Source organism: Lytechinus variegatus, chromosome 11, assembly GCF_018143015.1.
Source record: "Lytechinus variegatus isolate NC3 chromosome 11, Lvar_3.0, whole genome shotgun sequence".
Classification (NCBI taxonomy): Eukaryota; Metazoa; Echinodermata; class Echinoidea; order Temnopleuroida; family Toxopneustidae; genus Lytechinus; species Lytechinus variegatus.
Window position 1 is genome coordinate 20,278,097 of NC_054750.1, and position 72,089 is coordinate 20,350,185.

General features: G+C 37.4%; 2 protein-coding genes and 1 pseudogene across 3 annotated transcripts; 1 reads left to right on the forward strand and 2 right to left on the reverse strand.

Annotated features, from left to right (window-relative positions):
• Positions 1-9,255: 9,255 nt before the first annotated feature.
• On the forward strand, positions 9,256-14,824 carry LOC121423754 (annotated as a pseudogene).
• A 4-nt stretch (positions 14,825-14,828) lies between these two features.
• LOC121423753 (GPI ethanolamine phosphate transferase 2-like) lies at positions 14,829-36,368 on the reverse strand. Its single transcript, XM_041619237.1, has 13 exons — positions 36,301-36,368; positions 32,360-32,848; positions 31,760-31,969; positions 29,808-29,996; positions 28,973-29,114; positions 22,984-23,199; positions 22,502-22,713; positions 20,483-20,767; positions 18,725-19,005; positions 17,977-18,159; positions 16,820-17,189; positions 16,231-16,397; positions 14,829-15,667 (listed from the first exon to the last, which is right to left on the reverse strand). Exons 2-13 carry the CDS (start codon positions 32,801-32,803, stop codon positions 15,412-15,414), a joined length of 2,955 nt encoding a protein of 984 aa, XP_041475171.1. The 5' UTR covers positions 32,804-32,848; positions 36,301-36,368; the 3' UTR covers positions 14,829-15,411.
• Positions 36,369-39,854: 3,486 nt separating this feature from the next.
• LOC121424111 (endonuclease 8-like 2) lies at positions 39,855-43,805 on the reverse strand. 2 transcript variants are annotated; one of them, XM_041619709.1, is made up of 2 exons: positions 43,658-43,805; positions 39,855-42,374 (listed from the first exon to the last, which is right to left on the reverse strand). In XM_041619709.1, exon 2 carries the CDS (start codon positions 42,350-42,352, stop codon positions 40,871-40,873), a length of 1,482 nt encoding a protein of 493 aa, XP_041475643.1. In that variant the 5' UTR covers positions 42,353-42,374; positions 43,658-43,805; the 3' UTR covers positions 39,855-40,870. The 2 variants fall into 2 exon arrangements, with proteins under 2 accessions (XP_041475643.1, XP_041475644.1); XM_041619710.1 differs by lacking the exon at positions 43,658-43,805 and adding an exon at positions 43,462-43,645.
• Positions 43,806-72,089: the final 28,284 nt, after the last annotated feature.

The window sequence follows — 72,089 nt, forward strand, 5'->3', positions numbered from 1 at the left end:
TGCTACCATAAACCTCTATGATGATACATCCAAAAATCACTCCAGAGGCCGCGGAATGGTTTTTCAAAGTGGGGGGGGGGGGGCTGACCATGCAAAAAATCACAATGAAATTGTAATTTTTAGGTTTTGTACACGTTTTTGGAAAAAGTGGAGGGGGAGGGGCTGAAGAACCCCCCCCCCCCCCCCCCCGCTTCTGCGGCCCCTGCACTCAACCATGAACAAATACGTTATCAAAATTTGGTGTGGAGTGGCTAAATAATGGATAGAAAAAGAGCATTAGCACAATAAAATTCACCAAAAAACAACTTATGCCCAAATTTGCATTTACACAATCTAAAATACGACTCTTGTGACTTTCAAAAGTGGTCATTTTTAATTCCAGGGGCCGCGGAACGGTTTTCAAAGTGGGGGGGGGGGGGGGCTGACCATGCAAAAAATCACAAAGAAAATGTAATTTTTTACATTTAACACGTTTTTTGAAAAAAAAAAACATGTTTGTCAAATATGATAGGACCACCTGGGACCGGGAAATTGCAGGCAATAAATGCAGGAGCAACAGAGGCATTATTGAGAATCGCTGAAGAAAGAGATAAACCTATTATAATTGGTAGGAGCACATCAGCTAGTCTCCTCAAACAAATAGCAACAAATGGCAGAGCAATGCTTGTTTCAGGAGAGATATACGATATCCTATTCAAACTGATTAAGAATGATAATGATTCAGGAACTGTGGACACTACACTACTATGTTTGTTAACTCTTTAGTCTTGAAGTCTCCAGTATGAATTATGCTACTCAAAACCCCCAAAACAATCCAAGCAAATACACCTTTCTGCATCTTAGGTGAAACTCAACCAAGACCAGCGTTTGAACTGTTGAGCATGATGGCTGACAAAAGCAATGGATTACATCATCGCTTTTTATTGTATGCTTCACAATGTTGTAGGCCCACATATACCGATATCACAAGAGACAAAGAAGAAATACATGTAAGAGCTACAGGTACACTCTGTGATGCAATTCATTAAAGCTATTGAGTCTTCATGAAGAAAAATCAAATATTCTTTCTACGATGAAAGCAAGATATGGTTGCGATCTCTACACAATGAACATGCAAAGCAACTTAGTGACAACATCCTAGAGGGAAAACCAACATGCGAGAGTAAAATAGGAGATCATATAAAGCGTGTAGCCGTCAGCCTCCATGTACTAAGTTCTGTAAGTGTCATATTGTTGAATCCTGAAACAGATGAGGAGTACACTCACACCGTTCCTCAGCATATAGGAGAAACAGCTGATAAATTTGTTCAGCATTGTGAAGCTCAAAAGGAAATTGTTATAAAGGTAAATAAGAAAAATAACATCCATAATTTCAACTTCAATGTATTTATTGAAGAACAAATATATACAGACATTGTTTGACTCGATGAAGACATTCAGGAACAAGACCAGCAGAGGGCGCCGCTGCCGATGCCGAACAAGGAAGGGTGATGGACATGGTACTCGATCTGCAAGACGACCATAACAAATTTTTCATGACAATAATCCGGATCTTACTTAAGCTTTTCGCTAAAATGGATTTCTAGTATAAGCAGAGCTCTGTTTCATAGATGTCTTTCCATGTGCTGATTGGCTATAAAATGGAGAGGCCTCCAGGAAACCAGTTGTCAAGAGTTGAATAACGAAAAATGGGGAGTTGGCAGAAGGAATGAAGTTGTCTGTCAACTGTAAGAGGTGTCATCATAAAAACAAGAATAATATCAATTAGTTCACTAGATACATATCTTAAAGAGCTACCATGTCCGACAACAAAAGAGTAAAATCGAGTGTGGTAACAAGCGTGTGCGTTGCTGAAGTGGATGCTACAGGAAAAGTACAGAGAAAGGAAAAACTAAAACTAGTTCACTGGCAAACAACACAAAACTTAAAAGAGCAAGTATCAGAGATCCTTGCTATTGACAGTACTCTTAACAATGCCGTGGACCAGACACACTATAGAGAGATGTATGAAACAATTAAGAGAATGAATAAAGTAGAAAGTGAGCAAAGGTCACAAACTGAAGGATCATTCCAAGACCAAGGATGTAACAAGATTACGAGAGAAAAGAGAATGGAAAGTTTGTCAAAGTGCCAGTCAAAAAATCTCAGAAACAAGAGAATATGTACCGTTTGTGGAAGCAGGTTATCATCACAGAGCAAGACTGTACAACAAGAGAATCCTCCCAGTTCAACATCAAGGAAGACCAAGGCAGACTTATATGTTGGCTATCTATATTCCGGAGTGCGCATCCTGGGAGTAGATGGGTATGTCATTATTCATTTTTCAAAAGCATGATCATTAGTGTTTCAGCATTCTTTGTACTCCTTCATAATACTACAACTTAATCGCTCAACAAAGCTCATCATGACTGTCATTATCGAGTGGCTCTGGCTAAATGGAGAGGCATCAAGGAACCAGTTGTCAGGAGTTGAATAACGAGAGGGGAGTTGACAAAAGGAATGGAGGTGTCTGTCAACTATAAGGTGTCATCATAAAAACCAAAATAATATCGATTAGTTCACGAGACACATATCTTAAAAGAGTTACCATGTTCGTCAACAACAGAGTAAAATCGAGTGTTGTGACAAGCATGTACGTTGCTGAAGTGGATGCTACAGGAAAAGTACAGAAGGAAAAACTCAAACCAGTTCACTGGCAAACAACACAAAACTTAAAAGAGCAAGTATCAGAGATCCTTGCTATTGACAGTACTCTTAACAATGCCGTGGATCAGACACACTATAGAGAGATATATTAAACAATTAAGAGAATGAATAGTGAGCAGAGGTTACAAACTGAAGGATCATTCCAAGACCAAGTTGACGAGGAGGTAACAAGATTACGAGAGAAAAGAGAATGGGAAGTTTGTCAAAGTGCCAGTCAAAAAAATCTGAGAAACAAGAGAATATGTACTGTTTGTGGAAGCAGGTTATCGTCACAGAGCAAGACTGTACAACAAGAGAATCCTCCAAGTTCAACATCAAGAAAAACCAAGGCAGACTTATACGTTGGCTATCTATATTCCGGAGTGCGCAACCTGGGAGTAGATGGGTATGCCTATTATTATTTTCCAAAAGCATGATCATTAGTGTTTCAGCATTCTTTGTACTCGTTCATAATACTACAACTTAATCGCTCAGCAAAGCTCATCACGACTTTCATTATCGAGTGGCTCTGGCTAAATGGAGAAGCCTCCGGGAACCAGTTGTCAGAAGTGGAATAACGAAAAATGGGGAGTTGACAAAAGGAATGGAGGTGTCTGTCAACTATAAGGTGTCATCATAAAAACCAAAATAATATCAATTAGTTCACTAGACACATATCTTTAAGGTATAGAAAAGGCTGAAATTTTCTTCCATTGCCATAATATATTGCACAATTTGCCTTAAGAATACGTGTCAGAGCATCAAGAAATGAGAATTTCTAGTCTATGCTCTGTAGAACGATGGGCTCATTTTCATGCAATACAATTATTCATGAACAGCTGACTACAAATAAGAGACATGCTACCACTCTCTGCAGTAGTGAAGGTTATTTGTGTACATCTATGTTAGCTGCTACTGCATATTTCATTGGAGAAACATCATGGATTCAGAAACCAGTGAAAAATTCCAAGAAACGACCAAACATGTTTGTTTGACAGTAGTGACTATATGATAGGACCACCTGGGACCGAAGCACCTGATTTCGCGAAGCAGGTAGCAACTGAAAGTGAGATGGATTGGGCTAATCGCGTTCTAGCCTTTGTGACGCTCTCATTTCCGGAATTGTCTGAGAGGCATGTGGAAAAACAAATCATGCAGAAATTCTGTCAGGGATTGTTAGATCGTGAAGCAGGTCAATTTGCGCGTAACTCGCGTCCACACACCTTAGATGAAGCCATTGATCGCGTACAAAGGTTTCAGCATATCCATAAAGTAATTTATGGGCAAACGCGAAAAGATGTCTGTCAGGTATCTCCTGATAGTGGTGAGGAGGATCCCAGGATCAGCCGTATGGGTGGTTCTGGGCGCACCTCTAATACGCAGCCGTCTCGCTTGAACAAACTGGAGGACCGAGTGTAGAGTATTGAGAAGAAGGTTGACAACTTTCAATCTTCACTTGATGCAACAAATGAAGTCCTTACAGTCTACGGTACAGAGCTTAGCTAATTCTATTCAAGGGCTAACTAGACGTGCACATTCTCCTTCACCAGGATGTTGAGTTGATCGAAACATGAGATCTCCAACTAGGTCTCCCATGAGGACTCCTAGCGGAGCATGTTTCAAGTGTGGCAAATTTGGGCACTTTATGAAAGATGCCCAGAGAATTCTGTGTCGTTTGCCTCTCCAGTGGAGGGAAACGAATTGGGGTGGGCGGACGAGGCTCAGCCCTTAACCCCATGCAGGAGAGCCAGTGTAGGGGTGATTCTCCTGATAATAGTTTAGGAGATTCATCATGTTCAGAGTCATCGGAACAAGGAGGTCGAGCGGTTCCTAGGCTTGGTGAATTATCATCGATCGTTCCTTAAGAACTGTGCTCAGGTTATGACCACACTATATGGCCTGACCGGCAAGCATGAATTTCGTTGGATTATAGAACATGAGAAGGCATTTGATGAGATTAAAAAGTTGATGACATCAGCCCTTCTTCACTCTTCCCAATTCAACAGATCCATTTTACACGGATGCTTCCGCGACTGCTATCGGTGCTGAATTGATGACAAGATGGCCAGATGGTTATAGCTTATGCAAGTTTGTCCCTTCTCCTGAGCAACAGAGGTATTGTGTCACTAGAAGAGAATTATTGGCTATTGTTAAGTTCACCCTCCAGTACAGGCAATATCTGCTGGGTAAGCGGTTCAAAGTAAGAACAGATCATGGGAGCTTACTGTGGAGGGTGGAGTGAAAAACTAATGTTTTCCCGATTTTTTCACTAATCCTGCCCTTGAACAGGATATCCTGAATCTTTAGGAAGGGGCCTTGTGGAAAATTGCTGTTGGAGTCCATCCTAAGTAGGCGCATCTCTATACCAGGAGACAATGGGACCTGCTATTGCATAACCTTGCTTTCCCACGGGTAATCGGACTCAGCGAGGTCGGGGTTGATCACACCACGAGCCCAAAGGTATGGAGACATCAGGAGGCTCTCCTGTATTGTCTCCTTGGCCTTGGTACCTTGGGAAAGGTATTGATAATGCATATTCGTGGATCTGATCGGGACCGTTTAGGCAAAGAGGTTCATCGTTTTGTCCTTAAGGCATTACGGCAGAAGTGCCTGGTGCATCAGAGGATCCGTATCCATATTAGTCTATTAAAATCACAAAGACATTCTCAGGCTCTGATGAGTCTGACATGAATGAGCTGAGTTAATTCATTGTCAGGAGGTCAGCAATGTTTGTTATTGCAGTACATTTCAAACCTGAAGCTTTCAATGCTGGAAAGGACTTGAACCTTTTATTATTACTTTTAAACTAACTCTTTTTTTTTTTGCAGTTTACAGGCCATCTACGCTGACAGAAGATTTGGTCTTGAAGACTAAGGCAGAATGCATGAAAGAAATAGGTGTTCAGAATCACAAAGACTACAAAACTAAGCATGGATTCGGACAAGGCATCATCCACCTATCACAGTCTCTTATGCAATGTACCAATGATGCATCATTTGAATTATTCTGTGGACAAGTACCAGCGACATGTGGGGATCAATTGCCAGTTGGCCCATTAAGTCATGAAACCATGTGGAAGAATTTTCACATACTTATCTACTCCAGGGATGCCAGTCAGTTCTACTCACTGGGCCTGAACAGAAGCCAGAACATGTTAAAAGCCCATATGTACTGTACAATATAAAGCCTGAAAAAGCCTGAAATGATAAGTTGTCAAGAGCCTGAAATCAGGCAAAAGCCTGAAGACTGGCATCTCTGCTCCTCAGTGGACAAATCTTTTGGATTTCTGTCATGTCCACTGAAAGCACATCGTGGAACAACTGCTGTTGCAGCACATACTCCGGCTACTATTAGTAGCGCTTGTAACTGAACAAAATGCTGCAAAACTGAAGGAAGGAAATGCTCCCAGTCCCAGTGTAAACCGTCCTGAGCAGAATTTACTTGCTATCAGATATATCAGTGGATATGAGCCTTTAAATCTTATCAAAAGATACTCTAAACAATCATCTGAAACCGCTCAAGAATACGTACAGTTGTCATCTTCTTGGAGGAAGGATGAGATCGACTCCACCTCATTTTTAAATTATACAGATGTGCGGGTCAATATCCAAGACAGAGGGGGGTTATTACATGTCACTGAAAGCATTTATCGTTTTAGGAAAAGGCAATTCAATAGACCCTGTAACTTAAAAGAATGGGAAGCTAAAGGAAAAGTAATGTCAAGGTAAAACTGATTGGTAAACCTATTCTTAGGAAGGTAAATTTGTATGTAAGTTGTGGGAGGAAGCTATCACAGGAATGTCAGGGAAGGTTGATTGGGAGCCATTGTTTATTTCTGTGATCAATTACTGGGTGAAAATTTAAGGTAAATGCCTCTGTGAAAGTGTACTTGGAGCTGAGAAAAAAGAGAGACTCTGCATCAAAACAAGGAGAAAAAAGTTTACGAAAAGAAGTTAACCGCTGAAAGTGTTCAATCAGATTAAAGTTCGACTGGAAAGAAAGAAGAAATAGAAATTTCAAAGCTGTTGTCAAAATATTCAAATTTATTAACTTTTTTTATTATGTACAGTCAACCTCGAACAAGTTGAATATATTGAGACTGAAGAAGTAGCTTTGACCAATACAAATTTCTAGTTCTGGGGGATCTAAAACAAGATAAATACAGAAAAGAGGGCTTAATTTTAGGTTCTTGAGCAATTATTTGACTAATGGGTCAATCCATGTCAAATCAACCAATGCTTGTCACCCGACCCTCTTCGATTTTCTTTAACTCGCGCCAGATGTTGCCCCAAGTGTCTGACGAAAAAATCTGAAATATTTTGCCCAAAGGTCAAATGGTTGCTAAGATACAGCCTCCCATAGCAACCAATACGCACTCAAAGAAATTATTTTAAATAAAATTGCCTATTTTTGATTGACTACTGCAGCAAAGTTTGATTGATTACAGTCTTCATTTTAAGTAAATTGGAAGAACTTTTTGGTCCTAACATGCAGAGTATACTGTAGCGCGGATCTGTCAACCGGATTTCGCACACGAGGTCACCGAAAATGGCGTTAAGCATCCGTGTCAATGATTTCAGAAGCATGTTTGGAGGCTCATAAATCCAAAACTAAATTAGCTTAGAACCAAATATTATGCACATTTATGGACTTTCATATACTCAACAGAATCATGAAAAATCAATAAATCAGACTGAACTTCAAACCATATCATTTGACCTTGAAATCATTCCAAATATAGCTATTTGTTGCTTCATAAGTAGCATATTCAAATCGTGTGTGTACATTGTACTTAGCAACACATTTCAATACTTGGAAATAATTTCAAGGTCAAATGATATGGTTTTGAGTTCAGTCTGATTTATTGATTTTTCATGATTTTCAGCTGTATTTTCAAGGTCATTGTCATGAAAGAATAGTTCCTTGATCTGTAGATACGCCAAGAACTCATTACAGACCACTAATACTGCAAATATCAGCCTAATCCATTTTGAAATGTGTTGCAAAGTACACGTGTGATTTGAATATGCTACTTATGAAGCACAAATAGCTATATTTGGAACAATTTCAAGGTCGAATGATAAGGTTTTGAGTTCAAATATTTTATGTAGCTTAAAGTAGACCAAAAGTGGAACATGATTTGCAATTATCAGCATGAGCTCACAATCTAAGATGGAATAACACACAATGAAAAGTGGGTAAAAACACTTGATTACCATGATTACTAATGGAAATTGTATGATTTATTGATTTTCATGATTTTCAGCTGTATTTTCAAGGTCATTATCATGAGAGAATAGGTACTTAATCTATAGATCCTCCAAGAACTCATTACAGACTACCAATACTGCAAATATCAGCCTGATCAGGTATTCTCTCTATGAGAAAAATCCATTTTGAAATGTGTTGCAAAGTGCAATGTACACGCGCAATTCGAATATGCTACTTATAAAGCAATAATAAGCTATATTTGGAATGATTTCAAGGTCAAATTATAGAGTTTTGAGTTCAAATATTTTATGTTGCTTAAAGTAGAACAAAAGTTGAACATGTCTTTCAAGTTTTGGCTTAAGCTCACCCTTTGTATTGAAATGACACCCATTTGAAAGTCAATGTAAACACCATTTGAATGCCATATGATTCTGGAAAATTAGCCAATTTACTGTTTTTATTGAATTTTAGGTGTGTTTTCAAGGTCATTACCAACAATAAAAACTATTTCTGAAGATATATCCTTTTAATACTAATTACAGACTATCATCACAGAAGATATCAATGTCTTTTGGCATTTCATCTTTGAGTTATCACAATTTGAAAAGTGTTGAAAAGCATACATGTGTCATTAACGTCAAATTTAGGGTGTTTACGACCATTTTGGAATGCGCAAATCAGCCCCTAAACATTCCGGTAGCAAAATTTCTCAAGTAACACTTGAAAATATGGGTAAATATCTATCAAAACACAGAAATTGGTCCCCCTCCTTGATGGGACGGGAGGTGATCCGTGACCTTGAACTTGGCATCTTTTGAAAAAAATCCAACTTTGAGGGCGCCCTACAGGAAAACGACACACACTCTTGGGTCAATTTTTTGTAATTCTGTTGAGTATATGAAAGTCCATAAATGTGCATAATATTTGGTTCTAAGCTAATTTAGTTTTGGATTTATGAGCCTCCAAACATGCTTCTGAAATCATTGACACGGATGCTTAACGCCATTTTCGGTGACCTCGTGTGCGAAATCCGGTTGACAGGTCCGCGCTACAGTATACTCTGCATGTTAGGACCAAAAAGTTCTTCCAATTTACTTAAAATGAAGACTGTAATCAATCAAACTTTGCTCCAGTAGTCAATAAAAAATAGACAATTTTATTTAAAATAATTTCTTTGAGTGCGCATTGGTTGCTATGGGAGGCCGTATCTTAGCAACCATTTGACCTTCTGGCAAAATATTTCAGATTTTGCCGTCAGACACTTGGGGCAACATTTGGTGCGAGTTTAAAGAAAATCGAAGCGGGTCGGGTGACAAATTATCTGAAAATTGGTTGATTTGACGTGGATTGACCCTAATGTGATTTGACAGGTAAAGGCTAATTGTAATGATTTTTGGATGTTAGCATGCAAAACCTTGTAATTTAACTGGAAATTGTTGTGTGCACCTGTAGTATACACAAACGAGCTCTAGTCACATCTTTCAGGCAGTAATGTATGTATATTTATGTTGCAACATTGTAAAGCTGTGCCTGCACAGTGCGATATTATAGTGAGAGTTAAAACAGCCATTGTGTCCTCATGTGTTTGTTTCTTGCTATTACTATTCATCAAAATAAGTTAATGATGCAGAGTGAAACGTCAAGTAGACGTTTTGACTAACAAATATAGATCAACGTATTGTGGGTAACCAGGTTTAAACCAGAGTTATTTCAATCCCTTTCTGCTAGTCCTAAAAGGGGCTCATACAATCCATTTTCATATTTGAAAAAAATAAGACAATTCAAATGGTTTCTTTCTTGAATATTTGGTGGGCGCGAAAAGAAAAAGACTATTATGTTGATAGGTGAGAAGATAAATAAATTCTTAACCTCTGAATCCGTAGAGGGTAAGTCCTTGCCTCTTCGGGGCATAGACCACGTCCACGGATGTGACAGTCTTCTTCTAGTCATGCTCGCAGTAGGTGACGGCATCACGGATGACATTCTCAAAGAAAACCTTGAGGACACCACGGCTCTCTTGAGACCGCTTTGGAGGAGGAAAGAAGAAATGGGGAGGCGGGTTAAGGTTAGAATATAAATAACTTCTTAACCTCTGAATCCATAGAGGGGAAGTCCCTGCCTCTTCAGGGCCTCGACGACGTCCATGGCAGTGACGGTCTTGCTCGCAGTAGGTGACAGCATCACGGATGACATTCTCAAGGAAAATCTTGAGGACACGTGTGTGTAACACCACCATGGCAAGCAAGATGACGGATGGCTGGCTTGGTGATACCTTGGATGTTTTCACGCAAAAGCAGGAATCTCAGGCATCCAGGCAGGCACGAAGGTCTTCCAGTCTAGCTTGGAACTCAAACTCATTGTTACGAGACCATTCATCTATCATATAACGAATTAAGGACCGTTCCACACACAATATTTGGTCTGAAATCAAACGGATGGCTGGCTTGGTGATACCTTGGATGTTTTCACGCAAAAGCAGGAATCTCAGGCATCCAGGCAGGCACAAAGGTCTTCCAGTCTAGCTTGGAACTCAAACTCATTGTTACGAGACCATTCATCTATCATATAACGAATTAAGGACCGTTCCACACACAATATTTGGTCTGAAATCAAACGGATGGCTGGCTTGGTGATACCTTGGATGTTTTCACGCAAAAGCAGGAATCTCAGGCATCCAGGCAGGCACGAAGGTCTTCCAGTCTAGCTTGGAACTCAAACTCATTGTTACGAGACCATTCATCTATCATATAACGAATTAAGGACCGTTCCACACACAATATTTGGTCTGAAATCAAACTGGCCATAATATAACAGTGATCTTCTGCAAAGAAAGGACATGAGTATGAATGGTATGCCTTATCTATTACTTTTGGTATATCAGGCAAGAGCATTATGGTAATGGAAAGGGTGTGGGGTTACTTTGGTTACTTTTAACGCTCGATTGAAAGTTTGGATGAACACGTCAAATTTTAATTCTAGTCATCAGGGTAGGGAAATGTTCCAATTGATTTCAATTCAAAATGTATGCATGGAATTGCATCAAATTGGAATTTAATTACAGACATATTTTAAGACTCTTACTGATGAATGAACAATCCCTGTGCTCCTTTTTACTTCTTATTTTGTTTTGTTCTTTTCCAAATAACAATACCAGAAGAAATTAATGGCATATCAAAATATCATTATCCCTGTAGTGCTTGATTCGTTGCATCCGCATCATGCTTATGAGGTGCCAAATCAAACAGAATTTGACCAAACTGATTTCCAACTGTCTTCAAAGACTACTTGGCAGGTCATGAGAACTTGCCCAATGACAGGAAGATATGTGCTTGCCAAGGCAGTATAATGGTCTTGCAGAAGATTTACAGATGTCATCATGGCCAGCAAAGGAAAGCTAAACGAACATTTCAACACAGTAAGGACAAGGGTTGCAGAAGATTTACAGATGTTATCATGGCCAGCAAAGGAAAGTACGATCATACAGAATTTGACCGTACTGATTTCCAACTGTCTTCTAAGACTACTTGGCAGGTCATGAGAACTTGCCCGATGGCAGGAAGATATGTGCTTGCCAAGTCAGTATAATGGTCTTACAGAAGATTTACAGATGTCATCATGGCCAGCAAAGGAAAGCTACAGAAGGAACATCTCAACACAGCAAGGACACGGGTTGCAGATTTACAGATGTCATCATGGCCAGCAAAGGAAAGCTAAAAAAGGAACATCTCGACACAACAAGGACACATGTTGCTGTGCTAAACTCACAATCTCCATCAGAAGGGTAGAGGCATCGAGAGGGAGGAAAAGCAGGTATGAGCTCAGAAGTTTGGATTACATTATTGTCAATATGTAGAAATTATAAAGATAGCAATTATGTCAATATTCATGTACGCGATTATATGGACTACTTAATACACACCATGTTTTATATCAGTTGATGAAATTGCAGCCACTGAAAAAGTCACCAGAAAAATTTAAAATTCTCCAAATTCTCAAATTGCTCATACTACTGATCGTTTGTGTAATAAAAAACTAGGATAACAGACTCCAGTGAACTCATACCCTTTTTCTCAATGGCCTGCATACTTCATTTACTTAGTTTTGTGGTCTCAGTGAACAATCAGAACCCTGTGCATGTAGGTCTCTTGTACTGTATACTTTGAAATTAGAAAGAAATATTAAACATAGTATAACCTATGTGATAATCTCTGTCCATAAAATTTCTTTGTAATATCTTAGTAAGACATGCATTCATATTTCGTTCTTCAAGAAATCAGCTTTGTATATTATATCACAGTTGGTTTCGTTGGAGAATATCTCTTTAGTTGGGAAAAAGGAAAAAGTTAAATTTAAAGAGAAATTGACACATTTCTTTCAGATGAATCAAGTAAACAGGCAGGGCAACCTATCCGAAGAGCAGGTTCATCAAATGGCGGGGTTTGTGAGGTTACGTCGAGAGCCATTATTTGGAAAGGCGGGGCATTGCAGTTTGAGGGTATATTTGATTCATAAAATTTCTTTGTAATATCTTAGTAATACATGCATTCATATTTCGTTCTTCAAGAAATCAGCTTTGTATATCATAAATCACAGTTGGTTTTGTTGGAGAATATCACTTTAATTGGGGAAAAAGTTAAATTTAAAGAGAAATTGACACATTTCTTTCAGATGAATCAAGAAAACAGACAGGGGAACCTCTCGGAAGAGCAGGTTCATCAGATGGCTGAATTTGTGGGAGCACATAGAGAGGCCTTATTTGGAAAGGCAGGGCATTGCAGTTTGAGGGTATGTTTAATTTCATCTACTTTTTTTTCAAGGCCCTGGGAATAGGGGGGTCTGGGGATAAACTTTAAAAAAATGACAAGCAAACAAGAACAGAGGAAGGAGAGGACTTGGAACCAGCTTTTCTAGGAGATGGAGGCTAAGGGCCTCCCGAAAGGGAGGTCCTGGAAGGATTGATTATATGGACTACACACACACTACACACCATGTTTTATATCAGTTGATACACTTAATGTAGATCAAACGGTCTCAAATTCCTCACTGGCAAACATATAAAATATATATATATTTTGCGGAACTTTGCAAATATTTGATTATCACATCTTAATTACTCTATCCCATTCTCATCACAGAAACTAAGATCCCCATTTGGAAACACACCCAACACTTGTCAACCTCACGTGGGTGGCACAACCATGCAATCTCCATCCCTGCAGCACTCAAATTGAGGGATGTGAGCTCTGAGACCTGTGAGAAACTTAAAGAACTATACAGGAATGGGCATTCTCCTGCCAGTGCTCTCAATCTCCTGGAGTTAGAGCTGCAGGACCAATCTCCAGAAGAGCATGTCCTCAGATCTGCAGACCGGGTCTGTCTGCCTGGATTTGAAGTTTTGTTAAATAAGTCAGTAACTTGAATGAATTGAATGAATGAATTGAATTTCCACAATAAAAAAAATGCACAAAGTAAGCATATTATATTGCAGTGGAAGGGATCTAGGTTATCCCATTACAAAACAACAAGTACACATAAAACATATAAAATTAATTCATTCTGCTAATCATTTAGTCTACTGTTTTGGGTAGGATTGTGTTCTGTCAGGCAAGTGATGAAAGGAAACTGTAGAGGCCTGCCTATTGCAACCCTAACCCCAACCCTGTATCTTAGACGAAATAAAGCCTGGAGCGATAGTCGCGGGGCAAATGTCCTGTCAACGTATCACCCAGACAGAATGCCATAAATGGCACAGGCACTGGCGGAAATCGTTAAATAGGTCTGGGAGAAAAAAATCTCTGTGGAATACTGTCAGTCTCTCATCTCTGTCATTCCACATCACATTCCAGAGATCATCAGAAACATGGAAGTACACACTAAATACACGACTACTAACGTTTCAAGTCATGGAAACAACGTCAAAGATCAGTTAAAGTGAGATTCAAAGATTAAGCATAGGAAATAAAATTCTGTGTGCGAAATAAACATGTTTAACTCTCTAAATTGAGTTATTGCATTTTGAAAGGGTGGGCTTAAACTATTGCAAATGGTGGTAATTGGCACTTTGACAGATAAAAAAGCAGTAGAAAAAATTGAAAGAACGATGTGCAGGAATTATTTAAAGCGAGGAAGCGACTCTATTTCTAATGATCAGCCAGGACAGGGCGTAATAACATCAGTAATTTGGCTTCGTTTTACGATAAGCATCATGCAATTTCACCACAAACAACTCATGTTGTTTGCTGTTTTTGTCTGAATCTTGCCTACAGGGTAATGTTCTTTTGTGGCACATCTCTTTACATTTTGCCGTGAATCCTTGAATAAATTTTGAATTTCTATCTTTTTTATCTTCAGACCTAGAAATCATATTTTATTGAGAAAAATTGTTCCATCATATTGTCACTGATATTGTATAAAATACAACAAAATTGTACTTGGTTAGTGTGTAACAATCACACAAGGTTGCCCGAGAGCAAAATCTCAATAGGAATTACCCAAACTTTGCCTGGAGAAGTCAGCAAAAGAAAATGTGAAGATGGGGCCCTACGACAATCACTGTATGATCTTACTTGGAAGTAAATTCTGTTCATAAAGGTGTAAATGGGTGAACTTGAATTGAATAGACAAAATGATTACTTTATCATCACATAAATAACTGAAATTAGCTAGTCTACTAACATAATATAACTAGAAATCAGAAATACTTTACTCCACCATTACCAGACCAAGAAAATATTCCAATCTTACTTTTATAAAATTTCAAATAATGATCTCCGTGATCTGTGTGACCTTTGACCTTGTGACAAAAAATATATTAACAGATCCACACATGTGCATGAGTCAAGTTTGAAGTTGATATGACAAGCAGCTATTTAGTAATAAAAGGATAGACGGACAACCTTAAAATATAATAGTTCCAGTAACCAACCGGGGGGGGGGGGGGGGGGGGGCATTTTAACATTACAACCGGCATTAGAGTAAATATAATTTATGAATTCTAGCAAAATAACAAATGACAAATTTTACCTCAAATTCAGTTCACTAGACAAATATCTTGAGGTACAGAAATGACTGAAATTTTCCTCCATTGCCATAATATATTGCATAATTGACTCACAAATCAGGGCATCAAGAAAGGAGACATTCTAGTCTATGCTCTGTAGAATGATGGGTTCTCATTCACGCGATACAATAATTAATAAACAGCTGACTACGAATGTCATTGAAATATAAGGAATGAAGCAATGCAAGCACCAAATTGCACTAAACTTGCAAAATATACACATACATTATCTTCCGTATTGCATTCATAAATCTTGAAAAACGGTAGCTCTTTTTCACTCAATGCGCTATGATTGCATTCATAAATATTTGACTGCACAGGCCGATAAAATTAGAAGAAATTAAACAAAACAAGCACCGAATCGTCCTAAACTTTCAAAATATACACAAAAAGCAGGTATACTCTTAATAAATCTTTTGGAATGATAAATAAATAGAATATTCTGACCGACTATGTTATCTGGAATAAAGATCCTCTTTATAGCGCCTTGATACTCCTAGCTTATCGGAGATCCAGCCGACAGTTAAAGCCAGAAGGATCAGACCGCATATCAAACTTGTGTGGACCCCATCGTAGAGAAGCTTGGGAGAGAATACGCTCCAGACGAAGAGATGGTAACGTTGAATGGTGGCAAGGATGGTATAGGCAGCGATGGGAAGACCACGGCTAAGAGCTAACGTGTAGCAGGACTCCTCAACAGCACTGGCAAACCTGAACAAAATGAAGAAAGCCAAGAGAATGAAAATACATTGAAGGGGATAGGGAAACAGTAAATAATTTGGTTTATTGAAAGGAGTGCGATTTTTTTGAAGTATTTAACCTTTTTTTTTTACATTACAACTTATCCAATATCAATTATTTCACAGATAATTACTTTACTTCTAGAATTTCTTGAGCAGTGGTCATTTGAGAGGACTACACCTCTTCATATCAACTCGAGCCTGCAACAAAAAGCCGAGAGATAAGTAAACAACAGGAGTTCAACGTCATGAATTAATCATCAAGACAGAACTGCCAACCTGAACAAGAACATTTCATTATTTTCAAGGCTGAAAATCAATATTTTGGTGAGGAAATTAGTATTTTCACAGGAATACCATAGGACAACACACAAACTGAAACTTAAGAAATCAGTATTTTGCATGAAACCCTCAGTATTCTCCTCTATTTTCAGTACTAAATACGGATAATCAGTACTACTTGGCAGCTCTGTCAAGATATTATGGAATTGCCGACATGAATTTTGTACGTTCTTGTATCCAAACATCACTGACCTTTGTATATGATGCGTAGAGAGATAGTCTGCAAGCTTGGTAAACCAGAGCAAAGGGCCAGCATAAGTCGAGATGAATGTAAGAGATCCAGCCAAAACAAGATTATACCCATCCAAACCAACGTAACCAGCTGATATATCCATACTCGCTGCATTGTTTGAATTACCCTATGGGGAAAAATATCAATCAAGTTATACCAAGATCGTATAAAGCTGTGGCAAAGGTTTAATGATGTAAATCATGTTGTACGATGTCCCAACATTCCATTCTTATAATAGATAAGAGACCAATCAAAGACCATAAATCTTTTTTTTTTCATGACTACTTGTGAAAAAAAATTAATTTCAATATTTAATATTCAAAGTGTGCACTCTCTCTGTAATGTTTTATAATTCTTTAAAAAAAAAAAACAATGCCCCTAAACAATGTATCTAAATAGTTTGTGATTGAGTATCTGAAAGCTTAAAACAGCGATCTTATTAAAACAGTACAAAAAAAATTGAATTGTAATTCAGAAAGCGGACATACAAAAATACATATAATGATTGCAATTGACGAGCGAGGTCAAAAATTGAAGTAAATCACATACCTGAGCATAAAAGGCAGCTTGCCCCATCCAGACATGGACCACGGTCAAGACCCACACCTTCCACTGTAACCATGGCAACAGATGCCTATGGAGGCAGTACTGCAGCATCACCAAGATAGCAACCACTGCGCTGTTGTGAGGCCTGAGGATAAGGGTGACGAGCATGAGCAATGCAGAGTGGGTGTCTTCCAGGATGATGTTGAGGACCCCTCTGGGGTGATGATGGTGGGCTGATGCAGTCCCGCTTTCCCTGGGGCCGTCCAGGGCGAGAGGAGATGGACTGGCTCGGAAGGCACGGAAGCACTTGAAGGTTGTAGCCAGGAGGGAGGCGATGATGGTGGCGTAGGTGAACCAGGCCTCAAGGATTCCTCTGATAAGAACAGAGTGCAAGATTAATTAAATTACCACTTTAATTGTCTACACACATGCTGTCTGCATTCTCATTTTATGGTCAAAATCCAGTATTTGGTCTACTTGCCATTTAGCCTATTTACGATTTTGTCTTACTTCAATTAGGCTACATCCATTTTATCTAATAACCACTTGGTCCAATACCACTTCGGTCTACATGGTTGGATGAACTTATAAAGTAGACAAAGTGGAAATTAGACCAACTGGGAATTATATTCAATGAGATGTGGATATTAAACCAGACAAACAGCATTTACACCAAATCAATGGAAGGCTTAACTGTTTTAGCTCATGTGGTATTAGACCATATAAATACCAAAATGAATGTCATTTATAGATGATTGATAATGAAGAGAATACTCAAAAAGCAATTCTTGTTGATTCAAGCCCCTGTACATGTATGAGGAACTTTCTTGAAATGATATCAATTTCACAACGTTCATCAATAAGGCAATTCTACAAAACATATATCTGACTCCTAATACTTAAAACCTTCCTGATCTTACTTTTCTATTTTCTATAATTCTTATGAAATTTGTATTGCTCTCAAATGATCATGAATTGAGCAGTTCACAAAGTAAAGTAAGAACGGAGAAAATGGGGACTGGACATACAAAATGTTGATTATGTTATGGAACTGACAAACGGATGACGAACTTCATGTCTTTCTTACTGCAATGGGCAATAACACTTTGTAAGTTTTTGCAAGTTTTTTTCTGAGTTGTAGAACAGCGACATTTGCTTACTTTGGAGATGCTGGGATTGTGATGGGCAAGACAGTGGCACCGGTAGCATTCCTATAGAGTACTGTCCCAAGGAAGGATGCAATCATGAATGGTAGCTGCTTTCTCCTGTCTAAGACCATGGTGATGTAGATGATGATCAGACACATTGGTAGCAGAGTTGATAGGTAGGCTTTATTCTCTGGTCTGAAAGCAGAACGATCAATACTCTTAAGTTTCTAGGACAATAGAATTTATCAACAGGATGCACAACTTCATCCTACAGCCAGCCAAAAAGTGCCAGAAATTCCCCACTAAAGTCCTTGAAACAATTTTGTATGTGGCGATTGCTTTCCAAAACTTGTTATCATGCAACGTCGCCATTTAATCAGCCTGACCAAGTGAATATTAGTCAAGTTTGTTTTTATTGTCGAAATCCTCTTTTGTCTGGTCCAATCTCAATATAATAAATGCTGTTGTTATCAATTTATCACTGATAAGATTGTTTTATTGTTAGCAATTAAGAGCAGGATTTGAACCAGTTCCATTTCAATTGTGCGACGTAGAATTACATTGATCTTTTACCTACAGCACAGACCATTTGGCTATAAGCAATTGACAGCAGAAGCAAGTGTTCACAAGATTTAATACTTTCATTCTATAGAAACTCTCCACCTCTGCACTGCTCTACATTTTTTTAATATCCTAGGTAGCATTCTTACCAATTTGAGAATTTCCGGGTTAAATTGCTAATAAGGCCATCTCATCTTACCTGACAAACCAGTCTCCTATATCTGGAACATTGACCCACTCCACACCGGTCTGATTCCACGCTCTCAGCACCCTCATTAGACACGTACACAGGAAGGCAATGCAACTTAGTCTCAGGTTACAGGCTGCACAGCAGGACAAACAAACACCAAGCATTAGGGTCATAGTGTTGAAGTACCATGTCTGGTGCTCTTCTTCAACAAAACTGCTGGAGGCAAGGCTGTAGGTGTGGAGAATACTGCCTGCTATAAGGCTTACTTCTGTGATGGATAATGCAGGGTTCTATAAGAAAAGAAATGAGATAATAATGTTGGTAGGCCATTAAGCATTGTGGCCCAGTGGATTAGTCTTCAGACTTTGAAACAGAGGGTCGTGGGTTCAAATCCCAGCCATGGCATAATTTCCTTCAGCAAGAAACTGTAACACAATGTGCTGCACTCAACCCAGGTGAGGTAAATGGGTACCGGTAGGAAGTAATTCCTTAAGAAGCTGTGTGCGCTATGAACGCCTAGCTTAGCCGCGTAATATAGGAGCGCCTTGAGCACCTAACAAGGGGGTTATGTGAGCAATATAAATATCCTATATTATTATTATTAAAACTTTGCATCTGATAAGAAAAAAAAATAGGACAGCTCTGAATTAGATTAAGTAAAAAATCGTCTTTTGCAGAAAGAGTTCTCTCTAGAAAGGAGACTATTTTCAGACAAAATGAAGTTGTCACCATAACCATAATTCTACAATAAAGCTTTCTATTAAGAGCAGTTCTCAAACTTCTAGATTTTGAAATACAAGGTTATAACAGTGCATGGATGATATTGCTATTTGCTTCAATGGGGTTGGAGGATTTCAAGTCCAGTGACAACATTTTTGGTGTTGGGCTAATTTTTACATCAGTGCAGCAACATATTTGAAATGAAGTTGGTCCTTGTATGAATCTCACAAGGTATTGAGCTATCAATCATGTGATTAAAATGATTTTTGTAAACACAATCTAAAGGAAATCTAAGTTGTACTTCCAACAACTCAAGCACCAACATTATACTAGCATATAATCTCAGTTGAGGCTGCAAAGCACCCTATACCCTTCTCATCCTTTAGCATATGGTGTCTTTTTATAACTAAGGTTTGAACAAGAATTTTTATATGAAAACTGCCCCAGGATATTTACTAATTATAACAAAAGCAAGACAAGAGGGTATGAGCTATGCATATCTTTAACAGGCTTACTGTATTTTCTAATCATAATTCTAGCTCTAAAGCGGCGTAATTCAGCATTGTTCTTTGCAGGGCGGACATCGGGAAGACAAAATGGAGGCGCTGCTGGCTTGGTATGGACGGCCGAGCACCAGGCAAGGACCGGGGGGACTTATGGTTATTAAAAGTGCATGGGATCAAACAGCAAACCTGGGCGATTGACAAAACGTCTTCTTAAAAACTAAACAACCACCAAACACCAAAAGCAACTTATATTTCAAGCAAAATCTTTATTAAAATACCGATCTGTGACTTAAAAAATGATCGCATTGGAACAAATTCTCGCAATGCATATGATTTTGGAGCTCAAGCTTGCTTGCTCAAATGTAGCCCTCTGTAGGTCAAATTATGCAGTCTCTTTGCCAAAACGATACACACAATTGAAACGCGGTTTAAAACTTGCATTGAAATAGATGCTCATATATTTGCTTTTGTTTTTAAATTCCCACTCGCCAATCTTGCCCAAAAATTTTCCACAATGCGAAATTTTCCACTTTTACAGTACCTTAAATGTTTCCACAAGGTGGATATAGACGTGCACTGGTGTGGTCACAAACACCATCATGCAGAAACCACAGATGAGTACAAAAAGGATGAAAAGGACCAGAGATGTGCTGGATCCAGAGCAGAGGACGTCTCGGTTCTCTCCTCCCAGACCACTACACATCCCGATCTGGAAGACACTGGTTGCCAGGCAACAGACGAGGATAGCTGCCGTTGCATTTGTGAGATGAGAGCTGGGTCGATTGGCCTGGGAGCTGACCGTCTCAAGGACAAGCAGAAAGAAGACCTGAAAAAAATATACAAATAGGGAGTGTATAGAGTGTGGTTAACACTGGTAAGGCAATTTTCACACTATTTGTCTGGTTTCCTTCTGATCCTAACTTAAGCATTATAGCACAAAATGATGTAAGAATGTAGAGGACTATATCTTTGTTGAAATATTTTGGCCAAATTTGCTGCTTTAATGCTCCAATTCACCTGTGAAGTTGGAAGGTACCTCAGAATCTTTGGCAGTGAAAACCAGACTGTAAACCAGGGTGGCACTGGCTGAAAGAATGCCATCACAATTGGGTTAACGTCAGGTGGACAGATGATATTAAACTGTGGACGTGGGAGATCTGAGGGTAGAATGTCAGACCTGCCAATCTCTGGAAATGAAAAACTGTATTCTGTGATCAATAAACTGTATTTTTCCCCAAAAAGTGTATTTCATAATAAAATGCTCGGTGCACTCACTCATCGCGGTGCTCAAGCTGCATGCAAGCTAGAATGCGCACTGCCTTGCAGATGAAAAAAAAACATTGAAACATGTGTATATCTTCACCCTGGTTTTAACAAAATGATTGAAAAAAAAAGTTACCTGAAATTACTTTGATCTAATAACCATATTTGTGTATGTTTTATGAAATAGAGACATATAGAGATGATTTTTCTCAATGAATTACGATTTTGTAAATAAAAAACGCACTGCCGTATTTTGGTTGCAAAAACGTACTAAATAAGCCTAAAACGTACTGGTTGGCAGGTCTGGAATGTGCAGGATTGTGAGAGACTTAACCCTAAAAAGACTGGGGGGGGGGGCTGATTCAGCCCCCCCCTCAACATTTTTCTCGATAAATCCGCCGCGCAAAATTTTTGACCACGTCGCTCACTGACTTTATTTTCAAGTCTCGCGCAACTTTTGAGAGCAAAATTGTGACCCCCGGGTACGCGGTTCGGAAATTATGCAACATTTCGTAAGTGCATGCACACCAAAATTACTCAAAAACGTGAATTTGTGTACAAATCCAATGCAAATAGTGTTTTTAACCAAAATTCATTAATGTATCATTATTTTTCCTTTTACTGCTTAAAATCAATTAATTTTATTTTTTATGGTCCAAATAAAGTCCCCGACAATTTCCATTGAAAAAACAATAAAAAACAAAAAGTCGAAAAACAAAGAAATACATAAGAAATTTAGAAAACAATAGAATACATAAGAAAATAAATGTGATGTTGAAATTTTTTTAAAATAAATTTGATCAGATGCCTATCTAGAGTATGTGAAACAAAAATTAGCATTTCAGGGGCATTATTTTTTTAATTACAGCAAACTTATGATTTTACGCATAAATTAGCATAATTAATCAAACATGAGATTTTTGCAGAATTTGATGTTATAGTTTTGTAGATAATGCCATGGGTAACGCGTGTGCCAATTTTCGTCGCGATCGCGCAATCGACGGCCGAGATCATAAGGGGGGCTGAATCAGCCCCCCCCCCCCCCACCAGTCTTCTTAGGTGTCGAAATAGCCCAGTCTATTTAGGGTTAAGGAGAGAAAAGAGGAGAGGTAGCTTGACAGAAATAGTGAAAAAGGGAGAGGGCTGAGAGGGGGAATGAGAGAGCGGACATCTATGAATCCACAACCTTGGACAATAGACAGTAGAAAGAAAAATATCATAGAATGGTATCTCTTATTTCAATTTTTATTCCATGCTAGCCATATCCCCCTTAAAAAAAAATGATCACCAGTCTTACCATCCAGAGTAGCAGCATCCCTGAAGCCATAGCATGCATGTCATACTGAGACAGTGAGCTGGTGATCCCATCTCTCATGGTATGCAGGGCAATGACATACTGCTCCACGGTTCTCTCCCCTAGGGCCAGTTGATTCTGAGAAGAGAGAGATGTCTCTGTATTCAGCCACCTACTGTGGAGTCTCACTGCCTGCATGAGCTTCAGTCTGGCATCTACATATCAATTAAATTTAAAATATAATAGGCATAAAATGCACACAGAAAACTCACATTCATGGAAACAGAAGTAAAAAAGACAATATTTTTCTCATGAATAATTTACCATAGTATTGAAATTATTCCTAAAAATAAAATAATTGTCAACCCCCCTCCCCAATCAAGACAAATTGGTAAGTCCTATGATTGCCAAAAAACTCCTTTCTCAAGGTTTCAATCAAAATGATTAAATAAAATTTGTCTCTGTTCCCCTTCCTTTCCTCTCACCTTCATCACTTTTGCCTGCATTCTTCTGATGCACGGCCATGAGCTGGTATCCATTGATCTGTAGGGCCCTCAGTTGTTCACGCATGGTGAGGCTGCCGTTGAGGACCTGTGTTATGGCACAACCAAGACTGTTCTGGGGGATGGGATGGCCAAGGAGCAGGGAGAGGGTCGGGGCTAAGTCAATCTGCTGGACATCTATGTCAGTTACTTGCAGACCTAAAGCAGGAGAGAATAGTTAATTGCCTATAAGCCAGTTCATAGTTCCTTTCTGTGCATGATCAAAGGATTCTACGCATGTTCAGAGGAAGGTCATTTGTACTAAGGTGACATGGTGGTTTAAAATCTAATGAGATAAGCACCAACTTTGATGTCTTGATTATTCATATATTCTTTTGAATTGTGGTTTTCATTTACATCCACAAAAGACAACATTGCTTTCACGAACGACTGGTATTTCACATTTTGCCAAGTACATTGTGCAACATGCTATGACATGCATTCAAAGTAGGAATGAAACACCTTCATAAAGTGTTCATTGGTGTATTATTCTAGTCACCTGGTCTATTCAATTTCTTCATCCTGCTATGCAAGGCAAGCCTATCATAATGAAAAAATGAAAGGACATTTGACCAAAATTGTCCATAAGGTAACTACGAACTGGTCTATTGCCTATTGGTCAACACCAACTTACTCTACTTTCCATTTGGTCTCATCCCACATTGTCCAATCCTCGTTCAACTTCAATGTATTTCTGTTCATTTGCTAACCGTTTGGCAGGATTGAGCTCAATTACATTCCAAATACATTCCTAATTACTTTCCAGAGATGATCTAGCTACTTACCAGCTTCTAATTAACATTTAAAATAACCTGCTTTAAGCTAGCCCAATGAAAAGTTATTGTCAAGTTGATTATAATCTGGTCAATAGCTAGCTTATACAAGTCATTGTAATGTTAATGTTAATTAGAAGCTAGTAGCTAAATCACCTCTGGAATGTAATTAGGAATGTATTTAAGCCTGTTCATGGTTGTAAACTGCGCACGAGCAGAAAAAGGTAATTTAAGATAAACCATGAAGGTGACTTTCAAATTCACTGACATTGGCACTTGTGATTTGATGATTATTCATCAGTCAGACCGCAGGTCCCTATGCTAATGAGCAAAAAGGCCAGATTCATCCAAATCATCTCGTGGCTGAATCCTCCCCTTGCAAAATCTCGTGATTCGTGAGATTTTCTTTCTCTAACAATTTACCTGTTTTAACCTCAAGTTAAATGAAATATTATTGCACCATCAGATAGAGTAAAAGTTACTATTTCATATTGGTCATTTATTTTGTATACAATATTTTGTTAAATAAGTAAATTTCTGGCCTGAAAATGTGCCTCAAAACTGAATTTTCTTCCTCTGTTTTCTTTTGCAAATTGTGCAAAACTTTTTATTTTGAGCCTCAATGATATCTATATCACCATAAAGCTGAACTTCTGTACTTTATCACAATGCCACTCTTGATATGCGGCACCTTTTAATCGGGTCAAGATCACACTTTTCCCACCAAGGTACAAGACGAGATTTCTGAAATTTTGTACTTGCATGAAATCCAGAGTCCTGATTGGCTGGATAAGGTTCACAGAACAACAGACGCGGGGTATTTGAGGAGATTACCACATGGGAAGTGTGACCTTCCCAGAACCCAGGCACTGGAACCGTTGGAATTTGCCACTGGGTGGTCTCTTTGACCAATCAGAGTGCAGTATTCTTGTTTTCAAACTGCTTTATGTACTTGGAAAATGAAAAGTGTGATCTTGACCCGATTAAACCAATTCTTATTTTGAAACCTATATCATTTCAAAGCATACATATTCAGCTTTATCATGATATAAAAATCATTTAGGCTCAAACATAAATAAAGTGTGAAAATAGCAGCTTTTGTCAGGTGAAAATATTTATTTTGTAGCATATTTTAGATCAAAATTTTAACCTATATTACAAAGTCTTTGAATAAATCCAAACACATGACCTGAAAGAATGATTCTTCTTCTTTACAATGGTACCAAATTCATGAAATTCGATGCACAATTAGAGCAGCAATGACCGAATGAAAAGAGGTGTTTTGGTTCGCATCAAGCTCATTAAATACATGTATGCAAAACATCTGAAGTCATGAATATCACTTGGATGAAAGAAGCCACTTTCTTGGGACCTGCAGTCTGACTGTCATGTATTCCTTTCATCACATCCAAGTTGAAGAGTAATAAATAGAGCCTTCATAATCACTGGTATTTGACAGTAGCCTAAACAATAGTCAAATGTGCCAAAGGCAGGCAATAAAACAGATTTCCAAACTTTCTCTCTGATGTACTATTGTAGTCACCTGGGCCCGTATTCCATAAACAAGATAAGCTTTTTGCTTAAGTCTTAGCAATTTGTCTTAGCATTTTGCTTGTCTAAGAAATCTTCCCTAACAATATTCTATAAACTTTAAGACATTTGTCTCAAGTCAGGCGATATGGCTAAGCAAAAGTCTCAAATTATATGACCTTCAATGACCTTCTTAATGATAAATTGCTGCAGAGGTCACTGCAACAAACTTGCAAAAATGTGACTAAAGTTGTTTTTTTTTAAAAATTTGGATTTTATTGGAACTAATTACAACTATTGTAGTAAGAGAAGAGCATTCATCACACATATATGGTAAGAATTTTTAATTCTACTTATCTATATTTTTGTTAATTACCAAAACATTTCAATCCCAAACCGAGTGACTTGCACAGTTTTTTGTGTATCAGTCCCATATATTACTTTTCATGTATTGTTTGTCAAAATATAAATTGAATATATTCTTCTCGACATCTTTACTCTAACTTCAGTCTAAGTATACCTAGGCCCCTATGGGAAAACTTTTCTAACTTTTGAGACTAGTCTTGGGTCTAACATTAGGCCTAGATCTAGCCTAGGCCCAATTAGATCTATAATATCCGTCTGTTTGGAGGAGAATTAAACATTGTTTTTTACTTTTTTTTACTAGTTTCATGAAGGCTGCAAAACGTAACTTTGTTAGTCTAGACTCTAGTAGTGGCATGCCATAGTGGAGCAACCGAGACTGAAGCTATATAGGCCTAATAGTATATTAATACATCATATAGACCTATATTAGTATTGGTCTAGGCCTGGAGCAACATTCAGGACTTAGCCTGGCTTAGCCTTACTTAGGACAGGGATAGATTTAGATCTACATGTACTAGAATAGATCTGACTTAGAGTTAGGCCTAGCCGAGACCAAAAGCTTCTGTCTCCGACTGTATTTTTGGCTTTTTTGAGCTAAACTACGAGTATGAAACTCAACAGTCTAACAACATTATGTTGGCCTAGACCCTAATCTCACCAATGATATGACAGTAAATGTCAGAAACTTTTAAATAAATTCCCAGAAACGACGGTTATTCCTGTCTACAGTGCTACTGCTAGGCCTATCGCTATGCATTGCTTGCCAACTACGCCTAAACTTAGATCTAGGCCTAGTCCTGACCTAGACATCTATGTAGATTCTAAGTAGATCTAGGCCTAGGTCTACTTCTGTTTTAGGTCCATATGTTTGTTTGGAGGAGTTCTTAATTTATACATTTTGGGGAGTTTGTTTAGATCTAGGTTTCTAGAAAACAGGCCTAAAGTAAAGCCTAGTAGACCAACAGCTCAGTCTAGACTGGGGCCTAGATTTATATAAAAAATTACTTCAGGTCTAGGCGGCCTAGCCTATTATGGCTATACTTTCTTCTATTCATTCTGGATTCTATTTTTAGCCTAGCCGGTAGCCCTAACGTTAGGACTGGCTGATCTAGTCAGACTAGTCTACTGTTTGATCTAGAATCTCTAACGTAGGCCTAGATCTAGACGAAAAATAAGACTAAAACTTTAAACTAGACCCTATCTAGATCTAGTCTAGAACTATAACAATCTAGGTGTTAATATAGTTATAGGTCGAGATCTAAATTAGAGACTTGTAGACTTTATCAAAATATAGATTCTAGTTCTAAAAAATAGTAAATGTAGGCTAGTCTATATCTATTCATCTAACAGTAGGCCTGAAAAAGGAAGCAGGCTAGGGATCTAGCATTAAGTTGAATCCAGCCAAATGTGAATTTCTTCTTTTTGGCTCCAAAGTACCGGTACATCTTAGTAAAATCCACATCGACTCAATCTCATTTTCTGGCCTCACTGTAAATCTGTCAAGTTCTTGTCGTAATCTCGGTATAGTTTTTGATTCTCACATGTCTAATCACATTTCTTTTATTTGTATATCAGTTCGCTACCAATTGCGATATATTTTTTTTATTAGGAAATACTTGTCTGGACCGGCCACAGAAAAATTTGTTCACGCAACAAATTTTCCAATATAGACTATGTCTTGCAGATCTATACCTCAAAATCAATGTGTGAGCCAACTTTTATAAGAATTGGTTGAAAACTAAAAAGGGTTTCAAACCACAAGATTTTCACCTAATTTCATTATATAATATGTTGTTACCTTTGGCAACACGATTTCTGATACAGACAAAAAATATTCTTGCACACTTTCAACTCAAGACTGATGTGTGTGCCAAATTTCATGAGCATTGGTTGAAAAAGATGAAGGAGTTCGAACTACAAGATTTTCGTTAAATAATATTTCGTTACCATGGCAACACAATTTTTTTATATAGGCATAAAATATGTTTTGCACATCTTCACATCAAGACTAATGTTTGTGCCACATTTAATGAAAATTGGTTAAAAACTGAGGAAGTAGTTGGAACAGCAAGATTTATACATAATTTTTGCCAATATATACCGTTACCATGGCAACATAAATTCCGACACATGCATAAATGTGTCTTGAACATCTTTTCCTCAAATCCAATGTGTGAGCCAACTTTCATGAGAATTGGTAGAAAATTAATGAAGTATTTTAAACGGCAAAATTTTGGCCATAATATATTGTTACCATGGCAACACAATTTCTGAAAAAGAAAAACATCTTCCACCTCCTTACCTTAAGACCAATGTGTGTTCAAAATTTCATGAAAATCGGTTTAAAAAATGAGGCAGGAGCTCGAAATGCAATATAGGTATAAATTCTAAAATTTTGTTGGCTGAATTACCTTGAAACTAATACAATTAAGACAACTCACAGCTGTCTTAAAGTTAGGGCTAAATTCTTAGCCATGTTGTATTTATGAAATACAGAATCTGCAGTTTTAAGAAAGGTTATTTAGCCATTCACCCTATATCTGACTTAGTTGCGCAAAACCTCTTAGCCAAATTCTAAGACAAAATTCTTAGCCAATTCTTTATGGAATACGCGTTTTGGCTAAGAGTTTTATCTTAGACAGAAAAATAAGACAAAATGCTTAGATTTTTGACTTAAGCATGCTTATCTCCTTTATGGAATACGGGCCCTGGTCTATACAATGCCTTTTGTTCTTAGAATTTGAATACTCTACCCGTAAAGCTTACGCAACATCTACATTTGAAAATGACAGTGCTTATCCTAATGAAAATCACAAAGGTCATTTGAGAAAAGTTGATCATGAGCTAACCATGAACTGGCTTATTGAGCCAAACCCTGCCATTTGGTAATTGCCATCTAGCCTACTTACTCTTCATTTGGTTTTATTTCCAGGTAGGCTCCCAGGGCCCTGTTGTCCAAAGAGTTACAATTGATCCGATCGCTCGCAACTATGGACGGCCAGCAACGTCAACATCTATTATGCATGTTTGTTCAAAATATTTTCTGGCTGTGATGTATATTCATGCATTCATTGTTTTCTTGAAAATTCACTGCGCTTCTCTTTGCATAAAAAGGACATTGTGCAAATTTTTCGTTCAAAAAATTATGACACTGATGGATTTCCATAGACTTACGATTGATCAGATCAATCGTAACTCTTTGTACAACAGGGCCCAGGTTTATGATTTTTTTAATTTCAACAACTGATATAGCTACTATGTACCTTTGCCTCCAGAGTAAGCTGAGCTGATGAAGACCAAGGGAGTCAAAACTTCCCCCTTTGATGCTCCCCCATGGCTACCTGCTTCACTCATCCCATGGTCACCGCAGAGGACGAGCAATGAGGGCAAGGAATTATCAACATCCTGTTAGAAATGATGTGGAGAAAAATAGAAGTTACACATATATCAGACAATAATAAATTATGATAACTGTACATGAATACAAAGCCCCCAACACTTAGATCAGAAATCTCCAAATGATCTTCAAGAATGGAGTATAACTATGTTGGCTGTAGCAGATGTGACACACTCTACGATTTAAGGAATCAGGAAATTTAAATTTTTTCGTGGGGCGTTGTGTCCCAGTGGACTAGTCTCCGGACTTTGAAACAGAGGGTCGTGGGTTCAAATCCCAGCTATGGCGAAGTTTCCTTCTGCAAGAAATTTATCCACATTGTGCTTCACTCAACCCAGGTGAGGTGAATGGGTACCTGGCAGGAATTTATTCCTTGAAATGCCACCGCACTGTCAAAGGCTGCGGGGCTAAAGCTAGGGTCATAATATCCACGTCCTTTGGAAGCACAGAGACGTTATTTATAATGTGTGATGTGGTATACAAGAACTGACTATTATTATTATTATCAATTCTTGCCTGGTGCCCATTTACCTCAACTGGGTGAGTGTGCAGCATAATATGGATTATTTTCCTGCCGAGGGGAACTTGATGGCTGAACTGGGATTTGAATCCCTTATTTCCCTATTCCTTTATCAAACAGGCTGTACTATTCAACTTAGAAATTATTTAATTAAATTCAAAATTAAAGATTGGCATCTCACCTGCTTGAGCAAGGTTTGATGGATCATCTTGAGGATGTTGTCCATCTCTCGTAGCTTTGGTTTGACCAGAGGACTGTAAGGTCCACCCAGATGACCAATGTGATCCAGACCAAGGTAGTGAAGGATGATAGTATCCCAATCTGAACTCTTGAGGGCAGGCTCCACATTGCGGGTCACGTTATTGTCTACCTTTGGAGATAAAACACATAATCTCTATCAAAGAAAGCATCCTACCCATCCTAAAAGAATCTATGTGATTTAGCCAGAAATACTAAAGGAAACAAGTGAAATGCCTCTGGCTGTCTCACCTGCATCAAGCGATTCAACATAGCAGCAGTGCTGAATTTGAAAACTACTATAACTCGCACAAGATGTTCAGTGATACTTGGTTACTCTTATTTACACGTTTTATGAACTAGACCAATACACTTACAGAAATAGGATGGTAATTCAACAAATACCCCAATGTGGCCAAAGTTCATTGACCTCACATGATCTTTGACCTTGATCATGTGACCTGAAACTTGCACAGGATATTCAGTGATACTTAATTACTCTTATGTCCAAGTTTCAAAAGTGAGATCAATAAACTTGCAAAGTTATGATGGTAATTCAACAGATACCCCCATTATGGCCAAAGTTCATTGACCTTTGACCTTGGTCATGTGACCTAAAATGCGCACAGGGTGTTCAGTGATACTTGATTACTATTATGTCCAAGTTTCATGAATCAGATCCAAAAACTTTTAAAAAGTTATGATGGTAATTCAACAGATACCCCCAAATCGGCCAAAGTTCATTGACCCTAAATGACCTTTGACCTTAGTCATGTGACATGAAACTCTAATAGGATGTTCAGTAATACTTGATTAACCTTATGTCCAAGTTTAATGAACTAGGTCCAAATATTTTCTAAGTTATGATGACATTTCAAAAACTTAACCTCAGGTTAAGATTTTGATGTTGATTCCCCCAACATGGTCTAAGTTCATTGACCCTAAATGACCTTTGACCTTGGTCATGTGACATGAAACTCTGATAGGATGTTCAGTAATACTTGATTAAAGAGAAATTCCAGTAGTTGCAGTTAACACTGATTTCATGAGAAAGTCTGTAAAACAAGGCTTAATTGCCAGTATATCATCGAGGATCTAGATCTGGTACAGTTACATTAACTGGACTTTGTGAAATCTTGAAATCTACACTGAAAAATGTTCACACCGAAAATCCCCAACACAGATAAGCGCACGTGGGACAATGTATAATTATTTCTTAGGGCGTCGGGCCCGACGCCCTACCCGAATCCCGTGCTTATTTGCTGATTTCTCAGCAATTACACAATTTCTTCCAGAATCCTTTGGCACATGCGTTTTATTTATACAGACACTTTAGTGGTCATTTCATTGGATTCTGTACGAACTCATTTTGATATCGTTACCAAAACTAGCATTTACCTTTAACCTTATGGCCAAGCTTCATTATCTAGGTCCATATACTTTCTAAGTTATGATGTCATTTCAAAAACTTAACCTTAGGTTAAGATTTGATGTTGACGCCGCCGCCGTCCGAAAAGCGGCGCCTATAGTCTCATTCTGCTATGCAGGTGAGACAAAAATCATTACATACAAAATGGTGTAGTAAAAAATAGTCAATACATACAAGACAAGCATATAAAATCGTCAAAATAATTTTTCTCCCTCCAAATTCATACAGGGAGCACTGTTAAACTGCATGCAAGATCTCCACTACTTTGAATGTACCTACATGTATTTCATTTTCATTCCAAAATCAAAATATTGTTTCTCCATGCCTACCCAAGTGATATCATTAACGACAAAAGACTTGTGAAAGTGTCATTGCAACATTCTCATACACATGTATACCGGCATGTACATGTATTTCACCTTCATTCCACATTTTAAACTTCACTAATTCGATCTCTCCATGCCTACCTCAGTGTAATCAGTAACAAAGAAAGACGTTGTTCCGTCTGTCTTGTGAAAGTGTCCCGGGAACATTCTCATCCATGTGTCGTCACCATAAAGATGGATCCTCTTCTGACTTAGGTACATCTGAAGGATGATATTGTCCTCCTGTAGAGCCTTGGAATCCAGATTGATCACGAAGTCAATGAACCCAGGTACAGTTCCAGTTGTTAGACCCTATTAGGAATAAAGTGATAATGCTGTAGTGTGAAAGTCAGGCAACGACCTACAAAACTAGCCAGATGGCAAATGGATGCTCCATTTATAGTGTACCTGCAAAAATGTTTGAAAAAAAAATGGACCATACAATCTTTTTGCAACAATGAAATTGAATTTCAATAATTTCATGAAGCAACCTTTAGACTGAAGCATGCATAACTTTTGAAATTTTGCAGTATCTGAGTTACACACCCTAGTATTGTGAAATAAACATTTTCTGTACACACTAGTAAGTGGGCCCCAAAATCCTTAAAGAAAATTACTTGTATTTTGGTCAATGAATGTACATGTACTTCATATTTAGACAATGAGGATTTTCATTTCCATATATGCTGTCATTGTGCATACCTTTATCCTGGGCATGGTCACAGTTGGAACATGGGCCTTGGCGACGAAACTCTTTGTCTCTCCTCTATCAATCAACTCTCTGGTGAACGGCATCAAATCCGGACCTCTCTCTCCCAGGACAAAATCAGATCTCAACCCATCGATGAGCATTATCACCACTTTGCCAAATGAGGGACTGATCGGAGGCGCCACCTCAACATTCATATTCCCTCCATCTTCGTTCAAGTCCACAGCAGCCTGGAGGAAGTCCTCTCCGAAGCTCTCGCTGTCATAGTCCTTACGCTTCCAGCTGTTGCTTGCAGCTGATGGTTCACTGGGGAGGTTCTTGAAAGTTGCATGTCCAGGAATAGCAGCCTTCAAGGGGAAGAATCCTTTGAGGAAGATGGCTAAGCCAAAGAACTCACCAAGGACACATGTGAGAAGGAGGACAGACCTTCCTTTCATGACCGTAGTTGATAGTCACACGTGGATAGATGAACAATGGTTACGCTATTGAATGTATTAAAAAAACAATGGGAATTGTTCAAGTTAGCTTACAACAATGTGATTGGTTGTTAATGACATGCAATGCAACGGTTGACCAATACAAACGTCTATAGAGAAAGGGTACGCTTTTGCACCCTCCTGGATTACTCCTAAATTTTGCTTTTTGATGGGGGAAAAAGGAAGGAATTTTATCAAATACAATCAGTAATACCACCTTTCTGAAAAATAGAATAGACTATGCTGGAAAACAGCGAATTTTGATTACAAACGGATCGGGATCAGCCAGGTTCTTCTTCGATCGCTGTCAGCACACTACTACTGAGCATACGTACGTATATGCTGTAACGTTAGCTGCGCTGACTACACCCCAGTCAGACGGCAGGTCCCAACAAAGTGGCTTCTTTCATCCAAGTGATATTTATGACTTGAGATGTTTTTGCATATTTAATGCACTTGATGCGGACCAAAACACCTCTTTTCATTCGGTCATTGCTGCTCTAATTGTGCATTGAATTTCATGAATTTGGTATCATTGTAAAGAATCATTCTTTCAGGTCATGTATTTGAATTTATTCAAAGATTTTGTAATATAGGTTAAAATGTTGATCTAAAATATGCTACAAAATAATTATTTTCACCTGACAAAAGCTGCTATTTTCACACTTTATTTTTGTTTGAGCCCAAATGATTTTTAGATCATGATAAAGCTGAATATGTATGCTTTAAAATGATATAGGTTTCAAAATAAGAATTGGTTTAATCGGGTCAAGATCACACTTTTCATTTGCCAAGTACATAAAGCAGCTTGAAAACAAGAATACTGCACTCTGATTGGTCAAACAGACCACACACTGGCAAATTCCAACGGTTCCAGTGCCTGGGTTCATGGGAAGGTCACACTTCCCATGTGGTAATCTCCTCAAATACCCCGCGCCTGTTGTTCTGTGAATCTTATCCAGCCAATCAGAACTCTGGGTTTCATGCAAGTACAAAATTTCAGAAATCTAGTCTTGTACCTTGGTGGGAAAAGTGTGATCTTGGCCCGATTAAAGGTGCCGCATATCAAGAGTGGCACTGTGAGAAAGTACAGAAGTTCAGCTTTTTGGTGATATAAATATCATTGAGGCTCAAAATAACAGTTTTGCACAATTTGCAAAAGAAAACAGAGGAAGAAAATTCAGTTTTGAGGCACATTTTCAGGCCAGAAATTTACTTATTTAACAAAATATTGTATACAAAATAATCGACCAATACGACCAATACAATCGAATGAGTAACATTTACTCTATCTGATAGTGCAATAATCAGGCATGAGACAGAGAAATTTGAAAAAAAGAGGAACTTCACGGCCCCCTGGGGGAGGGTGTGAGAGGGGGGTTCCCCCTGGCATGTTGGGAAAATTTTGGAATTTAAGGTATGCAAAACCCCATTTTGATGCATTCTACAATCAAATTTTACTGTTTTGAAGAGGTTATTTTGTAGATAAATATAGTCACCGTAGCTGACTTTGCAAGCTCAACTTCATGGTCCAACCACTGCCATTTGAACTTGTTGGAGACATCCTTGTCAATATCACTAACACGAGGGTCATTCTTCTCAACAGTCTTCATTTTGTAGTTGAAGAAATTACACCACACACCCTACAAATTCTTGTAAAATCCACAATAATCCAACTCGAAAACGCTGTACGTCCACTTCACTTGCATTCAATGTAAACAAATGTATACACACGTGCATGCAGAAAGCTGCCAGCTGCATAACCCAGGGAGCCCAGGGGCTTACCGTGTATTTGACCATACTCACGGGACTAGCGTGATTTATGGTCTAAATATTTCTCCAAATGAATTGTGAAAACAGAAATTATGCACTTACCTCGATTATATGGATGAAGGTCTAACGAGAGGCAGTTTCCTGACATCTGGGCACAGACTGGAACCTCAAAAAACGAAAAGTTCTCTCCTTCTACCCCCGTCTCGATCGGCCATTTTTGTTATGAATCGTAACGAAATGGCCAATCGAGACTGGGGTAGGAGAGAACTTTTCACTTTTTTGAGGTTCCAGTTTGTGCCCAGATGTCAAGAAACTGCCACTCGTTAGACCTTCATCCATATAATCGTGGTAAGTGCATACCAGCTTACCAGCTGCACACGTACGGTACTCAGACTGCACACTGCACCATTCACAACGCACGCACTGCCGGCGGGATATGGTAGCCTCAAAGGGACAAACAAAATACATAATTTTTTTTTTTTTTAGAATTTTTTTTTTTTTTTAGAATTTCAAAATCCGCGGAGAAATCTCATGCCTGAATAATATTTCATTTAACTTCAAGTTAAAACAGGTAAATTCTTAGAGAAAGAAAATCTTACGAATCACAAGATTTTGCAAGGAGGATTCAACCATGAGATGATTTGGATGAATCTGGCCTTTTTGCTCATTAGCATAGGGACCTGCGGTCTGACTGACCAATCTCTTGGTAAAATAAAAAAGGCTGCACTGCAACTTTATCTTCTTTTACACGTCTCAAATAAGCAAAATGGCGGCTACATGTTGATAGAAGTGAAGTTGCGTGACAGCCGAAGTAAAGTCACTGTTTTCCCCCGTTTTCTTTTGGTGCATTTCAGGCCAAAAAGGAATTCATTTTGGACTTTGGTAGTTCTTTTTAAATATTTGTATGAAATAAAGACAAATATCGATGAGCCCCGTCAGAAGGACTTTGCATTGTAAACCCCCTTAATCCTAATGGTGGCTGCATGCTAGTGAGCCGTCGGTCGTCTGTCACTCTGTGACATGTACCGTACAAGAAATTAAAAAAATTCAAAATGTTAAATTAAAAAACTCCTCAAAAGTCAAAACAGACGGCTGCCAGCTGTCCAGTCCAACTTTGAAGTTTGACTTACTAAAGTTCTAAACTCCTTTTACTTTTTATTTTCCAAAAGGGCCCAGGCAGCCGCTGAGCAAAATCAAAAGCAGAGCCTCAGCATGCAGAGTCAGGCATGTCAGGCTCAAGATCCACGACCAATTTGTTGTTGTTCTTTGTGGGTCGTTTCCACACCCAAACGATCTCCTCGGACTCGGTATTCTCTCAGTGTGTTTGTCACAAGGTTGATGAGCTGCTAGGTACTATTTGCTTAGATACTGGTGCTAGAAGTTGGCACTGGTGCTTTTGATGAAGCGAGCCAAAGAAGATGCACGTGCGTCCAAGACAAGATCGCGTTATCGCCGGCGCCGCCCCGCCACTGCACCGTACAATGCCCAGCCAGCCGGCCGGCCAGCGCAATGAATTTGTGCGAGTGTGGCGGCCAAGCCAGGCATGCCAGGGCCCAGCCCCAGGGCCTTTATTCGAGAGCTGCTAGCTGGAGATATCCTTCAATTGAAGCAAAATCTTACTCTTAAAGCTATTTTAATACCCATTTTGAGATTACTAATGAAACAATTTACTAATAGACACCTACCTAAAATAAGTATTTCAGGTAAATTCGCTCATTCTCGTTCTGCTTTGCTCAAGTCAAGCAGTATCGTCAGCATGCTGTTCTTCGGCGAGCTGCCCTCTAGCGTTCGTGTACGAGTTATGGTCTAAATGCGCAGCGCAGCCGCGCCGACTTACCATGCTTACAAAAGGCCAATGCCATGGGCGGGTGCCCAAGAGTCCCCAAGTGAAAGGGGAGAAATAGGAAGAAAAGAAAAGGCGGCGGGAGAAAAGGAAGGAATGCTAGCTAGCTTCGTGGTTTTTTCTTTTCATTTTTTTTCCTCAAAATGATACAGACCTAAATGAGAAATATGAAAAGTTATCCTTTCTCCTTTCTCAAACTTTCTAATTATGTAGAGGACCCAGATGTCTGAATCCCATAATCCCACAAAAGTTGCATTAAATTGTAAAACACTTCTTTGATGTTCAGCATTATTGTTTAATAATCACTTTTTAGTATCGATTCTCATTTAATTTCATTGAAAATTGATTTGCAAATATATTTACTAACTCATACTAGGATTATGACATCAATGGCATCTGAATTCATTCATTGCCGTTAAGCCTTACTTAGGCGCAAATCGAACATTACAGATCAGTTTTAAAAAATCCCACCTGATTGTCCAAGCGTGAAAACATACCACAAAACTAGTAGTATCAAATTATTTGAAAGAAGATGCTCTTTCAGGCCATATATAATAATTATGTGTTCTTGATATATTCTTGTTTTTTTTTACTAACACGGTATACCAAACAGTAGAAGACTACAGATTCAAAGAAACTTTATTCCATTATGTTCCTGCCGATTCATCACCTGTCTTAACTGTTTTTGCGCTATTATTTGCAATTTTGAACGCCTCTGAAGTTTTTTTAACCAAACAAAAAGAAGCGCGTGATATAAGTCCAAAAAAATTAACATATTTTTTCCCAAAAAATAAATCACAAACGAGTTTCCGTCCTTTCACGTGACTGATTATCCAAGCGTGAAAACATACCACAAAACTAGTAGTACAAAATTATTTGAAAGAAGATGCTCTTTCACGCCATATAATTGTGTTCATGATATGGATTCGTGTTTTTTTTTACTAACACGGTATACCCCCTATACCAAACAGTACAAGACTATACGATTCAAAGAAACTTTATTCCATTATGTTTCTGCCGATTCATCACCTGTCTTAACTGTTTTTGCGCCATTATTTGAAATTTTGAACGCCACTAAAGTTTTTTAACCAAACAAAAAGAAACGCGTGATATAAGTCCAAGACATTGAACATATTTTTTTCCAAAAAATAAATCACAAACGGGTTTCCGTCCACGTGAGAAGTGGAAAAAATTCTTTTCTTGCATCATCTCTATCGAATTTTTGCTCTAATATCCTCATAATCAATGTTTAGAATTTTAGAAAAAAATATGAGTTGGAGCAGGTTAAGTTTATAGAGTAGCTTAGAAATTTCAGAGCTTCGCGGGAGGGAAAGTACTTTCTGCATATACCAACTCTGTTTTAGGACTATGCTTAATGTGAGCACTTTTTAACCTATCAAATCTGATATATTTATACATATATATAAATCACTACCTTGGTAAAGTCAGATATATATATCGAAGGGGAGCACCCCCCCCCCCCCGCATTGAGAGAGCACTCCTCACGCGCTCTGTAAGTATAAATGATGCGTAAGTGTAAATGACCTTTGGGATTAATCATGCAAGACGATTTTTGATACTCAGTAACCCTTGTGTCCAAATTTCGAGATCCCATTTACTTTCAAAGTTAGGATGACATTTAAAACAATTTAACCTTCCAACAGGGTCAAAATTCATTGACCCGTATTGATCTTTGACCATGATCATTGGCATGAAACTTTTTGATTGATTATACACTATAATAAGCACCAACTTTGTTATCATTAAGATCATAATGGTGCATACTTGATTAAATCCGTGTCCAAACAGTTTCATGAAATAGGTTCATACCTGGGGTTCATATATTTTTGTAAGTTATGATAACAGTTAAAACACTTGAACTTTAAGTATGTTGACGCCGCCGCCACCATGTATTGTTTCAATGAGTATCAATGAGATGAAAGGAGATGGAGAGGATCACGCCGAGCTGTGCTGAACAATTTCCTTATGATTTGTGTGAAAAACATGATAACTTAGAATTACGGCATTGTCAATTAATCATAGTTTCAATGAGTATCGATTTAAATTTGTTTATACTATACTTTGTTACATTTATTTCTATATTTAAATTTGTTCATAGTACTAAGTTATTTTCACCTTGTTATTGATGATTTGTTTGAAATGTAAACTTTTGAGAATCAGCTTTTGCGTAAACAAAGGATTTTTAATAAACCATTCAATTGAATTGAAAAAAAGTCTCACTTTGCTGTGCAGGACAGAAATGCTGAAAGGGGATTAAAAAAATGTAAAAAAAAAACCCAGGTATCTTGTCTTTGAAAAAAAAACGAGATAGAGATCTGGCTGCTCTGGCAGATTATAGTTATTTATACACCATGACAAAGGAGTCAAGCAAGATAATGAGCTAATAATAAATCCATTATTAAAAAAACAGAAGAAATTTCGAACATGGTAAACTAAACGAGTAACGAATGTAAAAAAAATGACCAAAGAAAGAGTAAAAACCATAACACATAGATAAAACAGTTAACTTTTTAAAACGTATGATAACTTTGTGAAATTAGAGTAATTATTTCCTATAATATGCTAATTACCAAATTAGACGCTGCATGTATTTTCTTCAAAATGTTTGAAATGATTATTAAATATTGAAATCCTTTCAAAAAAGTAAAAGATTACAAAGTATACAGAATAAAACCAAAAGTTGCATGCCAATCTACAAGAGAGAAATAAAAAACTATATACAAACCAATAAATAGTTAAAATCATAAATGCTATGTTGAATAAAATAGTTGCATTGGAAACTGTACAGATTTAATATTCTGCCCGGGTTTCCCCCGTGTCAGACAGATCATATATTAATATCACTATATTACCATTACTTTCTTTAGAATGGTCGAAAATATTAAAGATTATCAAAAAAATAAACAATAACTTTTCAAGTAACAGCTGAATGATGACAAATGTATACAGAGTAGAACCTGAAGTCGTCTGCCAATCAAAAAGAAAGAACAAAGTACTGTCTCATTGACTATTTCCTCTCTTTCTTTTTTTTATAAGTGCTGTTATCACCACTACTCTCTTATATATATTTTTTAATGTTGAGGTGAAAATACCATTTCTTGATGAATCTTCTCCATATCAATCAGTCCAACGATTTCTTAAGGGAAATTTTGGTAAGTCATTTGATATGAATGCTAGAGTGGAACTTGAAATTGCATATACATGTATAAAAAAAGAAAGAAAGACCGAACCACCTGATAAATAACTAGTTCCTGCCTTCCCTTTTCTCACAAATGAAGTTTCATGGACTGTGAGAAATAAACGTTCCTGAAGATATTGATATATTTCCTAGTATCTCCATTTTGATAGGATCAAATAATAGGAAAACCATTTATATTTTGGAAATGTGTCACGACTTTGCTAGAGTAGACCTACATAAAATTACCTAAAATGACATTGACTCAATCATGACACTGTTCATGATCATTACTTTCTTTACAATGTTTGAAAATGTTATAAAAAATTAGACAATAACCTTTCAAGTTAAGTCTAAAAGATGACAAAAGTATACAAAGTTGTGCATGGAGTAATTGTCAATCAATTAAAAAATAAACTTTTTACAATGACTACGGTGACTTCTTGTTACTTTTAAGACTATAACTTTTACCAACTTTACCCATCCATTAATCTTCAAGAAGATGAGAAACAAAAGTTCTTAACGAGATGAAAAATGAATATCAGACATTATCCCGAGATTTTCGTAATATTATGGGATCTAACATTGGGAGTACTTTGGGAAACGTGTCATGACTTGTTATTGAGTGAATGTTACAAAACAATCAAGACAATATCATGAAAATTACTTTCTTTAAAATTATCGAAAAGATTACCCAAGTAGCATTTAAAATATGCCTAATGTATACAGAGTGGAACTAATCAGACACCTTCATGACCATTATTTTCTTTAAAATGTTAGAAAAAATATTAAAGATTGAAAATAACTTTTCAAGTAAAATAAAAAGTACTCGCGGTAGAAACCTGAAGTCGCATATCAATTAAGATAAAACATTAACAATATCATTAAGAAATAGTTGAGTGAACAATACAAATTTCTTGATGAGATGCAAAAACAAAGACAAGATTCTTTCCCTGGATTCTCTCTGAATGAAGGTAACACAATGAGCATAAAGTTTCTTGTGGAAAACATGTTATGACTTAGTGAGAGACAGAGTAAATGCTATAAAGATAACAAAACAATTTATGCTCCCAGATTCTCTTCATAAAAATCATATCAGTCTAATCAAGACAGTGATCTTGCGGGTGATTTTGTTATCAAGTGACTTTGGGGGAAGATACCTTAATTGCACAAACCTCTTTCCAAGGCAGCAACCACTCCTAAATTCTTTCATGAATCACAAGGATGTACAGTCTTCATCCAACGTCAGTTTCTTAACATGCACCCTGGCATGTATCCTCATGAGCTCCCTGATGGTTGATACGGACACAGAAATCCTGGTGAAATCATCTTGTTGCTGGTCGGCCACATTGGGGCTGTTCATGGTACCTGGTGAGCCAGATTGATACAGCAAGGGGACAACAGGCTCTTCTTCCCTTTTCAGCTGAAAAGTACAACTTGATCCTGATTCAAGCTTGATCTTTTTAGCTGAGGGTGAGCATGGTCTTGCTTGGTCCTCCCTACAGAATGATAGTGGATACTTGTTCCCATCAAGTACTGTTCTTGAACTATTCTGCTTTGTTTCCAACATGTCGTAAGACAGCACAGAAGGGGAACTATCATCCATATTGTCAAGGTAATGTGGTAGGTCTGGGATAACTTGCTCGGATTTAAGGCTTCTTTCTGATTCATGCACCAAGGAAGGGCTCTCACCCATCATAGGAAAGTCCATCTTGAATTCTAGTTCATCTTCCTGTTTGATATCTACTAAAGATTCTGTGACAGTTTCATCAGCAATGCGCCCCTGGCTGTTGATATTTTGAGATTTTCCTTCCACATAACATTCTTTGGAATTATTTGGATCCAGATATGATGTGCTTGCCCCATCTGATGATGAACAATCAGGATTTTCCATTGGTTGACATGTTGGACACCAGTATGTGATTCTTTCCATACCAGTTGGACCAAACATTGACTTTGTTGTTGCATGATCCTTTGGACAGAAAGCTTTCTTGTAGATCTCTGTCCAGTCTCCAAACTTTCTAGAGGGCTTCTCTTCCATCTTCCAAGCCAGCCATCTTTCAGAGAAAGTCACCACTGTGTCAACAATCAATGCAGCTTTGGCTCTGGTTAGCTGGCATCCCAGTTGCATTGGATGGGTTCCTGTGCTGTACAAGACCTCGTTTTTTATGATGTTGCCAAGCCCACAGAATTTACTCTGATCTAACAAGATGTGCGAGATTGGGTGATCCTCAAGAATATGATCTGCGGCCTTGCATCGATCAAAATCCTTACTGAGGATATCTGATTTGCTATTGTCATCTGGAGGGTGGTTCATCTCCTTGAAGCTCCCTCCATAAAACACCAAGAACTCATCTTTGCTAAAGTAAAATACAAGTCTCGGCTCTGGAAACGTGTTGGTCTTTGATGGTTTGCAATTGAACTCATTGACTCTGACACTCCCCAACATCAAAAAATGACAATGGAGCCACATTGATTCTTCTTTGTTGAGATCTGAATCTGAATCCCTTGAAGTCTTTCTGTTGTGCGCCAGATGCAAGAAGAGTTGTTTTCCGTAGACTCTAACATCTTCAAGAGTGGCCCCACTCCATTTCAATTTATCCACAGTCTTTGAGGACCCACTGATTCTTGTCGTCTTCCGACCAAGAAATTGTTTGATCATTGTACACCACTTGATCAACGAGGGTCCCCCAGGCATTATGATGCTACCGTGTCCAAATCTATTAGGGAAAACAAATTGAAAATGACATTTACAGGGGCCGCGGAACGGTTTTCAAAGTGGGGGGGGGGGGCTGACCATGCAAAAAATCACAATCGTATGGCCATTTTTGCGTTTTTGTACATGGTTTTGGAAAAAAGTGAGGGGAGGGGCTGAAGCCCCTCATCGGTTCCGCAACCCCTGATTTAAACGTCCGCTTTGATCAACAATATAATTTTTCCATATGCTATATAGTCATATATCTTTGATGATAAAAATGTAATCTAGCAAACCTATAAAGTGAAAAGGGTGATGTTTGGAACTTTTTACTGCTTATCCAAGCACTAAACAAGTTATCCAGTGCACCATGCACATTTACAATATCAGGGGCAACACCTATTTTTGTTTTTTGAGGGGGGGGGGGGCAAGACAAGTACACAAGATGACTTATAGTTGACATTTAAAAGAAAATTGAATAACCATGGTAATAGAGGGTCAGCTGACTGTGTCCAATCCCTTTTGATAGTCTACTGTCTTCCCTTTCCATAATTTTTTAAATCATTTTCCAGTTCCTGAAAATCATAAAGGGGTAGTCGCCCCTACCTCACCTACAGTACCACATCTGCGATTATCAATTCTTCTACTGTATTATTACTAAACATGATACTGTATTACTACTACTACTACTACTACTACTGCAATTCCATTGTATGATTGCATCAGTCATCAGTCTATTTTTTCTGCACACATATCATGTCACTTTAAATATTATTAAGAAGAAAATGAAATAGTACATACATGGACCGGGGACGTGGGGGTGGCTTCAACCCCTCCTCCCCCCCCCCCCCCCCCTCCACTTTTTTTTCCAAATCTTTTCTGCGACCTCTGGAAGAGATACATATTTGAGGAATGTGGTGAGGACCTTCTTAGCGATATTTGTGCAGATCCACCATCAAAGACATACGAGTCTTGTTGGTTACCCCCACCCCCTTCTTTTCCTTGATCCTCCTCTCCCTTATTCCTTAATGCTCCTCCTCTTTCTCTCAATATATGCCCCTCTCCAAGAAACTGTTTCGTGAAACCGACACCAGCCCAAAGTCTACACTGACCAGTCCATTAAAAGCACGTCAAAAAAACGAACACACCAGCCTCTGAATTGTGGCGCCTCCTGCAGGGGTGGAGATATGGCTGGCTAGCTGACAAGCTTGCTGGCGAGCTCACTACCAGCAGGATCTGGATGAAGTTCGGTTTGAAACTTGTGTTTCGCTGAAAGTTTCATTCCAATTGCAGTGTGCAAACTCTTACCTTAATTCAAAACTGATATAATTGTTGGTTAACTCTTTTCCCTTCTTTAATTTACAAATCCAAAAGCATTTTCACTAAACGTAGTGCGCCAGATGTCCCTTTGCTTTCTTTGATGCAGAGGCTGAACTGAAATCCTGCTAGCGCTGCCCGCGCGTGCTGGAACTTAGAAAAGTGCGCGCCGCATCGCTGGTATATCGCATGGGCGTGGCACCTCTCTCGGTACTTGACTAGCCGTTGAACGCTCAGAAGCCAATCTCCGTTGTTTCATTGACCCAACCCAATGTTTCAAACTATCCGAAGAAAATGCACATGACTTTATATTTTCATTCAGTTCTTTATTTTTTATTTGTTATACTTTTTTGTCCTTTCGGTTTATTATAAAGTATACCGGGGATACACGATTCTGTTGTATCCCCCCCCCCCAATCTCACTTTCTCTCCCTCTCACCGACTCTTAATTTCTCAGTCTATCATTCTCGATCGAGCATTTTTCATTGTCTTTCAAACTCCCATAAGAAGCTATTTATTTAAAATTGCTAAATATAGAAAAGTCGGGTTTATTGGGAAATTCACTCCTGCATATGATGAGTGTTGAATCGAGACAACAACACTACAATGTTCGGCGAGCCAAGAGAAACAAACTTTATTGAATGCCCGGGGGGGGGGGGCACTTCCATTGACGAGTGGATACCATGGGGTCTCGAAAAGCACCCTAAACACGAATTTTCCATATTCTGAAAATGCACCCCTTAAAAAGTATTGGCGTTTCAAACCCTACCCTTAACAAGTATTGAAAACAAAACGATACTCTTGGCAAGTCCCGTGGCAAGTATTCCCTGAAATGAACCCAAACAAGTACAGCGATAAAAGTTGTCACGTACGGGTCCGTCGGTGGTCGGTTTTACCTTTACACACCATTTGGTTTCGTACGGCCCCACCTTCCACAACTCGCGCAAATCGGACTCTAAACACGTAGTGTTGGGGCAAAACGGACATCCTTTATCAAACATTTTAATTTTGTTTTATCATCCCCGAAAATTTGACCCTAAACACGTAGCTTTCCTAGCGAAATGGATACCCTTTTTTCATTATTTTGGTGTTTTTTATACCCTTATCACGTACGTAACGTGCCCTATCGTGAAAAAGACATCCTTTTTACGTGGTTTTTTGGTCGCGCATGGTATCCAATCGTCAATCTAAGTGGCCCCCCGGATTGAATGTAATATTTTATCACCTGGCGTAACAAAATATCTTAAACATGGCAAGAAGTGAAATTATGTTCATTTTCTGGAGGGGTTCACAAAGTTTTTGCCAACACTGTATAGCAAAAGGTGGATTAAACTTCAAATAGCAGACAAAGCATCCATGAATATCATGAGAGGCAACCAAGCGACAGAGCCCTGAAATTGTTGCAGATTTGAAGCAATAAATGACATCATCCTTCGGGATCGGTGGCGTAATGAGGGGGTAGAACTAGACTTTTGGGGAAATTTCTAAACAGTTGGAAGCAACCAAAAATCAAATTCTCTGAGAGATTTTAATACGACATCCAGAAACTTCTTTAGTTTTAGTTTTCTCACCCGCCCGTCATTTTTTTTTTGGGGGGGGGGGCTGCTTCAAAGCTAGGTCCTTGAACAATTTGATTTTACAATTTTACTTTCACAAATTTTGGGGGTTTTACGCCCCAGTAAGTCGCCGGTATTTTCATATATACCTGATTTATTTCATTTTGTAAGAATTGCAAAGTAATGACATGTGGCCACACTGGGAGATGCATCTAATCAGGGCAGGAGCAAAATGTTTGGAGTAGACAAGACAACTAGCAGATCAGACATAATTCGCATCATCAGGGGCGGATCTAGAATATTTTAGGGGGGGGGCATTTTTTGTTCAAAAACTTCACTCCGACTCAAGCTGATCTATTACTTTATTTCATCCACCAATGTGCATCATTATTTTACGTTTCGAACATGGGTGTCGATCGGTATTCTTGGTTGGGGGGGATGATTGACACAAATGTTCTTGTGGATGGGGATATTTTAACATTACCCCCTCTAAAATCACAAGTTAGGACATTTGGGAGTGGTTGATATGCATGGTGTTCTTGGAAATTCCTTCATTGTTGTAGTGTACTATACTTGTAAAAAAAATTTTTGAAATTCAATTTGTGTTACAAGTAAGCCTATTCTAAACTCATACCGAGAAAAAAATGACAAAAATTGACTGGACCATGTACATAGTGATCTGTTTATTGAGCATGATGTATACACAGGGCGTCGATCCATTTTTCAGACGGGGGAGGGGCCAAATTATGAATCAACGTTCCAAAGGCGCTCGATCACAATATATATATATATTATATATATAAATGTGTAAAGTTATACATGTACAACAGCTTTTGGCAACTCTTTTTTATTTAAATATTGTAAGAAATGGATGAAGAGAACAATGGTAGAACATATTATATATATATATATAACTCATGAGAAAGAGACACATATCTCACCTTCACCAACAATGCGAGCGCGAAGCGCGAGCTAAATTTTTTTAGTATGTCGTGAAAACAGGAAAAATGTACCTGTTTAGGTTTGTTTGTAGTAACTCATGAGGAGGGTCGATACATGTATCTCACAAGAGAGCGAGCTGAAATTTCTTTATATTCTGACCTGAAAGCTTGATATTCTAAGCATTTTTGGTACATGTACCACTGATTAAGATGGGTATCTAGAAGAACAATAGATGCGAGCGCCAGCTGAAAATTTTGATATTTTGATCTGGAAAAAAGGACACTTTCATGGAAGATATATTATTATATCCAACAAAAGATTATTGCAAAATCAAAGTTCTTTTGAGGTTTAGAATTGAAAACTGGACATTATATTCACCTATATAATCATGAAAAGTATGGGATTTGGTACATGATGCGAGCGCGAAGCGCGAGCTGAAATTTTTATATTCCAGTCTGAAAAGCAGACATTTTGAGCACGATTTTAAATCAAAATCAAGTTGGTATCTCAATCTCGCTTGCTGATTTCAGTGTAGCATTACAATCTTATTTTATTCTTTAGTTGCACATGCGGAATTATTGGGGGAGCAAAACGATATGTTCCCCCCCCCCCAATATTTTCATTGGTGGGGCGATCGCCCCCTGCCCCCCCCACCTAGGATCGACGCCTCTGTGTATACAACTTCTCTCTTAAATCTAACCTGACTGGCAATATCTTTATTCTTCTTAATGCATGATGATAAAATGCAGATTCGGACCAATTAAGACTAGCACAAATTACAACCTGTGTGGCTTCTCGTGCGCCATCGGGCTTACCGTCATTCCTTTATTTATCTTGCCACCCTTTTACATGTACTCCCGTTTATTTTTCCACCCTTTTCAGTTAATGATTTATTTAAAATAATTTATTCACCACTGGTGGGATGGAACACCCTATCAACAAAAGTTGATTTTCGTTGGGGTCCTTTTATGTCATGTGTTAAAAAATATCAGATACATAAACATTTAATTCTTTTTCATCTTGAACCTCCACCAATCTGTTTAATAGTCCTGAAAAAGAATGTTTTCATTTAATAGCAATATACACAAATTGCGAGGGAAACAAACTGATTGATGGCATACTATAATCATCATGATCAAACTTTTCATTTTTTCATCATCATTATTATAATTTTTCTACCCTAAATTATTGGGGGGGATGATAATACAGGCCATCCCCCCCACTTGAAATATTGGGGGGGATATATCCCCCCCATCCCCCCCGTGATCGACACCCATGGTTTCGAACCAAAGAGACATATAATTTTGACATTCTGATGGGCAGCTGATAAAGAAGTTTTGGTAAATACCAAACAGTATTACAGATAGGTCCATAATATACTCTCCAAGATTTTTAAACTACAACAACAAAATCTTATTTACTCTCTGAATCTGAAAGGGAGGTCGAAAAGGTAAAATAAGCTGTTTATAGAAGATGCCAAGAAGAAAAAGAAAGAAGAAAAATAAAATAAGGGGAAGAAGTAGAAGAGGAGAAACAGGAAGGATGGGGGAGGAGATTATTTTGAAGACACTTCAAGAATGACTTCCATCTCCTTTTCTTTCCGGTATATATTAGGTCTATCTCAGGGGCCGCGGAATGGCTTTCAAAGTGGGGGGGGGGGGTGACCATGCAAAAAATCACAATCATATTGGTCATTTTTACGTGTTTGTACACGGTTTTTTGGAAAAAAGTGTGGGGGCTGAAGCGCCCCCCCCCGCTTCTGCGGCCCCTGTATCTAAATGCATCATCAAATTCATCCTCTATAATCCTCATCACTATTGATCAGCTTCTGATAACGCAAACTCTTTAGCCGCCGATTGATTAATTAACGGAGCGAATCAATTCTTTTATCAAAGAAATATCTCGAGCAGAAAATCGCTCCCTGGCCCTTCGCTTCATGCACAATCGATCAAGCTTTTCCATTGAAAGAGAAGCCGTGATTCATGTCTGCGTTGCCAATCTACAGAGCGTATATACTAGAAACGGATTTCGAACGTGTATGAATCGCACCAGAAGAGTATAAATCAAAGGTATAAAAACATTGTAAGAGCCATTCAGGTCCTGTTGTTGTTGTTTTTTAATCAAGGATATGAAAATTCAAACAACGTAGATATTGTCCTAATTTGACTTTTTCTATTTTTTAATTTTTGGTTTTGGCATAAGTTTTTTTTTTATGCCACACGTCTCAATTTAATTCAATTCAATTTCATTTTATTGTCCAAATGCATGGAAATTATAGTAGTTTTGCTCACATTATAAAACATTTTAAAAAAAAATTACATATTACATATATCACTTGCATGGCAGATTTAAAGGGATAGGGCCCACTCCGCGCTGAAAATATTTATATCTTAATAAATAGAGTAAATTTCAGAGAGCAAAATGCTGAAAATTTCATCAAAATCGGATAACAAATTTATGTAGTTATTGAAATTTAAAGTTTAGCAATATTCTGTGAAAACAGTTATATGCACGTCATCATGAATATTCATTAGGTGGGCTGATGATGTCACATCCCCACTTTCCTTTTTCTTATGTTACTTGTTACATCATGAAATCATATTTCATTCACGTGTAAATGTTATGTATGCATTATAATGAATTAAGTTGCAGCAATGAATAGCTAAATTAGCTATTCATTGCTGCAACTTAAATGCACCTATAATCAATTTTATTGTCAATCAAATTGTTTTAGTTCTTGGTAGAAAACATTTGAATAAACCTAATTTCATATCATAAAATACAAAAGATCAATAAGTGGGGATATGACATCATCAGTTTGCTCATTGAATATTTATAAAGGCATGCCAAGAACTGTTTCGCCGGAATAATGCAAGTCTTTAAAATTCAATAACTGTGGCTATTTTTTCAAATCTTCAGCATTTTGCTCTGTGAATTTTACTATATTTATTGAGATATGAATATCTGGAGTATCCCTTAAATTAAAATTTTGAATGAGATCATGCCTTTTAGGTTGAATTGAATTGAATTGTATAGGTTGCGGTACATAATTATTTGGATATACTGTCACCAAGTCAGGAATACTGACGAACCCAGTAGGCCTATATAAGGCATGATTTATATCACATTCGTCAGTGGGTGCCTTTTTATGTAAGCCTACCAATAGCGGCGAGCTGACGCGAAAACTAGCCTAACGACTGGCCAAATATTTGAGTGTGAAAAGTTTCATAGCTATCCCTGCAAGAAATTTAACAATTATCTGCACATTCTTTTGTTGAGAACTTTATTTAAACAGAAACAATCCTATAGGCTGGTCCTCAATTTTTTCAAAGTTTTTATGAGTCTTTAAAACAATAATTGCTGGGGGGCTATTTTCTTTCAAACGCAAACCACGCTCCCTTGTATGCAGGGCCCCCAAGGAAAACAGTGCTTAGTCCACTGATGGGATTACCCTGGGTAAACAAACGAAATAAATAAAAACCACATTCTAAAAGCTAGTACAGAATTTTGTTGGTTGATATCAGTCAGGGCATCATTTTCTAACTGCTGGAATGGAGACAACAAAATAAGTAAAAAAAAAGGGGGGGGGGGGGTTGTCTTGCCATTTTAATTTTATGTTTTTATGACAAGTTTTGCTAAAATGCCTCAATGCTTATAATGACAATTCTTCTCCTGCAAACTGTAAATGTTAAATTTTCTTTCAGTAGGCGATCATATTTGTTTAGAATGACTTTGTATTACCAAAATCAATTACTGATATATTATGTTTGTTACGCAACGAAAATTGTATTGTATATCATTGTTATGAATGCAGAAAAAAAATAAGCCAATAATAAATCAAAAGGGAAACAATGATTTGTACATTGATAAAAATTATTCAGATCAGCCATTCAAAACTACTAGCGTAATCATTACTAACGAACCACTCCTCAAATTGTTTTTCGTCGATTGAAGCTATCCACCAATCTTTCGTAAAGCTACGGTGGTGCATTAGCTCGGGTTGCAAATTCGAATCGAAAGTGAGAAAATATCCCAGACGTCGAGACAAATTCTAATTCTGCGGCTGCACTGCACTGAATGGGATCTCCTACCTGCTTGTTCCTGGATAAGGAGTTTATGAAAATACATTTCTGCGATTCTGAGTGTCAGTTTTTTTCAAGATGGATGTGAAGGCGTCGACAATACGTGTCCCTTGGAACCTGGCGTTTGTGGTGATAATTTTAGCTGAATTCGGTAAGTTTACAGTCCTCTTTGCTGACCCCATTTTGCACCGTGAGTGACCAAGGCTTGCATGTCTTGCCAACGGGACGCTGTGCGTGGGTTGTCGGGTGGATTCGGATGTATGGCTTCGCAACTATGCGAACGGAAAAGATGCTGTGGTCGTGCGCGCTACGGTTGTGTGTGTGTGTTGAAGAGATGGGGCTCGGTGAAGAAAGTGAAGAAAAGAAAGTGAAAAATCAGTTGGCTTTGTCGTGTTTTTGATTTGTCTTTACCATTCATGCTAGGAACTAGGTATTATCTCCATGATATTGTCACCTCTTGATATTTCATGTATGTGTTTAACTTTAACCCCCCCCCCTGTATTGTGAGTGTGGCTGTGCCTGTGATGGATTTGGTGGTACCGGTAGTTGCTATTGACTAACTTAGTCTTTAGTTTTACTTAAAACATTTTGTAGAAAAAGTAAGAGTCAGGATATAGAAGTTGGAACTTGATTAGGGCCAAAGTGATTACTATGCCCATTCTATCTGCCAAACCAAGGGGAATCATAGTCTTGTTTTATATTGTAAGCATTTTTTACGTATGTCTATTTTTTAATGGAATCAGTGAGAGCTGTTATCTATTTAATATTACCCAGTAATAACCTAAAAATCTGCCAGGAAGAGCAGGATTTGACCCCCTTGCCATTGTGTTGTTGCAGCATAGAACTTTGACCCTTAAATAATTTTATCTATATAATTTAATATCTAAATTTTCGCCCATTTACATGTCTAAATCCATGTCATTTAATTGTTTTATGTTTCTATTCTATTGAATTCCTTGATAGTTTTTGAAGCTTTCAGTTCAGTTTTGTGAACTATTTGTATCATTTCAGCTTTCAGAATTTTTTTTTTCAATTCATTTATTCACCTGTTATATCCTTTTTTTTATTGTTTTATTTATCTGTTTTTTTTTCTTTATCCATTTAAAATTACTTTAACAATATTATGTATTTCAACTGCATGGTATATGTATGTTTTTGCAGTAAACTAAATAAGGATTGAATACTTCAGTGGGAAAGATAAACGTCTCATTTACATTTTCAATGATTCTTTGACAATGAAAATGCAATTTTGGAGAGAAGAGTTTGTCAGATGGGAGAATTGGAGAAAAGATATTTTGTAAGATTAAAATGATCATTGACCTTCCAATAAAAAAAATAAGGCAATTTGCCCACCCATATGTTTGATATGGAGCTTGGCATTATTTATACTGTATTTATATACATTTTCTTTAAGATGTGACTGGTTTTTATTGATCTGCCAGAGTACATTACCGTATGATACATAGAGACATGTCAGGGGAGCGTTTCATCAATATTTTCATCCGACAAGTAATCAGATCTGACAGCTTTCCATGATTTTGATTGGCTGAGAGGCACTGTTCCTATGGTAACTGTCGGATAAAACGGGACTTGTCAGATAAAACGTCTGACAAGTCCTTTCATGAAACACCTCCCAGGTGTCTACTTCTATATTCATGAAGCTTTCTATAATGAAATGGGGAATGTATTCATTATCAAAGTTTCATTTTTTCACTAATAGTCAATAAATCAAAAACATATATATACTCCCCAAAAAGCTTTACAACCATACATGATGTTCATACACCAAAAGCACATTTAAATTGAGAGAAATTAGGATGACTATTTCTTCAGTGTACTGATAAAATAATTTTCAAACCCATATATTTATAATATTGTATTTTGATCGACATCTTGTTGCCTGTGTAAGCTGAATGGCCTTCTAATTTCTTAAATCCTGGAGGTTTCATTTCATTTAAACCCTTTCCACTCCTGCCCCCATGAACTAACATGGATTTCATTTTGTAAAAGAAAAACAAACTCAAGATCACAAATGAACAAAAGTACTTACATGTACTTGTATTTAAGGAAGAGGGGGGGGGGGGGGGGGGTGGTAGGAGGGTGGGGTAGGAGGAAGTTACTGCTATGAAAGAGTTGGGCTTGTACATGTACATGTAGGGGAAGGCGGGGTAAATTGAGCATAGGGGCAAGTTGAGCCACCAGCCCCAGGCCAATAATGAATGAGTCAGACATTGTGGTGGTGTCATGTATTGATGACCCATAGCACAACCCCTAACCCCACCACATTGTTTTCCACTTTGAAACAAAAAGTAGTTTTTTAGAGGGAAAAGTATGAATTTCAGCCAAAAAAGTAAAAAAGTGTGTGAAATAGATAAGTACTTTATTCACACACACGTCTTTAAATATAGTAAAGACATGATAACAACATTGTTAGTCCAGGTATGGATCTTCATTCTTGTCATAGTCTTTTATATGATAGATGCATAATAAATGTGTGGATACAAAATTATCGCACTAAGTTCGGACTAGGGTAAGTTGAGCCAAACAGCATGGGGCAAGTTGAGCCATAGTAATTCTTATGGTAATGTATCTTATACCCCTTTCATAAACCCCATTAAAATGAATTAGGCGGCTAATAGCAGCATAATTTGGTCGTAAAATTGGAGGAGGACAAGAGTTATCCGCATTACTCTGATGCTGCTATTATCCGCATAATAGCAGCATCGGGACAAGATTTTGAGTTTATGAACGCATTTCCAAATTATGCGGATAATTGCCATGGTGCGGTCACAAGGTCACCCTTTTCCAACACAACCGCATCGGAGGGGGCGTGTCCAGTTGTCATGACGATTATCCGCCTTTTTCAGGACGGGCGCTCGTAAAAATAATGCGGCTTATTTTCGGAGTTTATGAACGCAATTTTTATTGAATTATCCGCATTACTCTTAGGCGGCTAATTGGAGGATAGGTTTATGAAAAGGGTATTAAAAAACAAACCATAAAAATCGATTGAAATGCAGGCTGAAAGGAGCAAATTTACATGACTGCTCTTTTCCTTTTAAAGGATGTTAGTATTATAGAGAATTAGCAAGTGAAGAGACTTTAAAAAAAAATTTGACATGCTGGTTCTCCCCCCATACATTTTGTACGTATTTTTTGTGGCTCAACATACCCCCATAAGGTGGCACAACTTCCCCCATATGGGGCAAGTTGAGCCATTTGACATTGTTTTTTTTCAAAGGTCACGATGACTTTCAGTGTGGGGGTAGAAAGTTATATGTAGGTGAAAAACATTTCCCAAGAATCAAATTTAAAGGCAAGGTACTTATTTCTACAATAGTACTAGTCATATCAATTCTAACATGCAAAATGCAAAAAGTGTCACAACTTACCCCGCCTTCCCCTATGTAGATTGTAGCACCTGGTACTCGTAGCCAATAGCAATAAAGTCTTTGTGTCTCATGAAATCCCTTTGCATCAAAGAAGATAAGTAGCCCAAGTTGTTTCTCATCTTCTGATGATAGTGCAATGACACTGAGTCCGTTTCACACCTTTCTTATCATCCTTCGTTCCCTAAACTAATACCTCCACTTGGCTACCCCGCACTTGGAAATTGATTTTACCGTGCCGACAGGTAGCCTTGTAAAATAGCGCGGGCCTTTCTAGATACACTCCTATGGCTTGAGTCTTTGTGGGGTATATATTGCTCTTTCTTCCTTCGATTATTTTGATATTTGATATCGCAGAGGGGGAAAGGGTTTTCACTTGTGAGAGAGGCAATCTGTTGCAATCTGATATTCTGCATTAAATTATGATTTGATTCGCAAACTTGAGGTTGGGAGGTTGGTCAAGGGACTGCAGTGGTGTGATATTTGAACACATTATTTCTGTATATTTGTGAAAGACATCAAGCCCTTACAAACTTTTAGGGGAGGTTAGGATTGACAGATTGGGTCAAGAGTGGAAATATAACTGATTCTATCGCAGAGACTTTACTGGTACTGAATTCACTTTCCTTCTTTTATTCTTATGATTCTCCACATCATTCCTACAAATTTGTTTGGAAATATTGGAAAACTGGAGTAGTTTGAGCATGTATTTTTCGCAAGCATCTTTGATAGGGCAGTATTGATCTCCAAAGTCCTATGAAGAAGAATATCCAATGAACAAATTTTCCTGGGGCATGTTTTATTAGCGAATTGAAATACTTAATGAATTTAAGCTTATTTTAGAAGCATAGTTAAGTTTGCCTTTCTGATAGAAAGGGGTATAAAAAGTAATTTCATTTTTGCATCCTGAGTGCAAATATTATAGAAATACCGGTAACTACTGATGTATTGATCACTACAATTGTGAAATTGAAATGGTTAGATCTACTTGTACTTTCAAATGTCTAAGGAGAATTGCATATTACATACCTGTAGACTGTCACCTGGGTCCTCCATGGTAAAATTCCCATCATGCACTAGGATGCCGAGGAAATCGTCTTGAGCCACTTTTCAATCTCCTTCGCTCAAGCAGTGGCCACTCATCTCAAGGCTAAGCTACGTGTTCTGAAGATAGAAGCAATCATGGTGTGAAACTTGGGGTGTGTTCAGGTTTCTGTATCAAAGGCAGAATGAGTGTTTGGAAATGCACAAATGTACTAGAATTTGCCCTTTGTCCGTATGTATCGGTACTTTTTGTTCTGGACATACATAATAGGGCCACACTCATAATGTCATGTAATGATGAAATAAATTAATTCTTTGACTTTCTCACTCAGTGGTGTGGTTTCATAAAAATGTTGCTGTCCTCAGACTTTTTTTATTTTTCAAGTGATCTCACACTTGGTGATTAAAAAAAGAATGATGCAACTACATGTACGTGTGTGTACATTTTATATTTTAAAACATACATGTACATACATTGACATTCTGACCTCAAAAGATGAGTATAAACACAATCTTAGTGAGATGGTTTAGCAAGAAAGATAGATTCCAGAAGCAGGTCGGCAGTGAAGCATGCTGGGTTTCCACTTGCAGGGGGTGTTTTTTGTAATTACTTCATGTTTTCCTTTCCAAGATGGGAAGTCATGTCATGTCAAGTCGGCAATTGCGACATGTACCATTTTCACTACTCATCAAGCTCCTTGACCCACACATAAGTCATGCACATAACAATAATTATCATAGAGCAGTAGTATCTAGATGGTTTCAGAATGGTCGACATTGATTTCATGTTTGATTTAGAATAGAGCTCAGAGAGAAATGAAAAAAAAATCTTTGATGGTTTTCAAATCGCATCAATGCATTTTTGCAAATTATTTTAGGCTTTGTCATGGTTGCCCTCATGATATGAATTTCAAAGTAGCAGTATTACATCAATATGGATTCATAAGTTTTATGCCATGCATTAGAATTAAATGTACAATGTACACAAGTTATTACAGAGAAGACATTTTATTACAATTACAGAAGGTTCATTAAATATGATAAGGTCAGTTGCAATTATACAAGAAGTTTTGGTGATTGCTTGGCTTGCCCATCTGTTTTCTTAGGCAGATGATATTCTGCAAAAAGAGGAACACATTTTAAAAATCCGTTTTTTTCACCCAACGAATCAATCTACGTGTATCTCTGTTCATAAAATCTCTGCAAATAAAGTGGCGCCAATTTTTTTTTTTTTTTACAATATCTTGCCCTGTCTAGCAACAGCTGATGAGTTGGTCTCTATTCTTGCTTCTCGCATGCTCTGTTTATTTACAGTTGGATATTGTGTTCTTTAGCATCATTTCTTTGAAATCAAATTTCAACACTGAAGGACACCTCTTGTTACCCACATCAATTAATAAATTTGTGATTATTATTATTATCATATATTTGTTTATTTGTTTATTTATTTATTATTTTTTATTCATTTATTTACTTTATTATATATTTTTTTTGGGGGGAGTTAATTGTGTATTTCTACTTTTCCTCTTTTTATGCTTACTGTGGGCACGTCGTAGCCTAGTGGTTCTGACTCTTGCCTTTCAAACAGAGGATCGTGGGTTCGAATCCTAGCCGTAGTGTGTTTTCCTTCAGCAAGACATTAATCCACACTGTGCTGCACCCAACCCAGGTGAGGTAAATGGGTACCGGCAGGAAATAATTCCTCAAAAAGCTGTGCGCACTTGAATCGGTAGCATAGCTTAGCCGGGTAATAATAACAGGGCCCGCTGGGAGAACAGTTTTTGGAACTGAAGTGGCTACCCTGGGTAAATATGCCGTCATTATTATTAGTATTATTAGTATTAGATCTAACATGTAAAAGCCATCTGAGGCTAACTTATCTTACTTAGACCATTTTAGGCCTATTGAACTTGAATGGAAAAGAATCGAATTGACGTTGTAACTTCAAGATGCAATAAAATCTGTAGATCTTTCTAAATAATCACACACTTCGTTTATCTATTCCATGGATCCTTGCAGCAGTGCAATCATGGAGCTATTAAACACAGATGCAATTGTAGGTTTACATGTATATTTCTCAAATTCTAAATCCTGCACCTCTATGTATGTAGTTGCGTGGGTAATATGCATTATGGCTTAGTACTTGTCAGGAGTCTAGCAGCTGGGTGATGATTGATGGTAGACTAGCCGTTTGTAGCTTGGCTGATGTGATGGAATCGTGACCTCATACAATTCATAACCACATTCTTTTCTATCCAATACTGATTTGTGATATAGAGATCCAATAGACCAATAGCTTTATGTTTTCCCTTGGAAGTTTGTAATCCATCCTTGATTTCGCACATTTTACTGAAGTGAATTTAAAGGGGAAGTTCACCCTGAAGAAAACTTTGTTGTAAAAATAGCAGAAAAAATAGTAAAAAATATTGGTGAAGGTTTGAGGAAAATCCATTAAAGAGTAAGAAAGTTATTAGAGTTCAAAATTTTTGATTTGTGACGTCATAAACGAGCAGCTGCCCCATGTGTTATGTAATATAAAATATATGAATTTCAAATTTTGTATGGTTCCTGATGACTTAATTTTGTTTTCTTTTAATTGGGTGTGAAATGATTTGTCTATTGATATACAAAAGTTACAGTGAAAACCATTTTCAATTTTCTGAGAAAATGACATTTCGTTGATTTTTTACCATTCGCTATGTAGGAATGCTGCTTGCATATGACGTCACAAATCAAATAATTGAAATTCTAATAACTTTTTAATTCTTTGATAAATTTTTCTCAAACCTTCTGCAATATTTTTAATTATTTTTTCTGCTATTTTTACATTAAACTTTTTGTCAGGGTGAACTTCCCCTTTAAGATGACATTCCTGAAACATTTAACTCAAAACAAAAACAATAGGCTACAGGCCTACAGCAGACTGGAATTGTATATTTTATTGAATAAAATGATACTGACTTTAATATGGATATTCATGGGTGCTTCTGAACCCAGGCTTATATTAGCTTCTGTCTTTTATCAAGAGCAAGATTAATCTTAAAAATTTTAATGAGTAAATATTGTGACTGAGTGAGTACCTATACCACATATTTCAAATCAGATCTAGACATACATGTACAGGCCCCTATTCTGAAGTCGGGTTTATAACTTGAACTCAGGTTTAAAGTTGTGGTTTAAGTATGGAAAGCCAAAAGTATCCAAATTTTTATTACGTTATATGTTTCTTATGTTTACTGTGCTCTTTCCTGATTCATCGATGGTGAAGACAATAATTTATTTATACTTCCTACACAATTATAAATGATTTGAGAGCCGAATGAGCTGAAGTATGATGTCTCTACTGTTAGTGATTACATGTATGTAACAATTGGCTGTCCGTACTTAAACCATAACTTTAAACCCGACTTCAGAATACGGGCCACATACAATGTACATATGTAAATGGTTTGAATTAGAATAAAATGTACATGTTAGGTAGGCCTATCTGGCTTGTTCTTGTCAAAATGGAAAAGTCCGAATCTGGTGGGATGAGTCAGGTTCTACGCTTGTCCAAATATTTGAGGTCTGTGTACAATGTACGTATTTGCATTTGGGTGCAAGATCGCAGATGATCATATTAAGTGTGATCAATATTCTTCCACCGTCCGCTATGTAAACATGAATGCAGTATAAAGCATGGATGGTAGATATCATTGTTGGAGTGCCAAAGTTTGGACATTATTGCCTATTGATTTCTTTACTTTTAATTGCATTTAATGCCTTTTTTATGTTTAGGAAAAGATATGATGCTATATTAAGGAAAAGATATAATGATGAAAGGTGAATTTTTATTGCACTTTTATTTCTTAATAATCAGACCCTGCGAACTTTAATAATTAAATGTAGTTTTTATAGATCTTTTTGTCCATCTGTAATCATGCTCTTGAGGTATTCTAATATAGACACTATTTTAGAAAATCATAAACAGAATTTAATTAAAGACTTGAAATACAATATGGATTTATCATTTTGCTATTACTCTTTGATATTTTCCGTGGACAAATTTCAGAATTCAGAACTCATTCATGTTGAAAGAAATTGATTTCCGCCTTGGTAGGAGCAGTGAAATTGACACTAGGAGGGGAAATCATTGAGGAACATGGACAATATTAGTTTGTTCGGGGTCGGTAACATAAAGCTTAGTAATTGATCGTGGGCTGTTTTCTACAATTGATTCCAGTCATTATTGTGTATGATCGATCATAAAAATCAGCCCCAGAATCAATCGCTAAGCTTTGTGTTCCTGGGCCCAGAATGGAGGTGTTGGAGAAAAAAAATTTGAATTAGGATCAATTACCTCATTGCCGTTGGTACCCCAACTCTTTCATTGATCCATCCGCTTGGATCATAGGGTATTCAAGTGTAATATTTCATATGTTCAATATTAAAAGCTATCACACACCCCAAAGATTTAAGGCACCATGCCTGCTTCATCAGAAGTAATGATTTTATTTGACAATGGGAATATTACTTGTTGAATATTTTCCCTCAGATCTTTTTTTATGGAATGGTGAAAAAATATCGGATGTACATGTATGAGACCTTGATTTCAATATTTCTATTTTTTGAGTGGACCGTTTATCCATATTACATATCCCTGATCTCATACAAGCAGGCCAACATGTAGGTTGGACTTAATCATTTGAAAAGTATTAAGGAATCAGAAAAGAATAGATTAAAGATGTGAACTACAGCCGTATTTGTCATGAAGGCATTGATAAGGAAACACAGTCCTTGTATTTTAAAGTAAGGTTAGCATATTATCATACAAATCATCTTTAAAAAAACATTTACCAAAGAGGAAACAATCTTGTGATTTGGGGAGGAGGGGAGGTGGGAGGCTTTAGACCCCCCCATATTTTTGGTTAACTTGTACAAAAATGCGAAGATATGAAATTATGAATAATCCCCAAAGTGCCTCCATGTACATCTATGATGTTGTAATATATTGCAAATTTGAAATATAAATTTCATGTATTTCAAAAAGAATGTGCCTGAATACGGGGAACACATCTATTTGCATCCCTATTATGACCATATTAGTATCTTGCTTTCTAAGTCCTAAGGCCCACTCTGTACTACAATATTCTGCTTGTACACTTCTTTGAGAATGCATGCATTTCTGCAGAAATCCTCCATTTCAGGGATTCTCACACCCTTCTTCATATGATTAACCTGCGCTGCTTTGGCTTGCTGGATACAGGTACGGGTGAGTCGATGATGATGATATCCCATCCACTTGACCTGAATTGTATATCATTCATAGGATTTATTGAAAACATAGAAGCATGGAGGGGTATGGAGAGAGAAAGAGAGGACGATGTGGGTCCAGTGGTGGTATTGGTGGAATTCTGAATGGTGTCCTGGAGTCTGAGTCATAGCAGAGTGTCAATTCAGGAGCTGGGGTCCAGGGTTTAAAGGTAGAGAGTAGCAGTGCACTTGACCATGGTTATATTGTACATTTAAGGAATGTAACATTGCACCCTGGTATGTGGAAATAAACATTTTATAATCAGGGGTGTATTTGAATTTAATAAAGATTTCATTTCATTCAAAAAGAAATTAGGTATAAAGGATTGAAAATGAAGGGGGTGAATAATTAAAAAAACAGGCAAAAATTATTAAATTTATTACCACTACTGTAAACAATAATTGTACTTTGATAATTTGATAGAAGTGAGAAAATAGAGGATGTTATCTGGTGCATATTTTCTTTTTTAATTAGCATTGCTCATCCACACAAGTTTTAATCCACTTTCTCTTTTGACCCTGATTTGTTTCCTTTTCTTTTATTTTCAAGGGATTTATGATTATAAAATAGACAAATATTTATAGTATTTCCTGAAATTAAAACGTTTTATGGGGAATTTCAAGTTTTGTTTCTTAGCATTTTAACTTATCATTCTCATATGCAGTCATAAATAAGGGTTACATGTAGGCCTACATGTACCAAGTATTGTTTTGACTATTCGGCTTAAAAATACTTCAAAAGGTATTTTTAGTGGACGTAGACATTGAATGATCCAACATGTAGGTTTTGGTGGGCATATACGCCTTATTTTTTTGCTCTATAATGTGCCTGAAAAAAATAATCCGGTTTAAACTCTCCTCATTTCGTGAATTTAGGCCAGAAGGTTCAGAGTATTCAGGGCATTGTCATCCTGCATGAATTATGTACAGGTCTTCATGGCTGATACACCATGCGACAGCATATGGAGGCTTTTTTTTTTACATGCATCGCTATAAAGACCTGAGGCGAAGTGGTCATTATTAGCCAGTATGTGTCATCAATAGATGTATGTGTGTCATCAATAAGAGTGATGTTCAGTTTACCTTGTTGTACCTAACTTAATGGCTAAACTGATAAATGAGAATTTTGTGAGCTGAATATAAATTACAACATTGAAAATGTTTTTTCCACCGTCCTGTACCGCATAAATTGTAGAGTTTGGATGCAAGTAGTATCATACATGTACATGCATGGGAGTGTGAGAATGGAGTTTAAGGCCTTTATTAAAAACAAGTTGATTTGTTTGATTGATAATTAATCTGATATTCACAGTAAAAACTGTGGTCTTTGGTGTAGGCCTTCTAATGAAGGACTGAGGTGTGAAGTTTTTGGTGTTAGTTCAACACCTATGCATGTCCTTAGATCTCATTTTGTTATTACTGTACTTTGGTGTTTACTTCAATATCGGGGTGTAATTTTAACACCTCAAGGTGTGACACCAACTGGTGTCAGTTTTAACCCCCCAGTTTATATGTGTGGAAATGTGATGGAAATCCATTTCTGTAAAATATAATTATATCAATTGTCTACCCTAGGTTCCTACATTGAATCTGCTTCAGTCACAAAATACTGGATCTTGGGGCACAACCACAGTAATGAAAGTACATTGTAGGGAACTATGTGGTGGTAATTTGAGAATGTAATGTTAGAGTAAGAGCCCAGAATGATCTAGTTTAGCACCTCGACAAGCCCATGATATTATTTTGAATTATCTGACCTTAGACCCAAAACGTGATCTGGAAAGAGGAATTTTACTTTTGATACCAATCAAGAAGTTTCTTGAGGGTAAGTAACTTTGCTTGTTATGGCCCCATTTTAGCTAGTAATAGGATTTTCGCCAGGAAAAATTGTTTGTTCCATGTAGATTCCTGAAAATTGGAATGGGAACAGCTTGTGTTTGCTGCACTGCACTCATTCTAAATGCATTTGAATGTGTTTTAGAAGCTAAGATTTCATACACTTTTTCACTGTCATACATATTTGACCTGATTTACTGTATTTCAAGACCAAGGAAGAGAAGGCAGGAAAAAAAGATTATGATTTTGAGATCAATACATTGATTCGAAATGAAGAAAAAAGGAAAGAATGTGGCTGAAGGCCTGCCTAGCTACAAATATTTAACAGTAAAGAGAAAAGTATAGTACATGTAGGTTCGTTGGTGAAGCAGTGTGATCTCTAATTCAAGTGACTGTGGTTCAAATCTGAGTCCCTACCAATGTCTCTTGAAATTAGCCATCTAGGTTCTTTAGTTGCATTACAAATGGATATTCACCAACCAATCAAATTAATGATAAAGAGGCATGAGGCAACATACCACTGATGCCTGTGCAGCATGGCTGAAAAATGACCAACAACTAAAAACATCAATCTTGTCTGACCACACTTGCATCTGGCATTTTAGAGCTAACAGGATTTCATCCTGATGATGAACCTTTATGGAGCGATAGCCGCACCATTGCTTCATGAGGAACTTGATGTTACGTGACAGCTCATCAATTGGCTTTGTACACGGTGGAAACCCAGAGAGCTTGCGGATTTCTTGGGGGAGATCAGAGGTATGTGGGTCAAACAAAATTGGCCAGGAATTACTTTGACGCTATCTGTCAAGAAAGTACTTTGGTTTAGCGAAGATGAGTTGGCTCCTTGATTTCATCAAGGTGCTCGGCAGAAGGACGCCTGAGACTAAAATGCACTTGCAGTGAATGCACTTGTCTGGAAACCGAAAGGCACATCATACAGTTGAGACCTTTCTCTACTAAACCTCCTCACTCCATAATTCCATCCATACTTATGTCTGAATTGCTGATGATAGGTTGTATCTCCCCTCAGTCATTTCTGTATCATTCTTTGACCAGTTAAATCCATTTGATAAAAGAGGAAGAATAGAATAAATTTGACAAAAATCTGTGCTGGTTTCCTTCTGCTTGGCACGTGGGGATTTGTTGAACCTTGAGTTGTCTCTTGTCTTTTTCTTGATGGAATGAAAAGCTGTTGCTCAAAAGTAAATTCCAATGCCAACTTCCGTAATACTTTCTGGTAATGAGCAGGTAAAACATTTGTCACATTGTCTAATTCATTTTTCTAACTTTGAGTAGGAATTAATATTTTGAAATGAGGGTGGACATAAACCATCCAGGTGCCCGTAACACAAAACTTAGCAATGATCGTAGAACAATTTTCTACGATTGATTCTATTGACTACAATGTACAATCAATCATAAAACTCAAGTGTATGATTAATCGCCAACCTTTGTGTTATGGGATCCTGCTAACAGGATAAAAATTACCTGGGAAGGGGGGGGGGGGGTAAGGGGCAATTTTGCTTCTGAAAAGCTCTGGAAAATTCAATTCATTGCAGTGTTCAAGCTTTTCCAATGTTCCAGTTGTAGCCATTAAGTTGTGAAAAGTACCTCCTTAATTCTTAATAAGTTTCAGTGATACGCTATTAAACGGCCTACATGTAAATTTTTTTAACCCTACATACAGATACCTCCATTTGTGAGATGTTTTTGTTTTTTTCATGTTGTTGACTGATCAGATGATTACAAATAATATACATCTAGTACAGTTATATCAACTGCATGCATTCTAGGTCTGCATCAAATTTTTTTAGTACATACATTCCAAGTAATGTATATGTAGGCCTACTTGTCTTGTAGGAATGAATGAAGACTTGGGATTAAATTGGTAGTCAAATATGACTTTGATTTCAAGTATATCTCGATTAATCACCAATGAAGTAGTTTGCTCACCGATGGGATCGCTTAACCTCAAGTTATATTAAAAAGTAATTAGGTAGCCTACAGCCGTCACATCGGCTATAAAACAATCGAACCCTTCCCATTAGATTGCATCTTGAAGGCTATTCTTCGGGGCACGCAGACTTAATTGACCGTCCAATGGCTCTCCGTGGTGGCAACACCGGGGGAGGGACGAGTTCGGCAATTATCCCAGACAGATCGGGGACAGTCCTGAAGAGAATCGACCAGAAATTCAATTACTTGTGGGTTCTGGCAAGCAATACAATTGTAACATTTTGACTTTAGGAGATGGTATGGAATTGGCAGACAATGCTGTGACGACTGTGATGTAGGAATGAGCAATGCGATTAAGAGATAAGTCGTAGAGATCTCCAATAATTGGGTTTTCTTTATAGGACACTTAATTGGAATAGGAGTTTAGCTCCGAGGCAGGATTACGTGTGCCTCTGGCTGCTAAATGATAAAATGTTTAATATATGTTTTGGGAGTAATTGAATTCCTAAATGCTTCATTATTTTCTGTATTTATTCTGAAAAGAGATTCCCGGTTTTGTCCCAGAAATGGAATTAATTTCATGGTAGAATAGAATTAGGTCATAAATACGTTCAATCTGGAATACTGAATGTATATTGTCCACACTGAAATCTTGATACGAGGCATTAATCATTGTTGTGCTGGATGCTTTGTAATTAGTTTCTATAAAGCTGTGTATTAGCAGTCTAATTACCTCTAAAATACAATGATTTATGTGATAAGATGTTTGTTGTTGATCCTACAAAGCCAATAATCCACATTCCCGTAATTGTACATGTGGGCCTACGTTTCTTGGTCGATTCTAAAGAGAGGATTTCGGTTTTATCATTTTTTTTTTGCTATTCGCTTTAGATCATGGTGTGTACTCATTGATATATTTCAGCCTACATGTATTTTAGGATTTACATACAAAATCACAATTCCTTGCAGTCTATTATAAATCCTGGAATATTTTGATGATTTCTTTGAACGAAGACTGGTCTGTTGTGTTGCATAATTTGTTCTTTGGTCGTGATAATCAAAGTAATAAAACTTCTTTATTCTTGCAACAATTTCATACTCAAGACTTTCTGCTTTCTAGATTCAAAGCTGAATATCTGTGGGTAGGTGTATGAAAAATTATGGTAACATTGGGCTAAGACCATTCTGTAACAGGCTTGGCCAGATCTACATGTATACATGTATACAGGTGCATGTACATGTATATGCAAGTGAAGATCTCTACTGGATGTGTTGTTTAATTGAAATATGCAGGTTTAATAAGTGCTAATCAGCACACTCATTTGATAGAAACATTCTGTGTTGAAGTCACAAAAAATTGTTCCATAGCAAGAGTTATTGAGGGCTGTGGAGATACATGTACATGTAGCTGCCTATCATCTCCTCATTGCTAAAAAAGCCAGTTCCTAGTTCCTACGTGTTTAGGGTGCTTTTCGAGACCCCATGGTCGCGCATGGTATCCACTTGTGAATGGAAGTGGCCCCCCCCCCCCCCCGGGATTCATGCTTACCTAATATCTTGCTTTGAAATCTGCCTATCATAATAAAATAAATGAAAGGTCATTTGACCAAAATTGTTGAAGTAACTACAAACTGGTCTATTCTTTGTACATTGTTGATTTAAAACATTTGGTGACAGTTTTCTTCATTGATCCTACATGTACATATAGAACTTGGTTTTCTTGCAGAACCACATCCTAACACTAACAGTAAAGATATATGGTCTGGTAGAACTTTCAAATATTATAAGGTAGCTCTATACCATATCTACCTGCAGAACAACAACCATTATTTATATCAGTCTTCATGAACTGAAGACTGTGACGGAACTGATTGAAAAGATTCATTAGTCATGATATGTGAACATGCATCTGGAGAATACCAAAAGAATGTTACTCTATCAAACCCACATCAGTGAAATTGATTATTGAACATACACTTTAGGATGTGAATTTAGGAGACAAATGATGAATAAAGTCTGAAAGGAGGCTATTTGTCACCATGATCTTGGCTTGAAATCTTGAGAGGCTTTGACCCCATGACCTTTTGTTCATGTAGTCTTACAGTTTGGGTTATAGGCTCAGGTGTCCAGTTGTTTTTCAGCTGTGTGATTTATTACCTTGGCTGAGGATTGATGTGTCTTTTTTTCCCCTCCTTATGCCCTTTGTTCCTGTTTAGAGGCTACCATACTTTGGACCATGAAGAAATGGTATCTATCTTCAGAGCCAGGAGGGATCCAAGTTGGGAGAGAATTTTGTCCATGATTACCAGTGCACACATTTGCATAACCCAGATACATATTACATTCAGGTGTCCCGTCTTCAAATTAGAAATCTTGCTTTCAAAAGGTCATTTATTTGAAATTTACCAGACTGAAAAATTTAGGGAAGTCATTGAAACAGTCATTGGATGAATTTATTGGCCTAAATGTATCTGTATCATGTGTTTTAATGTTCATTCATATCAAAAGTAGACTCGACTACAATACAGATTATGTTTTTTTCTCTCTCAGTTGGTATTTCAAGTTAGAAGTGAATAGTAGTTACTATTATCCCCAAAGTGCAACTATTACCCAACTGAAGATCGTGATAGTAAAAAATATTAACCCGCTTCTCCACCCACTATTACACTGAATAGAGAAAACGGGATGCATCTCGGCGAGCTAGCACAATGATATAAAACACGCTTTTCAAGCACCATTACAATAAAACCCCTTTCTTACCCATCAACAATAGAGCCCACGAAAAAGCCTTCTAAAACAGGAATACAACTCCCTTGAAAAGGACTTATTTATCGCTCCCATTTTTTTATCTCCTTTGATGTTTTCATGTTACATTGCCTTCAAATCAGACCTGTACAACAAAAAGGAGAAATACAAAAGTGAATCATTGTGCAAGTGGTTGACCTGTGGGTAATGAAATGTCAATTGTGATGGGAAGAAGCTGTGAATATTACAACCCTTGCTTCGTTGCTTCTTTTCAAATCCCTTGAACAGAAATGATTTGATGGAAACCAATTTTTGTACAATTCATTTCGAATCGGTATTATTCAATATGATTTATTCCGAATGAATTATGATTGAATGGGATTAGGAGCAGTTAAGGCAGAAATATTTTAAAGCCATATTTTTGGAGTCGCCCAGCTTTCAGAGTCAGATATGGAGAGAGGGAAGACCTCGGTAGTATGGAACCAAATTTGTCACCATTTAAAATACTATATATTTATGCAAATTAATTTTGAATAAAGAAATATCCTTGATGCTTTTAGGCAGACTAAAATAACCTATTCAGTAATAAGATAAATGACTTTAATATACATGTATGTAGATTGGTGAAATGTAATTTGATATTAAAGTAATGACAATTTTGATAAGTTATACTGGATGTGTATTTTAAGCTCTTATTTATCTTCCAATTGGTCCTGCATAAAAAAAATTGTCAGCGATAATCATGTTTCAGTTTATACTTAAAATTTTTTTTTGGTTTTATGAAACAACCCAATATTAGTTCAAACTACATTTTTGAACCCATTATTGCTTTGCAACGTACATGTGTGTTTTAAAAACAATTTGGGGGCTATCTTAAGGGCCCCTCAGCCTGTGCATCTTTATATTTTTTGTATCCAGATACCGACACTCAGTCGCAAATCCTCTGAGATCTTCAAATGAATTTGATAATATTTGGAAAGAAAGAAATTGTGTCAGAATATCCATAATTTAGATATTTTGAAAACCTCTCTTCCTTTTATTATTAGGGAAGTAGAATTAATTTTTGACCAATTACTGAGATTTCGTATGTGCAACAAGATTTCAAAGGCTTGCTCAGCTGTGATGGAAATTTCTAGTGGAGGGTTTTAAAAAAATATGTTTTGTTCCCTTTAAATCAATTACCCGATGACTCAACCTGCAGAACACAGTCTCTTGCCTTCGATTTGATTTATATCACGTCTCAGTGATGATGTCTGGGGTACCATTTAGCCAATTAACCACTTTCATTAATTATCAAACATAATTGATCCCGCAAGAATGTGAAACATGTCTGTGGTGCGCTGCTCGACTACCAGGTTATGTCTTATCTTCTTTGAGCACAGGGGATGGGGGAATCTGATTGTGATGTCATCAACTCTCCATACCTTGTCCCATCTGTGGGTGTATTAGTTATTGATAAACACACAGTATGCAGTGCATTAGAATTTAATTACTCATTCGCATTGTGTCTATGGAGCCAAGGGGACATTTAACCTTAAATCCTGAAAATGATATAAACCCTTTTGGCACTAATACCTTTCTCGCCCATTATTTCTTGATTAGATCAGAAAATAATCTCAATAATTGCCTGAACCGCCACCCAGGCACCATACCACTGTTACCGTCGGATGATCTCACCACTTTTAATTGAAAATTGCATTAATTTTTAGGTGGAGCGAAACCGCCTCATTGTCTCCGTCATGTGACAATGTCATTGAATCTTGTGTAACTGGCATTGTAAGCAAACTGAATGGAGTTGGATGTTGGAAGCGTTGATGGGGATAGGTTGATTAGGAAATCAAATGCATACAGTCATAGCTTCCGTTCCACTTTGGCACGTAATGGATGGTGGGGGTGATCTCATGTTGACAGAAAGATTCCAGCAATGTTTGATAAGAGTGTGAAAAGGGCATTTATACCCCTTTCACAAACCCAATTATGCAGATAATATCCACATAATTTGGTTGTAAAATCGGAGCGGGAGTCTCGGGACCAGAGTTATCCGCATTGGGACCAGATTTTGGCTTTGTGAACGCATTTCCAAAGTAATGTGGATAATTGCTATGGTGCGGTCACAAAAGTTCACCCTTTTCCAACACAACCCCATCGGAGGGGGCGTGTGCAGTTGCCATGACAATTATCCGCCTTTTTCAGGTCGGGCGCTCGTAAAAAAATAATGCGGATTATTTTCGGAGTTTGTGAATGCAATTTTTATTGAATTATCCGCATTAATCTTAGGCAGATAATTGGAGGATGGGTTTTTTGAAAGGGGTATTAGTTAGAGAGTTGGAGAGAAAGAAAAGAGGGGGGGGATGCTTGTTTGATTTTTCTCTATTTTTTCTACACATTTTTCTGGGTTGGACTTGACCTTTAAAATAATTCTTAAATTTCAGGCTTGATAGGCAAGGTGTATATACAGTTGCTCTGACTCTAATTGAACCCTTTTCATATTCACTTTGTAAACTTGATTGAAATAAAACATATTTGATAATTACGTGTAATGATTAATGTCGAGAGCAAGAGATTTCTCATAGGTGTAAGTGATAAAAATTACAAAGATTATATTATAAATTATGTAATTTGAATTTTGAATATCAGAAGTTTATTTTTCAACCATTAAAAAAATTATTGACTCCCTTTTATACCATCTTTGCAAGATGTCATAATGTTGTTTTCAGTTAGGGTTGTTGTTGCGTGTTTAAGGCTTTTATAATGGGGTCAGTGCTCCTGCATTCCTTTAATAGTACGATGTATTTTGTACATTTCAAATGCTAAAATCGACATGTTATGCAGGTTATTAACCATCACTTGAAAGGAAAAATACATTGAGTCAAGGAACAGACAGAGGCAGTAAAGGGAGATCAATATTATGTACAAAAGGCAAAAGACCTTACAATGTACGATTAAACTGTCTCCTCTTCTTTTCTCATTTCTGTCGAGAGGATAGATTGTCAGCGCCTCCCAACTTTATTGAAAAGCTTGTAGGCTTTTATATTGTGTTTGAAATTTAATGGAAGGACTTTTAGTAGGTTTGCAGTCATGAAGCTGTGGAATGTAATCTATTAAACCGTTGACTGTAGGCTTGTGCATGTCCATATTGGAAAATCATTAATGTACCAGGGGGGCTGTTTCAAAAAGCTGCTCGTAAGTTAAGAGCGACTTTAAGAACGACTGGTGATCCTTTCTTGTAGTAAATGGTATACACCAAAATGTTAATTGGCGATGGTTAAGTGCATTTTCACCAGTCGCTCCTAACTTACAAACAACATTATGAAACACCCACCGGTACTGTACACATTGATTGATACACTGCTGCTTTGGGATACAGTATGTAAATGTAGTACTGAAATATTTCTGATATATTTTTCAAATTTGTATGTTATTTATTTAATAAGGTTTCACTTTTTATAAAGAAGGAAAACCTCTAAAGTGTTAACAACCCCTCTCAAAAAGCACATATTTTCATTTGATAACTGACTCTTAATCCTTTCCTCCGACAACACTACCACTTCCAAGTTCCTTTCTTTTTTGCTTTGAAATTCTTGCATCATCACAGAATGCAATTTTGATTTGAACATGGTAATTTGCAAATTTATTTTGTTAAGAAATTGAATTGTGTTATTCATAAAGGTTAGTTTAAAAAGAAATGCCAGTAGTTGCAGTAAACACTGATTTCATGAGAAAGTCTGTAAAACCAGGCTTAATTGTCAGTATATCATAAAGGATCTAGATCTGTTAGATCAGTTAAAACGAGCTTTGTGAAATCTTGAAATCTACGCTGAAAAATGTTAACACTGAAGATCACCAACACAGATAAGCGCACGTGGGACAGTGTATTATTATTGCTTTGAATGTTGCCCTGATGCTTGACCCAAATCCTGTGCTTATTTGCTAATTACTCAGCAAGTACACAATTTCTTCCAGAATCCTTTGGCACATATAGTTTATTTATATATACAACAGACACTTTGGTGGTCATTTCATTGGATTCTGTACAAACTCATTTTGATATCGTTACCACAACTGGCATTTACCTTTAATGCTTTCTCAGCTCACCTCAGCCCCATGCGCTGGTAAGCGACAACATGTAGGCCCTACATGTACATCTACAGGTAGGGGTACATGCCTGGAGAAGTACATGTCTTTACAATTGATCTGTTGATTTGTATCTGACAGACCCTCCTTCATGTCACCTACATGTACATGTAATATTACTACGAATTTTCTAGATCCTGTGTGGAATGTTGCCTTTATAATAATGCTGTTAAATCTTAGGTAGTATGCATTTCACTAGCCTATGCCATAGTCACAGCGGTAAAACCAATCAAATCTGTTACTTTATTTCCAAAGACATACATCTACATGTACTGTTTGTCAGTTAATTTGGAGTCAGTTTTGCCGATGTGTCTACACCTTAAGGTTCAGAAGGGCAATAGACCAGTTCGTAGTTACTTCATGGGCAATTTTGGTCAAATGACCTTTCATTTCTTTCATCATGATAGGCAGATTTCAAAGCAAGATATTACGTAAGCTTGCCTTACATAGCAGGATGAAGAAATTGAATAGACCAGGTGACTAGAATAGCACACCAATGAACACTTAATAATGTAGGTATTTGTTGCATTCCTACTTTGAATGCATATCTTAGCATGTTGCACAATGTACTTGACAAACTGTGAAATACCAGTCGTTCGTGGAAGCATTGTTGTTTTTTGTGGATGTAAATGAAAACGACAATTCGAAAGAATATATGAATAATTAAGACATCAAAGTTGGTGCTTATCTCATTAGATTTTAAAGCACCAAGTCACTTTAGTACAAATGACCTTCTTCTGATCATGCGTAGAATATTTTGATCATGCGCAGAAAGGAACTACGAACTGGCTTATTCCTCTCTATTGGGCATTGGCACTTTTAATACCAATTGGTATTTTAGCCTGTAAATGGTCAGCAAGAATAAGGGTTGACATTATCTTCTGGGACACTTCACATAAAGCATAGTGATTGATCATTGGTCCGATTTGTACAATGGATTGTATTGATTATTGTGTATGATCAATTGTGGAACATAAGCCCCATGATCAGTTGCCAAGCTTTATGACACAGGGCAAAGATGGTTAGCCCTGGGTGACTTAATTAGGAAGCCAAGTATCTGGAATCATTTGTGTCACGATACGCAGAATTTGAAAGCATCCTGGTAATGATAGGCTGATCTCACCTTTATGAATGGATGTTTTTGCTTCATTTTCTGAGATTTTTCTTGACGATCATGTTTGAATGGCTATTACATGAAGATTTGTGAGACTTACATCTTGTAAACATCTGTAATTGTCCAACAAATTCCAGTTTTACTTGTATGTTTACATGCTACTCTGAAGTGGTTGGAAAAAAAAGCATCAGCGCAAATCAATATGTTCATGAACGATGATTATAAAAAGAACCAAGACTTACTCGCCCTGGTTAGTAGATACCTTTGCACGTTTAGAAATGTGTGTGTAAAATCAGCAATTAGTGCCCCTAGATTTTATACTGCCATCAAA

Excerpts from the sequence above, each read along its gene's own strand:
- LOC121423753 (XM_041619237.1), bottom strand. The coding sequence starts at position 32,803 with ATGAAAGGAAGGTCTGTCCTCCTTCTCACATGTGTCCTTGGTGAGTTC. Across the intron at positions 31,970-32,359 it reads TGACCATGCCCAGGATAAAG|GGTCTAACAACTGGAACTGT; the intron begins GTATGCACAATG and ends TATTCCTAATAG. Across the intron at positions 17,190-17,976 it reads ACAATCCCAGCATCTCCAAA|AGGAATCCTTGAGGCCTGGT; the intron begins GTAAGCAAATGT and ends TGTTCTTATCAG.
- LOC121424111 (XM_041619709.1), bottom strand. The coding sequence starts at position 42,352 with ATGCCTGGGGGACCCTCGTTGATCAAGTGGTGTACAATGATCAAACAA.